This window comes from Somniosus microcephalus, chromosome 5 (assembly GCF_052327205.1).
Source record: "Somniosus microcephalus isolate GS21.2 chromosome 5, FLI_Smic_1.0, whole genome shotgun sequence".
Lineage (NCBI taxonomy): Eukaryota > Metazoa > Chordata > Chondrichthyes > Squaliformes > Somniosidae > Somniosus > Somniosus microcephalus.
The window spans coordinates 193,671,075-193,743,163 of NC_140991.1; positions in this window are offsets into that span (position 1 = coordinate 193,671,075).

Here is a 72,089-nt window from a genome sequence, read left to right on the forward strand (position 1 = left end):
ACAAAATGTCATGGAAAGAATCACTTTGCCAAACAATGCTTTTCAAAAGTAAAAACAAAGAAAGGGCAACAAGTCCAAGTCAATGTGATTGAGGACACTGATTTAAGTGAGACATTTTCTATAGGAATGGTGTCATGTGACAATATCAAAAAGGATACAGAAAATGTGCAGCCCTCAGGAATGGACAATGCTGAACATAAAGTTAATGCAGTAAAAGAGGACAAATGGATGATGCCACTGCAGGTAAATGGAGCATTAGTTACATTGAAACTAGACACTGGGGCAAAAGCAAACTTAATCAGTATGAGTGACATTAAAAATATGAAAGAAAAGCCCAAAATACAGAAAAAGTCAGTACTACTGAAGAACTATAATGGACAGAAAATAGATAGCTTAGGTGTATGCAGACTTAAAGTGACAGTCAAAGACAAAGTGCATCATCTCATATTTTCTGTTGTGGCTGAAGGACTTGATTCACTACTAGGTGACAAAGCTTGTGAGGACTTAGAACTGGTCAAGAGAGTCTACCGTATAAACTGTGCCATAAGCAGACCAGATGACTCAGTGGATTCTGTAGTGAGTAATTTCCAGGATGTGTTCAAAGGATTTGGAGTTCTACCATTCACTTACAAGATCCAGCTAAAGGAGGATGCTCAGCCAGTGGTACATGCTCCACGGAGAGTTCCAGCACCCCAGCGTGACCGGTTCAAGAATGAACTGGACAGAATGACCACACTAGGAGTCATCAGGAAAGTCGAAGAGCCAACAGACTGGGTTAACTCCATGGTATGTGTAAAGAAAAAGAACAATGATCGAAGAATATGCATGGTTCCAAAGGACTTAAATGCAAACATAAAACGTGAACACTACCAGATTCCCAAGCGAGAAGAAATCACCAGTGAAATGTCAGGTGCCAGATACTTCACAAAGCTCAATGCCTCACAAGGATTTTGGCAACTAAAACTGGATGAAGAAAGCACCAAATACTGTACCTTCAACACACCATTTGGCAGGTATTGTTTCCTCAGAATGCCTTTCGGGATAATATCTGCATCTGAAATCTTTCATAGAGCGATGGAACACATAATTGAAGGTCTGGAAGGAGTTCGGGTCTATGTTGATGACATCATCATCTGGGGCTCCACACTGAAAGAACACAATGAGAGACTGACTAAAGTGCTACAGAGCATACGCCGGAATGGACTGAAGCTCAACAAAACCAAGTGTCAGTTTGGCATCCAGGAAGTCACTTTCCTAGGAGATAATCTATCTGGTAAAGGAACAGAGCCAGATATGGAAAAAGTAAACGCCATACTCAACATGCCCCGACCCACTGACAAAAAAGGAGTGCTACGCATCATGGGGTGATAAACTTCATTGGAAAGTTCATTCCTAACTTGTCAGCCAAGACAGCCTGTCTGCAAGACCTGCTACGTAAAACAAATGAGTTCGCATGGACAGAAAGACATGAACAAGAGTGGATGAACCTCAAAACAGTGCTGACAACCACACCTGTACTCACCTTCTTTGACCCAACAAAGAGAATCAAAGTGTCAATGGATGCATCAAAAGATGGCTTAGGCGCAGTCTTGCTACAAGCAGAGGGTGAAGATTGGAAGCCTGTTGCCTATGCCTCCAGGTTTATGACTGACTCTGAGTGTCGATATGCCCAGATTGAAAAGGAATGTCTAGGCTTGGTAGTTGGACTAGAAAAGTTCCATGGCTACATATATGGACTTCCCACCTTCACAGTTGAGACAGACCACAGCCCACTGGTTGCCATCATAAAAAAAAAACTGAATGAGATGTCTCCAAGGATTCAACGACTCATGATGAAGCTGCAAAGATATGACTTTGAACTGATCTACACACCAGGCAAACACATAGTGTTAGCAGATGCATTATCCCGAGCACCCACAATGAGTCATATGAGCTCTACTGAAGAAGACGTGGATGTTCATGTGAGTATGGTCACTGCTGCACTGCCCGTGTCAGACACAAAATCAAAGCAAATAGCAGAAGAAACAGTAAAAGATACAGTGTTACAAACAGTAATAGAGAACATTCACCATGGTTGGCCAAAAGGTTCCTGTCCAAAGTACTATCACATCAGGTCAGAATTGAGTCACAAGTGGACTATTACTAAAACAAAACAGAATAGTCATTCCACAGGCTCTACGTCAAGACATGCTCAAAAGGATTCATGAGGGACACCTCAGAATTGAAAAATGAAAAAGGAGAGCAAGAGACACTGTTTATTGGCCTGGCATAAATAAGGACATTGAGAACATGATAGGCAAATGTGAGACATGTCAGAAACACCAAAACAAACAAGCAACCAATGATAGCAGCTGACTTACCAACAGCACCATGGCAAAAAGTTGGTATGGACCTTTTTCATTTGAATGGTAAAGAATATCTATTAGTGATTGACTACTATTCTATCTATCCTGAGATGGCACTGCTCTCAAGCACCACAGCAAGCAGTGTCATAATGCATGTGAAATCCATCTTCGCCAGACATGGAATTCCCAGGATTGCCATTAGCGACAATGGTCCGTGCTTCAACTGTAAGGAGTGGCAACAGTTTGCAGCACAGTATGACTTTCAGCACATCACATCCAGTCGTTTGTATGCTCAGTCGATGTGGTAAACCACTGTTTGTATTCCACTGTGTACATGCCTGGACATGCCTCGGCTGACTCCTCCCACAAGTCCTAGTATAAAGGTGACTGCTCCCCAGCCCTTTGTATTTCTGGACCGGTCGACCACTCGAGGCAGACCTTCATTCTTTTGTTAATAAAAGCCTTTAGTTACTCTCTTAACTCTCAGTCTTTTATGAGTAATTGATAGCGCATCAATTTTATTAACAAAATTTTTATAATGGAGAAGATCCTCACACCAGCATGCCTGGACTTAGATCATCAGGAGGCGGACTCATCCACCAAGTTTACTCACTGGCTTAAGTGTTTCGAAAAATTCCTGACCGCCTCCGCAGCAATCAAATCGGACGAGGACAAACTGGATGTCCTGACCTCCAAAGTGAACCACCGAGTGTACTCGGTCATCCAAGATGCGACCTCGTACGCGGACGCTATCAAGCTCCTCAAGGACCAGTACACGCGCCCAGTGAACGAAGTGTACGCCAGGCACCTTCTGGGGAGTCGTAAACAACAACCTGGGGAATCGACCGTGGAATACCTTCAGGCACTGTCTGTGCTTGGCCGGGCCTGTGGTTGTAAGGATGTAAAGGCCGCCATGTACACAGAGGAACTTATCCGGGACGCTTTTGTAGCGGGCCACAGATCCAATTACACCCGACAGCGACTGTTGGAGCAGAGTGACCTCGACCTCAACAAGGCCTCTGAACTCGCACTATCACTGGATGCAGCCTACCGGGGCATGGATGCCTACTCCTCTGCACCGTGGACGCCGCGAGGAATGACAGCCTGGGACACGGTAGGACCGCCTCATAGCGCCGTGCCACCCCAGCCACACCCCAGCAACGGCCCAACTACCGCAGCAGTGTCCCAAGGCCAGACAGCAGTGCCCCAAGGCCAGAAATGCTACTTCTGTGGCCAGGCAAAACACCCCAGAGCGCGCTGCCCGGCGAAAAACACGATCTGCTCGGGCTGCGGGAAGAAGGGACACTACGCTAACGTCTGCAGGGCCAAAGCCACCCCGAACCCCAGCAGTGCCGCGTGTGGGCCATGTGGGCCGCCATCTTGGGCCTCCCCGGCCATGTGCAAACCACCGGTACAGCAGCCATTTTGGACGCCTCCAGCCACATGGGGATCATGGACGCCGCCATCTTGGACGACAGCCGGAACGCAGCAGGCCCCCAACACCGCCTCATCTGATACCCGCAGCGACACACCGACCCCTACGCTGGCATCCGTTACACTGGACCAAGCGAGACCGCACCAGCTGGCCAGCTCCACAATGGACATTAAGGTAAATGGCCATGATACAATCTGCCTTTTTGACTCTGGGAGCACGGAGAGCTTCATCCACCCCGACACGGTGCGGCGTTGCTCTCTCCCAGTCCTGCCTGCGCACCAGCGGATTTCTATGGCCTCCGAGTCCCAGTCGGCGGACATCGGCGGCTACTGCGTAGTGACACTCGTAGTAGACGGGACCGTGTACGATCATTTTAAACTTCTGGTCCTGCCCGACCTCTGCGCTGCCGTCCTGCTGGGGTTAGATTTTCAGTGCCACCTTAAAAGTGTTACGATGGCGTACGGTGGACCCCTACCCCCACTCACAGTCCGCAGCCAGCAGCTCCCAAATTGCCCGCCGCGCACCAGGTGCAACCTCTCCACACTCAGAGTCACCCCCCCTCGACTGTTTGCTAACCTCACCCCCGACTGTAAGCCCATCGCCACAAAGAGCAGGCTATACAGTGCCGGGGACAGGGTTTTCATTAAAACCGAAGTGGAGCGGCTCCTGAAGGAAGGGATTATTGAGGGCAGCACCAGCCCCTGGCGAGCCCAGGTTGTGGTCGTTAAGACCGGCGAGAAGCAGCGTCTGGTCATCGACTACAGCCAGACAATAAATCGCTACACCCTGCTGGACGCCTACCCACTCCCCCGCATAGCTGATATGGTCAACCAGATCGCGCAGTACCGCGTCTTCTCGACCATTGACCTGAAATCAGCGTACCACCAGCTCCCTATCCGCCCTGAGGACCACCAGTATACTGCCTTTGAGGCAAACGGCCGCCTCTACCACTTCCTTAGGGTTCCCTTTGGCGTCACCAACGGGGTCTCCGTCTTCCAAAGGGAGATGGACCGGATGGTAGATCAAAATGCGTTGCAGGCCACTTTCCCATATCTGGACAATGTGACCATCTGCGGCCATGACTTGCAGGACCATGACGCAAACCTCGAAAAATTCCTCCGCACCGCCCAACTCCTGAACCTGACATATAACAAGGAGAAGTGCATATTCCGCACAAACCGCCTCGCCATCCTTGGCTGTGTTGTGGAACACGGAGCCATCGGCCCCGACCCCGACCGGATGCGTCCCCTTATGGAACTCCCACTGCCCCACTGCCTCAAGGCCCTGAAGAGGTGCCTAGGGTTTTTCTCCTATTATGCCCAGTGGGTCCCCTACTATGCGGACAAGGCCCATCCGCTGATCAAGTCCACCTCTTTTCCCTTGACGGCAGAGGCCCGCTTAGCCTTCCACCGTATCAAGGAAGACATTGCCAAAGCCACCATGCACACAGTGGACGAATCCATCCCCTTCCAGGTGGAAAGCGACGCGTCCGACTTTGCCCTGGCCGCTACCCTCAATCAGGCGGGGAGACCCGTGGCCTTCTTTTCACGAACCCTCCAAGGCCCGGAGACCAGACACTCCGCTGTTGAGAAGGAGGCCCAGGCGATTGTGGAGGCTGTGTGTCATTGGAGGCACTACCTGGCCGGAAAACGATTTACCCTGCTCACTGACCAACGTTCAGTTGCTTTCATGTTTAACAACAAGCAGAGGGGCAAAATCAAAAATGACAAGATCTTGAGGTGGAGAATCGAACTTTCCACCTACAATTACGAGATCTTGTACTGGCCCGGGAAGCTCAATGAACCCCCGGATGCGCTATCGCGTGGCACCTGCGCCAGCGCGCAGATCGATAGACTGCGGGCCCTCCACAATGACCTCTGCCACCCGGGTGTCACCAGGTTCTTCCACTTCATCAAGGCCCGCAACCTGCCTTACTCTATTGAGGAGGTCAGGACCAAGACCAGGAACTGCCAAATCTGCGCTGAGTGCAAACCGCACTTTTATAGACCAGACAGGGCCCACCTGATAAAAGCCACTCGCCCCTTCGAGTGCCTGAGCATTGATTTTAAAGGGCCTCTCCCCTCCTCCGACCGCAATGTGTACTTCCTCAATATTATTGATGAGTACTCCCGTTTCCCGTTCGCCATCCCCTGCCCGGACATGACCAGTGCCACGGTCATCAAATGTCTGAACGACCTCTTCACCCTGTTCGGTTTCCCCAGCTATATCCATAGCGACCGGGGCTCATCGTTTATGAGTGACGAACTCCGTCAGTACCTGCTAACTAGGGGTATTGCCACAAGCAGGACCACCAGTTACAACCCCCGGGGGAACGGACAGGTGGAAAGAGAAAATGCAACAGTTTGGAAGGCCGCCCTGCTAGCCTTAAAGTCTAGGGGCCTTCCAACCTCCCGCTGGCAGGATGTGCTCCCCGATGCGCTCCACTCTATTCGGTCACTGCTCTGCACTGCCACTAATGCCACCCCTCATGAGAAAATGTTTGTCTTCCCAAGGAAGTCCACATCGGGGACATCGCTACCGCCATGGCTGACGTCCCCAGGGCCGGTCCTACTGAGAAGGCACGTGAGGACCCATAAAACGGACCCCCTGGTCGAGAGGGTCGACCTCCTCCATGCCAACCCCCAGTATGCTTACATTGCATACCCGGACGGGCGGGAGGACACAGTCTCCATAAGAGACCTTGCACCCTCGGGGGCCGCAGTAACCCACTACTCACTACCACCCCCCCCCCCAACGATCCGATATCCAGCCCCAGCAGACGGCAGGCCTGGGCCCCGCGACCCGCTCGACATCTACGAGGATGACACGCCTGTGCCACAGCCCACACAGGACTCGACGCCGGAAGCTCCACTACCCCTGCCGTCGCCATGCCGATCACAGCGCCAGACAAGACCTCCGGAGAGACTCCAATACACTAACTTTTAATACACTTCACCCCGCCGGACTCAATTTTAAACAAGGGGTGAATGTGGTAAACCACTGTTTGTATTCCACTGTGTACATGCCTGGACATGCCTCGGCTGACTCCTCCCACAAGTCCTAGTATAAAGGTGACTGCTCCCCAGCCCTTTGTATTTCTGGACCGGTCGACCACTCGAGGCAGACCTTCATTCTTTTGTTAATAAAAGCCTTTAGTTACTCTCTTATCTCTCAGTCTTTTATGAGTAATTGATAGCGCATCAGTCGAATGGTAAGGCAGAGAAAGTTGTTCAAGTTCTCAAGCAGCTACTGAAGAAAGCGACAGAAAGCAAGTCTGATCCTTATCTCGCCCTGCTGAGCTACCGAGCCTCAACTTTAGACTCTGGTTCTTCACCTGCTGAACTCCTAATGGGTCGCAAGTTGCGCACCACGCTACCCTGCTGTGCAAAAGAAAAGCAGAGTAAGGAACTGAGACAGAGACTTCAACTGTTAAAGCTGAAACAGAAATCAAACTATGACAAGTCATCCAAAACTCTGAAACCATTGACAAGGGATGATGTTGTCAGGATTGAGGATCCAGATGCATGGAACAGGAAAGCTACAGTTCTTGAGGAAGTAGGACCAAGGTCATACACTGTTAGAACTGAGGAAGGACAGATTCTCAGGAGGAACCTCCGTTCCCTCCTGAAAACACAAGAAACTATCCAAGAGCAAATCGATGACAATGCCGCAACTGAATCTTGTCACTCACCACCAGAACAATCTAACACAAACACACATACAGGCTCTCATGAAAACACATCAGACTTACCTGTGCTGAGAAGATCCACACGTGAAGTAAAAAAGCCTGATAGACTTAATCTTTGAGTATAAAGTAAAGCTTTGAAAATGTGTTGACTGTTGTGAAAATGTTTGTTTATAGAGCACTAACAAAAGTGTTGCTGATATCATCTTTATCATTTTTCTTGAAAGTTGATTGATATTGATTTTGTTTAACCTCAAAGAAAGGGGATGTAATGATCAGTAACATGTCATTCTAGAATGGTACACTAGGTGGAGCTGTATGTTGCTGTATGTTTAGCTGTATATATAAGAGTGGACTACCCACGATGAACTAGGCTACCCACAAGGCAGTAGTCAAGATGGATGCTGTAGAAGTCCACATGGCATGAATAAAGTGACTAGCTCAAGCTAGCTGTTCATAATGAAAATGACTAGTTATTAATGAACATAACAAATACAAGTTCTTTTTCTTCTTTTGAGTTGAAACCATAGAGAATGGTTGTCTGGCCCCTAATCCTGCAGCGAAGGGAAATGACTGCCACCTTCCTGTTGGTTACCAGGCCACCATTTTTCAGCCCATCTGTACAGGACAGCAACGTGGTTTTACATTGCAGGTCTTTATGGGTCACTTGCCACAGACAGAGTCTTAAATTTACTAATGCGACATATGAGGAAGTACATGTGGAAGATTTACACGCACTCAGCTGTGTTGGTCTTGGTGTCAGTGTTCTGTAGTGTAAACAGGGAGGGGAGCGGGCAGATCGGAGGGCCTCCTTGTTGGACTGCTCCTGGGTCTGGCCAAGCTGGTCATTAACAGGTCCAGGCAGTGGGCAGTCGAGGGGGTTGTTTAGCCCGACTGCCTGCCTCTCTTCCGTGGTTATGTTTGTGCCTGGAGATGGAGCATGCAGTGTCCGCCGGCACCCTTGAGGTCTTCCGCGACTGGTGGGCACCGGAGGGACTGGAGTGCTTCATCAACCCCAGAAACAAAATTTTGATTTGATTTGTTAAGTTTCATTTAAATTTGGGTTAATTTGCGGCTTATTGGTTGTGCCCCATTTAAAGGGGGAACTTGCTTCCTGTCTTATTGGTGATGGCACCAGCCATCAATCACTGAATTTCAACATAAAAGGTGTAAACAGGGCAAATCCAGAACAGTTGCTTACCCATCGTACAATATAAAAGTGATACAACATATGGCAGCCCTAAATCATTTGTTTTATTAGCAATTTTATTATGATACACAACTCAATGATCAAAACTCAAAATAATTCATCACCAGACAATCACTATTCAATTATAAAATATAGCTAACTTGATCTGTCAAAATTCCATTTTTAAAGCACAATAGTGCAGTCCTTTAAGTATGGACACCCTCACTGTGATGAAGGAACCACATGGCAGTGGATACATCAGAAGACAAAAATAAAACTGTTCCATTCATACAAAATGTATTAGGCTCAATTATGATGCAGCACAATGATATGATTATTTATTCATAATTCTTCCATCAACACAGCTCAAAGGTTTTTCGCCAGGGGGTGTTACTGAAAACTGGTTGTACAGGTATATGGCAGCTTTCAGGATTGATTAAAATAAATTTATTACAGTGATAAAAAGTAAAAATGTGAAAAATTTAAAAAAAATTATGATTCAGTCTAGAGGCAATTAATTTGCCAATTCCAAAGATTGGCTTATCATTAGTGATACTTGGCTGCTTGTGTTACCTGGGCAAGGGCTTAATTTTTTTCTCTAAATTGTAATTCAGTGCACCAGTTGCTTTTCACAGCATGTGTTCCAACTAACAGTTTATTATAATTTTTGTTATTTCTGAAGACAGCACTTCAAATAACAGATTTTTGCCTTTTATTTTTTCTACCTTTTTACTTTTATCTTCTGATTTCTTTTTGAAAATGTTTTTTCCCTTTATTTGTGGAGATGATGGTGCACAGCTATTTTCAATCTCTTTTTTGATTTTCCCATCATTCCCTCACCAATGTGGATACCAAACCAGTGAGGCAAGTATTGTTAAAATATACGACGAAATAAGTCTGAAAAAAATAAGATTATGTCAATTACATTTTTGAGGGAAGAAAATCACTGAAGTTTTCACCTCTTGCCGATTTTATCTACGACTATTTTTATCTCTCTTTTGATATTAAAAGAGTACCCTCAGGAAAGTTCACAAAAATATGTGTCTTAGCTTGGTCAGACAAGTCAAACATTGATTATTTTAACTTTAATTCACCAACTTCTTTATTGCACCTTGTGGGGGGCAATTTTCTGAGGCCCGAGGAGGCGAGTTTGGAAGTGGGAAAGGCAGGAAAATCGGGTAAAATTAGTGGGGGTTCAGAACCCGCCTCCAACCCACCTCCACGGGATTTTGCCGGTGCCGGTTTTGCAGGGCGGGAAATGGTCCCGCCTCCAGCTGGCCAGATAGCTTGTTAAGAGGCTTAAATGCTTGTTATGAGCCTCTCTAAGCCTATTTTGAGAGGCCCTTGTTATTTTTTGACCATTTCATCATGTTCCATGACCCTCCTAAACCACACCAGCTAAACCTGGTGGGTTGACAAGTGGGTGGTCTCCTCACAGCTGCAGCTCAAACATTAAATCGGAGATAGTTGCAGGTGGCAGAACTTTGCTTTAAAAGGTCTTTGAGCACTTTTAGCAGGCCTTCCAAAGTCGGAGGTGCTGCAGCTTAAATCTATCAACTGTGGGACCTCCTTGGAAGACCCTCTCCCCGCTTGCAATGAGCGCTTCCCCAACAGAGGCATCTGCAAGCAGCATGGGAACCATTCATTTTTTTTCACCATGGACCTCAGATGAGGATGAGGAGGAGGAGGAGGGTGAGGAGGCTGAGGAGGAGGAGGATCTGGAGGAGGAGGAGCAGGAGGAGGAGGAGGAGGAGCAGGAGGAGGTCAGAGCGCCGGTCTATCGACCAGCAGCGGCAGCACGCAAGCACATGGCTGCCCGTGATGCAAGGGGTGAACTTATCCTGGCCAGATTTGCATAGGTTGCCCAAGTTGGCACATGTCCTTGGCTCCATCTTAAGACATCATAGACAATGGACATGATTCTCTGGCCTCCTTTCACTCTGGCCACCAACCTGACAACGCAAGTGTTGTGGAGCTGCCTAAGGCAAAAGAACAGATGCCATAACGCCAACATTTTGGCATCAAATCATTTTAATGCTTTCCAACAGGGATGGCATTTCATCAATACACAGAAACATTCACCTAATCTGCACACAGATCTGGAGGTTATATCCCTTGCCAGCTGGACCCACACAGGCTTGGTTTCTTTGGAAGGCCTCTTCCTCCCAGATGAGTGGAAGAGCACCGCCCTGCTAGCTGTCACCCCCTCAACCAACATTTGCAGTGTCTCATTCGAGAACTTCGGGGAGGCCCATGCCTTGGAATTGGACATAGTGGTTTCTCAGAAAATGTTGCAGGTGGTGTAGAATCTGCAGAAATCCGGTGGAATGATCCAAAGCAGCAAGCAGCCCTAAAATCAGGCTGGAATAGCGATGTCAGCAGAGGCGAGTTTCAGTCCCAAAACATTAATTGACCCAGGGCAACTCTGAAATCAAATGGCCAATCAGGGGAAAATCGGAATTTTTTGAAAACTATCAGTGGAGGCGGGTTTCAAACCCACCCAAACCGAAACCCGCCTCCATCCCGCCTCCAGTGGGAAAATCGTGCCCCTGGTGAGTGTGACCATCACACAGTCCCTATGTTCATGTGCAAAATACTACAGCATAAGAAAATGTGGGATATAGAAAAACAAAATAAGAAATACAAGTCAATTTAAACTTATTGCACAAAATTAGGGACTTCCAAATGCTGGAAAAAGACTCATAAATACAACTTTTTGTGAGTTTGAGTTTCACTGGAGTAATCCTTTAAATAAATTAGTGAGAGTCCACAGTGGTACAAATTGCACAAGGCCTGCTAAAAACAGGAAGATCAATTGGCTAAACAGATTTTTCTCATTTTGTGCTCTCTTTTGTAGTATGACAGCTGGGAGCATTGGAGCTGCCGTGTTTACTGGACAAAACAGCTCCTGTGGCCTCATCGTTTATTCAGTGTGTGATAGCCATTTATTGTCTCATAAACTCAGCAGCTCCAAGATATAGCAGTTAAGCTAAGCACAACTGAAGATGGTTAATGGTTGCGCTGTTAATGGGAATACTCAGAATGCTTTCCTCTGCCTTCAGTTTATTCCATCTACAATCCACAATTTACACTTAACATGAGCAATTGAATAAAGGAAATGTTCACTATGTACAAGATGTTCATATTAAGGAGCATTTAATTTAGTTACAGAACCACATAATATTAATTCAAATTAATTAATGAACAAACATTTAAAACAAAATGTTATTTTTTTGACTTGGTAACATAAATGCTATCGCAGTCTACAAAAAATTATAAAGCAAGTCTTACCAACAGGCCCAATTTTAAAAATCAAATTGCAAGATAAAAGCAAACTATTGTAAAATATTTGCATGGCGATCCGAATAATCGCCTAGAAATTGCAGTCAGAGGCATACCTCCGAAGTGCGTCGCCGACCCACAAAACAATTCCAAAAGTACCTCCTGGTGCCCGGGCTGCGAAGAGTTGCGGTCTCTGGCTTCGAGGCGTAGGGCAGCGTAACGGCCCACAGATCCCAGGGACACAGGTGGTTCGGAAGCGTATCTGGGATCACGTGGGCTCGGTCCTACAAAGGAGGATTCCATTGCAATCATTTGTGAAAGGAATCCCTAATGATATGCAATGGAAACCCCAATCTAATAATTATACAATGTACAGAATTGGAATTTTATTCAGAAGTTCCTTCATTGCACCGACCTCAATAAAAATTTAATTTTTTGATAATAATTTTAAACATCATTAAGATTGTAATCCGGACCATTATTTGCATAAACTCATTTAATAAAGTGTATGTGCATAATTTAGGATATTAAAATGTTTAATTTAGGGTTTAGATATTCCCTTACACTGATACAAGCAGGCCCTTGCCTGCTTGCATCAACCATAAGACTTAAGTGGGCAATTGCTGGCCAGTCGCTGGGCAAATAGCCCAACTCTGTGCCAGCGATTGCTTTTTCGGCCCCCCTGCAGATGGCCTGTCAACGCGTATGTTGACAGACCGCAAGTTCTGGATTTCACGCAAGCGCACACAGAAATCCGGAACTTGTGGGGCATTTCAAAGGTATTACAACCCCAATTTCAGGGCCAGTAGCACTAGCTTTAACATTTTTTTCCTGTTAACAATTTTTTTTTAATGTTTTCTGCTCAATCAATAAGTGCAGGTTCCCATGATTATTCAGGAAAAAAATGTCAGTCTTGAGTTTACATTATATTAATATTACAATATTAATATAATTAAGATACTAACATGAATAGAAAAAATGCCTTTTCCAATCCTTCAAGCACCTGATAGCAGCACTTGCTTTAAAAGACTTTGAAGACTGTGATATCATTTGTGTACCCAAATCAAAAGGACAAGAATCAATTCATCATTCTGCTCGTGTGCTCCCTCACTTCTGCCACATATAAAGTAGCATTCAAAAATAAATTAAAAAGGCTCCCCAGTGGCTAAGTAGGTTAAGACATCACTTGGTGTGGCATTCAGGCTTAATCCCACTTCTGTGCTGAGTTAGCTGATCTCAGTTGGAAAGGAAAGGAACTTATCGTCTATGTTTATATGAGAGACATGGTAAGATCTTTCATGAAAGAAAATTACTTTTTAGTACCAGTGGTAACTAACTTTAATTTTCTCAGACTCAGACATCACAATCTGCTCCACCCAAAGACTGATTCTGACATGATATTGGCAAGTATTATTCGAATAATATGAATTACATTTAACTTTCTGCTCACTATTGTCTGAATATTCCAGTGCAGAAAGGTCTATTTTTTATATAAACTACCATCTTCTTTACCATTTTATTGTATGTAGACTCATTCTATTCATTAATCATAATTTTCAAAACCCATCTTTAAAATCATTTTCTGTAATGAAGCTACAAAGTGATTTATAACTTCTGATAATGTGTGTTCTGATTCAAGCTTGCTACTAATACGCTTTCCTCATTCTCACCATGTAAGGCAGCTTCCAGAGGCAAAGATGCCTTCCTTAATATCTGAAATGTAAGTTTACATATTTATTATGTTAACAGTAGTGTACTACAGAGCAAACAATCCTTCTTCTTATTGTAAACTTCCTGGACAGTAATGGGACTCTATTATATGTCATGTCACTTCAAAGATGGATGATATCAGCCTCACCATTCACTTTTCATAACAGGCTAAAGTACTATACAGGATAATTTATAAATAGAGTTATCAATAGAAGCCAGCAGTATAGGTAAGATATTGTGCAGTCCAACACTAAGGCCGGAATTTTGCCGGCGCTGAGATTGTGGGATTGGAGGCGGGTCACCTGTCAAAATAGAAAAGATTGACAGTGGGTCAGGAGCCTGCTGTCAACCCGCCTCCACGCTAGTCTCCCAAGAGTCGGGTCTGTCAGCGCTGAACAGACCTGACACCAAGCAGTGGGTCAGGCAATTAAGCTCATTAAAAGCTATTTAAAAGGTTGTTAAACACAAATTTACCAGGTACTTACTATTCTTACACCTTTTTCACGAGGTTCACGGCACTCGGGGATCACGTCAGGTAAGGAGGTCGGGTGTTGTGTCAGCATGGGATGATTTACTAAATTGACAGCTGCAAATGATCTGTAACAGCTCCCATTTCATAGGTCTTCACTTTCCAAGGTTAGAAGCTCTTGCTTACTGCATTCGGAAGACATATTGCACTTTATGCAGCTAGCAAGTGTTTGGAGCAAACTCTCTATCCACTGTCACCTCATTGGAACAACTTCTCTCACCACTGACAGATCGCTTCTGTCATCTCAAACTCACCTGCAATCTATTCCATCAGCATCGGTGCCTTTGAAAAAATCTCACCTTGGTCCTCAGAATCCCACCACGATCAGCCCCAACACCAGCATCACCAGGCACACCAGCAGCACTAACATCAACACCAACCTTCTCCACAATCACCTGATGCTGCACTGGACACATGGCATCAGCACCCGGGACGCAAGGGATGGCCTCACCATAGCCAGATTTACTTCACTTGATGCTGCACACCCTGGCTGCCACATGATGCGCCAGGTTGGCACCATCCCACACCAACACCATAAAGCATCCCTACAATGTTCAAGGCATTCCTTTCACACTCATCACCATTGTTGGGGTACCCTTATGTCTCACCATTCACTGCAACTCACTAAGCCACTTCCAAAGGTGAACACAAATCTGTCCAAGAAGGCAAGGTGTTGAAAATAAAGATTTGAATGTTTGACAGCACATTACTAGAAACGTCATATGAACATTGGCTAAACCACCCAAGTGCCTACTCTTGTGTGTTGTTAGTTGGTATGCTTGCAGTAGGATGAGGGTGAGTGTGAGCAGTGGTTAGTGAAATGGGGAAGTGATAATGTAGATAGAGAGGGATGGGTGGAGGTGGAAGTTAAGTTGGTGTGAGTAAGGATGTGCAGGAGTAGGGTAGGGAAGGCAGAGTGATGGGGATGTGATGAGTGGCACAGCAGGATGAGGTTGTGTGTGGCTTTGCAGTAACGTTTCGTGATCTACTGAGATAATTGAAAGGTTTGCGTCACTGCAGCCTGGTCCTCCTGACAACATCCCTGCTTGTGTCCTGTGCAATGTGTAACTAGACTGCGTTGGTGTCCTGGGCAGGTCTCTTCCACCCATGGGAAGGGAAGAGGACCTCCCTGCGTGCTGTGACTCCCTCCATAAGCATATGGAGGGAGTCATGGGAGAGCCTGGGTGTAGCTGTGCACCTATGTGCAGTGCTTGTCAGTGTTTGCAGCACCTCAATGCTGTAGAACACTGACAGCACAAATGTCAAACTAAATTTGGACATGGTCCCTTTAACGAAGCCAGCTGATGACGCATCATCAAATGACGTCACCAGACCCACTTCCTTTTAATTGGCCGGGAACCTCGCAGGGCGGGCTTAACAACCCCAATCAACGTAAAATCACTTGGAGAGTGTGGGCTTGAGCAGGCAGTGAGCTGCGATCACACTACTGACACCAGCCGCCCCGGACCCATAAACATAGAAACATAGAAGATAGGAGCAGGAGTAGGCCATTCGGCCCCTCGAGCCTGCTCCGCCATTCAATGCGATCATGGCTGATCATCCAAATTCAGTACCCGGTCCCTGCTTTCTCCCCATAACCCTTGATCCCTTTAGCCTTAAGAAATATATCCAACTCCTTCTTGAATATATTTAATGAACTGGCCTCTACTGCCTTCTGTGGTAGAGAATTCCACATGTTCACCACTCTCTGGGTGAAGAAATTCCTCCTCATTTCTGTCCTAAATGGCCTACCCTTTATCCTTAGACTGTGTCCCCTGGTTCTGGACTCCCCGACCATCGGGAACATCCTTCCTGCATCTAGTCTGTCCAGTCATGTCAGAATTTTATAAGTTTCAATGACCCGCCTCAGTCAGCGAAATCGCGGCCTAAGAGTCTGGAAAAAGATTGAAAGGGTTTCATCAAAATGAACCAATCAGGCAGATTTATTTGAATCCTTCTTACAGAATGACATGAACATAAGAACATAAGAAGTAAGAGCAGGAGTAGGCCATACGGCCCCTCGAGCCTGCTCCGCCATTCAATAAGATCATGGCTGATCATCGACCTCAACTCCACTTTCGCCCGATCCCCATATCCCTTGATTCCTCTAGAGTCCAAAAATCTATCTATCTGAGCCTTGAATATACTCAACGGCTTTGGGGTAGTGAATTCCAAAGATTCACAAACCTCTGAGTGAAGAAATTCCTCCTCATCTTAGTCTTAAAAGGCCGACCCCTTATCCTGAGAGTATGACCCCTAGTTCTAGACTCTCCAGCCAGGGGAAACAATCTCTCAGCATCTATCCTGTCAATCCCCCTCAATATATTATATGGTTCAATGAGATCACCTCTCATTCTTCTAAATTCCAGAGAGTATAGGCCCATTCTACTCAATCTCTCCTCATAGGACAGCCCTTTCATCCCAGGAATCAATCTAGTGAACATTCATTGAACCGCCTCTAAGGCACGTATATCCTTCCTTAGATAAGGAGACCAAAACTGTGCACAGTACTCCAGGTGTGGCCTCACCAAGGCCCTATACAATTGTAGCAAGACTTCCTTACTTTTGTACTCCAAACCTCTAGCAATAAAGGCCAACATGCCATTTGCTATCCAAATTGCTTGCTGCACCTGCATGCTAACTCTGTGGGGGGAATTTTGCCGGCGCTCAGGGGGCGGGTTTGGAGCCGGGACATCTGGCAAAATTGCAAAGATTGACAGTGGGTCGGAAACTCGCTGTCAACTCGCCTCCAATCAATCTTCCCAAGTGCTGGGTCCCCGATGTGCGCATGGACCCGACACCTAACAGCGGGAAGAAGATTATAGGCACTTAACTGCTTGTTAACAGGTTGTTAACAGGCAGTTAAGAGGCTTTTTGCAATTTGGAGAGGTCTACTGCGGGCTTCCCGACGTCCGGACACCACGCCAGGTAAGTGTACTGGGACACCTAAATCTCTCTGAACACCAACATTTAATAGTTTCTCAACATTTAAAAAATGAAGAAAATAAGCAATCTTGTTTGCAGCAAAATCAGAATAAAGTCTTTATAAATCATGTAAGCATAAGCTTATGATGGAGTTTAATTTATTCTCATGCACCATAGCAAGACAAACCAAACAGTAATAGATAACAATTTTGTAACATTTAAAATCCAGAATTCCACTTTTAGGTAATTCTGAACAGCCCATCTGATGATATTACAGGCCAAATTCACCATTTACAAAACAATCTAACAAATTACTTAATGAGGAACTCATATAAATAGTTAATAGGATTTGTTATGGTGGTATATCAGCCTGGATTTTGTGATAAGAATAATGGTGAGACTATCTGCACTCACCATAATTAAAATGTAAATCGGACAGCAACTTCTGGCGTCTGCACACGCGCAATTAAACAAGGAAATCAGGAAGTTGCTGTCCACAGGTTTTGCTACACCGGTACCTCGCAGAGAGATTCGGCATTAAAATACATAAAGGGTGTGAAGTTGTGGTATTTACCCTCTAGTTACCCACTAAACACATCAGAAAAAGTTAGGGCTGGTGTATTCAGATGTAAGCAAATTTTTAACGGCGTGATAAGTCTTAATTACTGCCAATCAACCTCTCTGGCACTGAAAATTTACATTTACAATTGTGGAGTCTCATTCCTTCAGAATTGAATTATCGTTGGAGATTTTAAAATATATATTTTTTTTTACTTTTTCTTTCTGTCTCTTTTATCTCTCGCACCTGATCCCATCTTTCTTTCCCTCTTATTTTGATTTTACATTGAATTAAATATTCTAATTTATACTTCCTGGCGTAGACTCAGCAGGGGAAAAATTTGGTTGGTTTGCGCCTCCTGTTAGCACCTTAAGAGTGCGCTAATGGGGCGCAAAGCAACTAGTGCCCGGGTGCGGCGATGTTTGCGCCGCTCGTGAAATTAACGACATTTTGCGGCGGCGCTAAACACTACCGCCACAATCTCCTGCGCCCGCAGATTGTGACGCCAGTCGAGCGTGCAACGCCCCAGTAGTGCCCCGGACCGGATATTGAGTGGCGCCCCCTGCCTTACCGCCTGCCGCTAGCAATGACAGGTTGAGGAGAGCGTTTTGCAGTCTGGAAGGGATTGGGGGAGCGCTATTTAAAGGGAACCGGTTCCTGCATTTTTTTTCAGCGACATTTTTGCACCATGCATTCTGAGTGAGAGAGACTTCTGGAGATATTCAACGCTGTGTTGAGGAGTTTTGGGTACTGAGCAGCACTTTGCAGGTTCATTTTGATTTGATCTTCCTTGCATCAATTTAGAACAGACTATGGGGGGTGCACTCTGACATCTTTCCATGGGCCTCTCCATTGTTCTTTCCAGTAGATTTGATGTACAGGTCTCTCCAGGCCGAGATTCAAGGCTTCAATGAGCAGGGTGTGGATGGAGAGCAAGATCGACCCTTCCCATTAAGAACTGGCCGGCGCCAGTGTGTCTGTGTTCCATTGCTGACTGACATCACATGAGCTCCGCCAACGCTCTGAGATAGCACCTCGCTCCTCGGCGTTAGCACCTTAAGAGAGGTGTGTAGCACCTGATTTAGCGCTCCAATCCCCTCCAGGGGCGATAGAAGCCAAGTTTGCAGTCAGAGGCGATAATTAGCACCAGGCACTAAACTTTGCACCCAGCTGATAATTGTGCCTCAAACGGGGCGATACTGAATTTCCCCCCCCAGCGTGTCACAGTGAGGATTCTTCAATCTGATTGGTAGAAGAGACACGCTGATGCATGTCCTGCTCACACAGACCACCTGTAGAGGTTGCTGCGCTGAAAATGATCTCCAGGAACAGTCATAAGTTGCTGCTCAAAAACCCGCGAAAAGTCTGTGGGCAGCTGTAAGCATGGTGAACAAGACGTTCCTTCGCCGCTGACTGCAAAATCAACAATTTTGCAATCAAAACATTAGCATGTCAAAAAACTTCGTCCCCTTTGACGAGTATGGTGGCAATTACCTCAACCTCTTCAAACAAGGCATAATGTTCACCAACTTCCCACTACACAGACCTTCTGGCATTTTCTGAGCTTGGCTCTAATTAATTGTCCATGGCAGGCTTGTGACCCCATTAGGTCTTGCACTAGTAGCTCTCCAAAGGGAGAAAGGGAAATTGTGAGGCAGCATCCCATACCTTTAAGTGGCAATATATATAGGGGCATAAAAATGGCAACCTTTACCAAAGTAGTATGGATCAAAGAATTGGCTGGAGAAACTAGTGGCTGTTAAAAAAAAATGTAGAGGCAGGAAGCGAATTTGTGGGCAAGTGATGGAGCACCGAAACCCTCTATTTGGTGGCTGGTGACATGGAGGTGCTTCTACATGAGTCAAGTGTGAGGAGGGCTATCCTGTTTGACACTCCAGGGCAGGATTACAGCATGCTTAGCAAGAGGTGGCAGTCAGGCTCAATTCTGTGTACACTACCCACAAGACCTGGTTACAAATGTGGAGGAAAATGGCACACCTTAAGGAAGGTGCCATTGGAAGACTATCCTACAGTATCATTTACCAGATACATAGCCCAAATATTCATGCCACAAAGTGTCATCTCTCAATCAGTTCCACATTTATTGCTGGCCCATGACAAACCCTCACACAACTTTACAGCTCTTTAATAGCTAACTCTGCATACCCAGACTTGAATCCAGACCTTCACATTGAAACTTGCAATTGAAAATCTTGGGAGACTTACATTTTCAAAGAGCTGCACATGTTAAAGCAGTGTAGCACAGCCGAACTGCATAATACATGATCACTTAACGACACACAGGATGATTTGCAGGTTGGGACCATTCTTGTTGCTGCGCTTGCGTTCCTTCAACTTACAACCTGTCAAGACCACTTCTCTGCTGGCACAACAAAATTTTAACTGTTCAGCACCCCTTGTCTACAACCAAAAACATTTTCTGCTTGGGCTGATCCAAAAAAAATAACAATGCATCCAAAATAACCTCAAGAATTACACAGGAAAAATTGATCCACTATAATTTAAAAAAATAGATTGTGTCTCTAAGTTTTACTTACTTTTAATGCCTGGTCTGAATGGGAAGAAGTCATGTCAGGCAATAGTTTTCTCCAACATTGGGGGATTTAATGGACCTATTAAAAGCCCTCATTAGCATTGCATTCAACTTGCATACAAAATGCAGATCCCATTCTGAATGAGCAGGAGTAAATAACATTGGTGTACAGTTCCAACAGAAAATATAAATGGAGTTTGCACTGGGGAATGATCAGGTTGAACTGGGAAACAGAAAGCAAGCTTGCTGATCCTTTAGCCAATAGAGCTGGTGAAATCCCTGCTCCTCCAGCCATTAGAGAAACTGAGATCACTGATCTTCTAACTAGTAGGGAAGGTGAAATTCCAGGTCCAATTTCCTGGTTTCCACACACTGGAATCCCACTAGCAGTCCCAATACTGCTAAGTGGGAAACTTACCCTCTTGTCTCCAAACAAACTCAACAATGCATATCAGCCTTGGCTGTTGGTAGAACTCTTGCCTCTGAGCCAGTAGGTTGTGGGTTCAAGCTGTACTCCAGGACTTTGAGTATGTAGCCTAGGTTAACACTTCTGTGCAGTACTGATGGATTGGCAGAGGTGACATCTTTTGGGTGAGTTGTTAAACCGAAGTCCCATTTTCCTAATCAGGTGGATGTGAAAAGTCCCATGGCACCAGTTGGAGAAGGGCAGGAAGTTTTCCTGGTGTCCTGGGCAATATTTATCCACAACAAACACCACCTAAATAGATTCCCTGGTCATTTACCTCACTTGCTGTGCTGAAATGGGCTCCCTACAAAACAATAGTGGCTATACTTCAAAAATAATGCACTGGCTGTGAAGTGCTTTGGAACATCCTGAGGATGATGAGGTGCTATATATAAGGCAAGCTCTTTCATAATGAAGATGGTTAAAAGTGGTATTTAAAAAATTAAGCAAAATCCAGAGAATGCATGGATCAAGTTTCTTTTTTGTCACAGTGTGCTCTTTCCAAACTATTCTTGTATATTTGTAGTAGGTTAAATGTTGAGACTTGTTGAGGGTCTGGACAGAGTAGATGGAGAGAAACTGTTCCCATTGGCAGAGGGGTCGAGAACCAGAGGACACAGGTTTAAGGTGATTCTTCTTCTTCTTAGGCAGTCCCTCGGAACCGAGGATGACTTCATCCACATTAAAAATGAGTTCTCAGGTGACTGATGAGTCCAATGTGGGACCTACAGTCTCTGTCACAGGTGAAGCAGACAGTGGTTGAAGGGGCGGGTGGGTGGAGTTCTTGGGTTCACATGTGCTCCTTGCGCTGCTTGCGCTTGGCTTCCGCTTGCTCCCGGCAAAGAGACCCGAGGTGTTCGGCGCCTTCCCAGACTAAGGTGATTAGCAAAAGAATCAAAGGCGACGTAAGAAAAAACTTCCCCATTTATGCTGTAGCATCGCTGTTAAAACCCCCCAAACATGTTAAGCCTTGTTTAATGAGGTGTAACTGGGTTATTAACGGTGTACTGAGTCATAATTACTACTGAACAACCATTCTGGCCCTGAAAAATTAATTTTATATTTGTGGAATGTCAATTTTTTACATTATGATAACATTTCCATGGTTTTTAATATCATAATTTGTTTTAAGTTTGTTTATGTTATTTCAGCTTCTACCATAATCCCATGTGTATGTCCTAATCTTTATTTAGCTCTCTGTAAAATGATTAAAAAGTGAAGGATATTCAGTGCATTTTACTTCCTGGTTTGCTGTCTGAGAATTCTTCAATGTGATTGGCTGCTTAGCCAGCTTGATGACATCACTGTTGCTGGACACTGGAGAACCCCTAGACTTAGCGCCAGGATAAAATTAACATCAGGGGAGGTGAAATGGCCACCACAGGGACCACTAAATCTTTGTGTGCAACTTTCTTTGAGGTCAGCGGCGAGGGCCATTATTTTGAAGATCTTGTTAGATCATCCCTCAACCTTCTAAACTCAAGGGAATGCAAACCAAGTTTATGTAGCTTCCCCTCATAATTTAACCCTTTAAGCCCTGGTATAATGCTGGTGAATCTGCACTTTACCCCCTCCAAAGCCAATATATCTTTCCTGAGGTGCGATGCAGTAAACAGAATGCAGTACTCCAGAAGCATAACTTCTTCATTTTTGCAAATACATCAGTATCTTTATGGTGCCAACCTTCCACTAACAACCAGAAAATCATTTTTTTGGTTATAGTGGTTGAAGGAAGAATGTTGGCCAATATAGCAGGAGAAGTCCTGTTTTTCTTCAGATCACTAACGCCAATTTAAAACCAGGAGACAAAGCCACAGTTTAACATCTTATCCAAAGACCATCACTTCCAACTCCTTGTTGCACAGGAGTGTCAGTCTAGATTATTAAGTCAAATCCTGATATGGGGCTTGAACCCACGACCTTCTGACCCAGAGGCAAGCTGACATACATGTTGATACCCTACTAGAAGAAAATGTGTCAAATAATATTTCAGCCTGCTCTGATTAGTCTTGTACATTTTTTTGTAACATAGTGCAAATCTGTTATCGTTCTGGCCAAAATAAAAAATGGCCATACTTCAAGAATAAATATTCTTTTGTTATCCAGCACATGGCTGCCAATAATACAAAACCTTGAGCTACAACTGCAGTTGTAAAATAGAAGCAGATGTAAAAACCTAAACTTACACTAAAACTGGTATTAATCACCAAAGTTTCTTCCCTTGAGAACATACGAATTGTTAGAGGAAAACAAACCAAAGGTCCATCTAGTTCGCCTTCCACCATCCTGGTAGTCGCAAAATACAACAACAATGAAGTTGTTGACTAATCTGGCAATCAATGAAAAGGAAATTAAGGCGGGTCGGCGAGCTCATCCAAAACTCTGCTGCCCGTATCCTAACTCGCACCAAGTGCCATTCACCCATAACCCCTGTGCTCGCTGACTACATTGGATCCTAGTCCGGCAACGCCTCGATTTTAAAATTCTCATCCTTGTTTTTAAATTGCTCCATGGCCTTGCCCCTCTCCATCTCTGTAAGCTCTTCCAGCCCTACAACCCTCCGAGATCTCTGCGCTCCTCCAATTTTGGCCACTTGCGTAACCTTGATTTTAATCGCTCCACCATTGGCGGCCATGCGTTCAGCTGCCTAGGTCCTAAGCTCTGGAATTCCCTCCCTAAATCTCTCTGCCTCGCTCTCTCCTCCTTTAAGATGCTTCTTAAAATCTACCTTTGACCAAGCTTTTTCTCACCTGTCCCAATACCTCCTTATGTGGCTCGGTGTCAAATTTTGTTTGATACCGCTCTGTGAAGTGCCTTGGGATGTTTTACTATGTTAAAGATGCTATATAAATACAAGTTGTTGTTGTTGTATAATGGGTCACCGATTCGCTACTGCCTGTTTTCTGCCACCGCTAAAATGAAAATCTACAGCCATTCTACACTAGGGTTGGTAACTCTGCTATTGCTTCCACCATTGGTCGACTGACACGTCCATCCTCACAGTGCATCACCTTCCCACATCAATTGGAAAATGAACCGACTCTCCGTTACCCAATTGGATGAATCTTGACTCCAATATTTTTATAACTAATAAACAAAAGTGAAAATGAAAAAAAAACACCAATTTGTTTTAATGCTCCTATGATTTTTCTCCCAAATTGCTACCTAAGAAATTGCTAAGATGATTCATCTTTAATTCCTGGAGACTCCAGGACAACCCAGGAGAGTTGGCAATCCTATTCTACACATCAGTAGAAAGTCCCTAGTGTTGTCATCAGCAGTGTTTCTTACATAACAATCCTCTCCAGGTTCCATTGGCTTCTGTGTCCCTGAGAGTTGACTTTAAGAGTCTCGTCATCACCTACAAATTCCTACACAGCCTCCCTCATTCCAACCTGTGCATGGTCCTCCAGCCCTATGTCTCTGTGCCACCCTCCACTCCTCCGACAATGGCCTAACTTCTCGTTCTCACTCCCTCTGCTCCACCCTCAGTGGCTTCTCCTTCAGCCACTATGCCCTCCCTGTTTGGAACTCCTTCCCTCAATATCTCCACCATATCACCTCTGACTCGGTCTTCAGAGCCTCCTTAAGAACCTTCTCTTCAATCATACTTTTGCTCCCTCCTGACCCTTTTCACTTCGGCCCAGGGAGTTCAACTCACTATCCACTAACCTTTAAATGCTCTAATGAGCACTATGGAAATGTGACTTGTCTATATTTACTAGCTCCAGCTCCAGCGCCCCAATGAGAGGCCAATTTCTCCCGTGGCTACAACTTTTGTGCTTCCCCTATGGTGTTTGTCTCTTTACTGCCAGAGATTGTGTCAATACCGATGCCAACTGGTAACATGCAGGTATGCAGCTCACACTGCCTGCCTCGACTCTGCAATATGACCTTCCTCTCCGCACCTGAAAGAAAGAATTGTCCTGACAATAGCCAATCACCTGTTAAAATCCTGGGAGATCGCAACCTTGAAGTTGGGAGAGTTGAGTCCTCCCCTGGATGTCCGAAGCTAAAGTTTTGGGTGCTAACTGTAGTTGACCCTCAGTCAGTTCTATGGCACTATTTCTGATAGAAGCAATTAGTTCAACTTACAAGTAAGTCAGCGTTTGTTATTTTCTTTCAGCTACAGTATGGCCATAGGATGACCTTTACATTTTTGTTCTGTTGTCTGCCCACCTACTAACAATATCTAACAAAAGAACTGCCATAATGTGTCAATAGCCTTTATACATTTAAAAAACTAATCATAAACAGATGTGACATCTTAATTCAATTGCACACATTGTTATGGTTGTAGGGTTTTAACGGTGCAGTGTCTGTCACCTATTATTCTGCATTTTCCAGATCAATGAATTTAAAATCAAGTAAATCACTACCACCTACAATAATTTGCATCATTTGGTAACAGTGTAAACAGGAATGTCTGAGCAGTGCAATTGTGCCAAGAGTAAGTTTTCTGTTGAATATTACCAGTTGCCCCAAGCGATTGTCATCGAGAAGGGAAAATCTGGAGTGGAGTGGAGTGTAATGTTTGTGTATTTACCTTGTCCACAGGTAGGGTAGGAATAAGACACAAAATGATAACAATTTAGGCAAAAAATGTCTTAAAAGTTGTCAGCATTGCAAAAGACATATGGTGCCCATTTAATTAGTCAGTGTAGAACTGGCAGCAGGTGAGCACAGCATGATTAGCGCCTGCCCATGTGGGCCTGCACTTAAACCAACACTCACCCTCATTTGTAGACAAGCTGAAAGCTCAACCAGTGTCTGCGATTGGCACTTCAACTGTATGGGGCAGGAAATCGGATTCTGCTGCAGGCCCCTTGGTTTTCAGACGGGATAGTGGAGATCTAGGTGGATCTAGTTTGGAAGAGGAGGTACATTCTCATCCCCTCAAAAGGATGGTGTGTCTCATGGAGAATCAGAGGAATGATTTGGTGTTTGCTCATCAACCATGCCAGCAACATATACTCAGGACCAGGCTGCAGAGCAGAAAGAGATTCAGTGGGGGTAATTTTGATTTTGGGTGATCGTGAAAATGAGCGATATCAGATCAGCCGTCCGTTATATATTTCCCTTGATTTTCATTTCCATTGACTTCAATGTAAACCACGTCATAGGGTTTACTACATTCCACTTGAGGAGGTTGGTCAACCATGATCTTCCCCCTGTGAATCCATGTTGAGTGATGTTAACTAGGTCAATGTTGTGCAGACAATCTTCAAATTTACTCCTGATAGTAGATTCCATTATTTTACATGGAATGGAAGTAAGAATAATTGGTTTCTAGTTGCTGGTGTCTGTTTTGTCACCATTTTGAATATGAACACCACATTAGCCCGCTTCCAATCTACTGGTACCTCTCAAGTATCCATTGATTCCCTCAGCAATTAATACCACCTATCCCTGAGGATTTGTTTGTTTTGAGCCGCATTCAGCCTGTCTAGGATTTCCATCTCATGTAAAGCAATATTGTGGCAGAGCCACCAAGGGTCTCAGAGCAATTAGTAATAATCCCTTTAACTACAGTATAGTGCAACCGCGGACTGCACCTTTAAACTGCCTGTTAACTGTACTGTATGGTGTTTTCCTGCACTCCACGTGATGACGTCATGACGCTGCTCACGTGACCACCAGTGGCGCGAAGAACGTGATGACGTCATGACGTCAGCTTCCAGAATCTTCCAGTAGTCGTTGAGTGCCCAGCAAGCTGTATAGACCTGTATACCGTTTCTCCTGTAGTTTCCCTGCTAACTTCGTTGTTCATTAAAACCTGTTGATTTGATTCATCGAGTCGAATACTTTATTCAGCTAGGAACCTCCGTTCCTACATTGGTGACCCCGATCTCGTCGGACAACTTTCGTCGAGGATGAACACGAACGCCGTCGCCCTTAAACTGCCGCAGTTCTGGGAACAGCAGCCAGCAGCATGGTTTTTCCAGGCAGAAGCACAGTTCGCTCTCCGGGAGGTCACAGCGGATGCGACCCGTTATTATTACGTGGTTGCCGCTCTCGACAGTGCCACGGCCTCGCAGGTCATCAGCATCCTTGGAAGCCCACCGGAGGAGGGCAAGTACGAAGCACTTAAAGCCCGTTTGATACAGGTATTTGATCTTAATAAGTCGGAGCGGGCACGCAAGCTTATTTCCATGCCCGGCCTCGGGGACTCAAAACCGTCAGAGCTGATGAGTCAAATGCTCACGCTGTTGGGTGCGGAACCCCAATGCTTTTTATTCCGTGAGCTTTTCCTCTGCCAGCTACCCGAACTGGTTTAGGCGGCATTGGCCAACACAGCCATCACAGACGGTGCTGAACTCGCTGCAGAGGCAGACAAGATATTTACTGTTACTCAGCAATGTTGTGCAGCCGCGAGGCGCTTTTCCCCCACGCGAGAGAAAACCAGCCCGCCCCCAGCAGAATGGTGCGCGTACCACGCCCGTTTTGGCGCCAAAGCTCGATGCTGTCGGCCTCCTTGCAGTTTCCCTCAAGAAAACAAAAAAAAAACTCCAACAAGCCCGCGTCCTCCCGGACGGATGACAAGGTCTAAAAAGCACAGCAAGTTAGCTATGGCGGCGGGCTCAGCGGGCAAACTCATTTATGTTACGGATTCCGTTACGGGCCGCCGGTTCCTGTGCGACACTGGCTCACAGTGCAGCATCCTCCCGGCTTCAAAGCTGGACCTACTATCCGGCAGCCAAGGGCCTTCCCTCGTGGCAGTAAATGGCGCGGCCATGCGTACGTTCGGGAAACGGACGGTAAACTTAACCTTCGCCGGTCAACGTTTTGTCTGCAACTTTATTACAGCCAAGGTCTCACAGGCCATCCTGGGGGCCGATTTTTTCTGCGCCAACGGTCTGCTGGTCGACGTCCAACATTGCCGACTCATTAATGCGTCCACTTTCCACGCAGTGCCCTGCCACCGCAGCACCGCCGTGTTCTGGTCGGTGGCCTGCGCGGTTCCGTCGCAAGACGGCTTTATGCGCCTGCTCGGCGAATTCCCGGAGCTCACCAGGCCCACTTTTTCAGCTACAAGCACACGGCACGGGGTGGAGCACCATATCTCCACGACCAGAGTACCAGTTTATGCTCGGACGCGGCGATTAGAAGCCGGCAAGCTGGCAGCCGCAAAGGCTGAGTTCCAGACCATGGAGCGCCTCGGGATCATCCGGCGTTCGGACAGCCCTTGGTCTTCCCCACTGCACATAGTACCCAAACCAGGCGGCGGATGGCGACCTTGCGGGGATTACAGATGCTTAAACGACACCACGACACCGGACAGGTACCCTATTCCCCACATCCAAGATTTTTCGGCTCATCTGGCTGGAAACGCTATATTTTCTAAAATGGATCTCGTTCGTGGATATCACCAAGTTCCGGTGCACCCTCCAGACGTCCCCAAAACGGCAGTCATCACTCCGTTCGGCCTTTTTGAGTTCCTCCGCATGCCATTCGGTCTGAAAAATGCAGCTCAAGCATTCCAGCGTTTGATGGACTCTGTATTACGGGGCCTACCCTTCATTTTTGTCTATTTGGACGACATCCTAATAGCCAGTAAAGATTCGACAGCTCACATGGCCCATTTACATGCACTTTTCGCCCGACTCAGCCAACACGGCCTTATTGTCAATCCAGCCAAATGCACGTTCGGAGTATCCTGCATTGATTTCCTGGGACACAGGATTACCCCAGAAGGCGCCGTCCCACTAGCCACCAAGGTAGAGGCAGTTACCGCATTCCCGCAGCCTCGCACGGTCAAATCCCTGCAAGAGTTCTTGGGGATGGTAAATTTTTATCATCGTTTCGTCCCCAAAGCGGCCCGGTTGATGCAACCGCTGTACGAAGCACTAAAGGGAAAGTTGGGCAAGGATGTTCTCACTTGGACACTGCAAATGGACCAGGCGTTCTGTGATACCAAGGCGGCGTTGGCAGACGCAACTATGCTGGCACACCCATGTCCGGGCGCGACTGTGGCCCTCACTATGGATGCCTCCGACTACGCCATCGGAGCAGTTCAAAAGCAATGGGTCGACGGGGGTTGGCAGCCGTTAGCCTTTTTCAGCTGCCAACTGCGCAAGAACGAGCGAAAGTATAGCACTTTTGACAGAGAGCTGCTAGCCCTGTTTTTGGCCATCAGGCATTTCCGTTTCCTCCTAGAAGGCCGCCCGTTCACTGCTTTCGTGGACCACAAGCCGCTCACCTTCGCCATGGCCAAAGCGGCGGAGCCTTGGTCAGCTCGGCAGCAGCGCCACCTCACGTTTATATCCGAATTCACGACGGATTTGCGGCACGTGTCAGGCAAGGATAATCTCGTGGCAGATTGCCTTTCCCGAGTTCCAGTCCAGGCAGTCCACCTGGGCATCGATTTCGTCGGACTGGCAGGGGATCAACTGGCAGACCCAGAGGTACAAGCGTTTAGGACCACGCCTTCCAGTTGGCAGGTTGCAGACGTGCCGTTTCAAGAGGCAGGAACCACGCTCCTGTGTGACACATCCATGGGAGTGCCCCGGCCCATCGTGCCGGTCGAATGGCGCAAGAAGGTATTCCAGGCAATCCACAGGTTATCTCACCCGGGGATGCGGGCTTCTCAACGGCTACTGTCCCACAAATTCATTTGGAAAGGCATGCATTTGGACGTCCGGGACTGGACAAACAATTGCGTCGATTGCCAAAAGTCCAAAGTTCACCGTAACGTCAAGGCCCCACTGGCAAACTTCCCAGTGCCTGAGCGCCGTTTCGACCACGTTCACGTGGATTTAGTAGGCCCCCTTCCCGGGTCACGTGGATTCCCACACCTCCTGACAGTCGTAGACCGGACCACCAGGTGGCCAGAGGCGATTCCCTTGGCCGCCACCACCGCAGCAGACGTAGCCAGGGCATTTCTTTCGTCGTGGGTAGCTCGTTTCGGGGTGCCATCGGACATCTCCTCGGACCGCGGTCCGCAATTCACCTCAGAGCTGTGGAACACAGTGGCACAAGGCCTGGGTACCAAGCTGCACCGTACCACTGCATACCATCCGCAGGCGAATGGCCTGTGCGAAAGGTTTCATCGGTCCCTCAAAGCGTCCCTCCGTGCCAGCCTGCGAGGACCCAACTGGGTGGATAGGCTCCCATGGGTGATGCTAGGCCTCCGGACAGCACCAAAGGAGGATCTTCAGTCTTCATCGGCTGAGCTGGTTTATGGCCAGACACTCAGAGTGCCAGGTGACTTCCTCCCTCCACACACCGAACCATGGTCTGCAGCTCAACAGCTCCTACTGCATCAGGAGGCGGCTAGGAATTTCCAGCCCATCCCAACCTCGCAGCATGACCTGCAGAGGCCTCACGTTCCGACAGAGCTCATGAGTTCGGACTATGGCCTAGAAATTGGGTTGGTAGCGCCGGCGCTGAGCGCCTAAAGAGACCTAGAATTGGGGCGAAGCCCTATATTGGGGCGGACGCTATGAAGATAGCGCCAACTCAGAAATTGACTATACATTTAGCGCCTGCGCTAAGTGTTTGCGCGCGCCCGCGAGCGCAAGCAGCTCATGACGTCATTTCAGCGTGCAACGCCTTTTAGGAGCACCTGAGCGCATATTGGGTGGCGCCCGGAGCCTTAGCGCCCAGCGCTATTAGTGACAGTTCGAGGGAGGGCTAACAGGCCCTTCTCGGAGTAGGGCGGCGCTATTTAAAGGGGACAGCTCTAGTGCAGAATCTTCTGCCACTTGGCCTGCTCATTGCGATCGCTGCTAGAGAGAGTTGGCGAGCTAATGTGGAGCGGAGTTCTGGGATTTGAGCTTCACAGTACTTGGGACCCTCAACCCTGTCCGAAGCACTTGCAGCACTACACCTAAAAGCCTTTTGACCAACTGGCATCGGAATGGGAGCTTGTTCGGGGGGCAACGGCCTCATCGCCCAACACTGTAAAGGGGCAGAGAGACGGCGGGAGAGAGGGCAGGGATTGGCCAGAAGGAGGAGGGGCAATCGAGGTCAGCCAATCCGACAGGATGCTGCGAGGGTCTTTAGGCAGCAGGTGACAAGCCTTGACATTTCGGAGGAGCAGTGTTAGCGAAGGCTCCAAATCTGGAGGGACATTGTTACTGATCTGTGCCACCTGCTTGGTCAGGATCTGCAGCCGCGTGAACGCTGCAGAACCTCTCTGTTTGTGATGGCTACACTGACTGATTGCCTCCATTTTTATGCCAATGGATCCTTTCAGTCAGCCATTGGGGACAATGCGACTGACGCTCAGGCTGCAGTCCGCTGTTGCATCCGGCAAGTGACAGAGGCCCTTATAGGTGAACGCGTCCATTCATTACCTTCCCTCGGACCCTGCACAAGCAGGCGGAGGAGGAGGAGTATGAGGAGGAGGAGGAGGAGGAAGAGCAGGCGGAGGAGGAGGAGGAGGAGGAGGAAGATGGAAGGGCTGCTGAAAGTGGAAGGTCCATACGTCAGAGGCTCCTCTGGACTCGTCTCAACACCCCTGTGGCGCAATGATGAGAGTCTTACCTCATGCGCACTTTGGATGTTTGAGGGCCTCTGCATGCCAGCATCACTGAAAGTAGTCACATGCACCAAGCAACATTGAAACTTCTGTTTATTGACACAAAAGTCTTTCATTACAGCTAAACAAAGTAAAGTGAGCAGAAACCATAACTTACAAAATAAATTTGACCTGTTCGGCCAAGCCGCAAAACTCAACAAAAATCTGCAACTATAACAGCAGCTGAGGGTGTCCTTCAATTTGGACAAACAAACGTCTCAGCACCTCCCTCTACAACTGGCCCCTTGAGGGAGAACGACTTCTCTTTCGCACCCGGCCCCTTCCCTCCCTGCTGCTCCTACGTAATTGCACCCCAGTGGCGGGCTCAAGGCTGGGGGACGCTTGCTGACTGTCTGGACGTGCAGAAGCCCCTGAGGTACGGCCTGGCCGACCTCTGGGCTTGGAGGGTGCGGACGCAGGATGCTTGCTTTGAGCATGGCTGGAAGCAGTGTGGGCTGCAGGTGGTGGCAGCTGCAATGCAGGCGTCCCAGCGCTGGCATGTGCAATGGTCTCCTGACGAGAGAGGACACCTGCACCATGGTCGGACGACACACTGGCTATCTGAGGGGAGCGGCTCGGCTCATCCACCACAATCGCAGGCTCCACGGATTCCTGGCATTGTACGGGAGTGGAAGGGCCCGGGGTGATCCTATCTGATGCAGAGAGGGTGGCTGCAGTCAGACATCACGTTGCATCAATCTGGCTGTGGAGGGGCCCAGCAAGTGACTGCATGGCAACAGTGAGGACCTGTGTGCCAGGTGCCAGTGCTTCGGAGAACGCCTGGACAGTTCTTCCCATGGCTTCGGACAAGGCAGGAGCCGACCGCTCCACTGCCTCGGACAAGCCCTGCACAGACCTTTCCAGGGATTGTCCGAAGCCCTGAACAGTCCTTTCCATTGCCGACTCAAAGCCGTGGACAGTCCTCTCCATTGTTGGGCCAAAGCCCTGGATAGTCCTGTCCATTGTGGCCCCGAAGCCCTGGATAGACCTGTCCATTGTTTCCCCAAACACCTGGAGAGACCTCTCCATTGTTGCGCCAAAGCCCTGCAGAGTCCTCTCCATTGTTGCCCCGAAGTCCAGCATACTCCTAGCCAATGAATCTATTGACTCAGACATCTTCTCCACTGCAGCCATCAGCTCCGTGTGTCTGAGCCGGGCCTGTTTGCTCATCTCTGCCAGGCGACGGACCTCATCTGCACTCTGTGCAGCAGTCATGACGACCTGCCTTGCCCTGCGGGGAGACGGTGGGCGAACTTGCCTATCCCCCCTGCGTTGCTGCATGCTGCTTGGTCCGGCAACTGGTTCATCCTCAGAGCCACCCCCCTCCCCTCCAGGGGTCTACTATCCCCAGTCTGCAGATATCTCAGCTCCCCGGATTCTGCAGCGGCTGGTCCGGATTCCTCCTGGTCCTCGCCTCCGGTGGCACTGGCACTGGCAGCTTCAGCGCGTTGAGCCCGAGTTGGTGCTGCTTCATCTGAAAGTGGGAGGTGGAAGAGTGGCTTTAGCAGAAGGACAGGTTTGCTGAAAGGCATGCCAGATTGCAGCAAGGCTCTGACATGGCTGCACACTGAGGATGCATGCTGGCGGGGGGACCAAGTGGAAGGCAACAGGTGGAAAAGGTGAGAGTCTTACCCTCGCTGTCGGTAATGGGGTCGGCAGATGCAGTGGTGACTGGACCAGACAGACATCCTCCAAGTATCTGGTGCACTCTCTCCTCCAGATCCGTTAGAGTGACCACTTGTGCAGGTCCGCCACCGGTTCGACGCTGCTCCTTCCTAATCTGCGCCATCTTGGACTGCAGGGGAAAGAAGGGGAGGTTCTGTTACATGAGACCTTGAGACCTCCTCGCATGCCCCCATTGTGCAAGAGCCCTTACATGAGGCCTTGAGACCTCCTCGCATGCACCCATTGTGCAAGAGCCCTTACATGAGGCCGTGAGACCTTCTCGCACGCCCCCATTGTGCAAGAGCCCTTACATGAGGCCTTGAGACCTTCTCGCATGCCCCCCATGGTGCAAGAGCCCTTACATGAGGCCTTGAGACATCTGTCCATGTGTGTGCCCAGAAAGGGCCATGGGTGCATACTGACAGATGGCCATTGGCGCATCATTGCAGCAGGGTGCCCGAAGTCAGCTGCAGATGGAGGGAAGCACAAGTTTGGTAAACCATCACTCACCCTAACAATCCGTGTGAGGTCGTTGAATTTCTTCCTGCACTGAACAGGGGTCCTGGTCGCCATGCTGCTGGAGTTCACCCTCACAGCAACCTCCCTCCAAGATCGTCGGTAAGCCTTCTGACTTGGCCTCTTGCCATTATCCGGGTACAGGACCTCCCGACGGTGTTCAACTGCAGCCAACAAGTGGTCCAGAGCCTCAGTGCTGAAGCGCTCTGCTCTCTGCCTAACCTTCTCCATAATGATCACCTTGTACCGCCAGACAAGGGCGAGCGCCGAATCTGAGGCCTGCAGAGCGTTGGGTGTTGAAGCTCAGTCTGACTGACCCACCCCTTTAAGAGCCGGCCGGCGCCTGTAGGTCTCGTGCTTTCCCGTAATTGAGTTCACCTGCGCTGCGCCCGTCCGCATCGATATTGAGTAGCGCCTGACCTTTTGCGCCTTAAGAGCACCGTGCAACGGCTGATTTAGCGCCTCAATCCCCTTTGGGGGGCGAAGCAACCCAATATCGTGCCAGGCGCAGATAAGTCTCGTCTGGCTATAAACTTTGCGCATCGCCAGTTCTAATGCCTCAACCGGGGCTATACCCAATTTCTAGGCCTATGTCTTTATTCGGCAAGACGGTCACAGAGACCCACTCAAGCTGCCGTATACCGGACCTTTTCGTGTCATCTCATCAGGGGAAAAGTTCTTCACAGTCGAAGTTGGTGGAAAGTCTGATACTGTTTCTGTCGACCGGCTCAAACCAGCCCACCTGGATCGGACTGAGCCTGTCGTGGCTGCCCAACCGCCTCGCCGTGGCCGACCGCCGTTAGCCACCAGACCAGCTGTGCATCAACCCACCGTCGAACAGCCCGATTCGGCCTCCGACGTGCCTGCACCTCTGACCACCATTTCTGCCTCGCCCAAGACGCCGCTTCTGTCGCAATCCGGCACTGGTTCTTCGAATAACGCCCCATTTCCGCTGCCTGAGTTTCGCCGCCGTTCAGCCAGGATCATTAAGCCTCCCACTCGGTTGACAATGTCTGTTAAAGTGGATTCTGGGGGGGCGCCTGTGGCGGAGCCACCAAGGGTCTCAGAGCAATTAGTAATAATCCCTTTAACTACAGTATAGTGCAACCGCGGACTGCACCTTTAAACTGCCTGTTAACTGTACTGTATGGTGTTTTCCTGCACTCCACATGATGACGTCATGACGCTGCTCACGTGACCACCAGTGGCGCGAAGAACGTGATGACGTCATGACGTCAGCTTCCAGAATCTTCCAGTAGTCGTCGAGTGCCCAGCAAGCTGTATAGACCTGTATACCGTTTCTCCTGTAGTTTCCCTGCTAACTTCGTTGTTCATTAAAACCTGTTGATTTGATTCATCGAGTCGAATACTTTATTCAGCTAGGAACCTCCGTTCCTACAATATCATTATTATTTGGGATATCTTTGTCTGGAGAGGTTATGCTGTTCATATATTCATTCAGAATATTGACTGTTTTATGCTTATCCTCAGTTTCAAACCTGTTTGTGTCTTTTATGGTTTTCATCTCTTCTTTCACTGCCTTCTTCCTGTTGTGATACTGAAAGAATTGTTTACTGCTATGCTTAGCCTCAGCTGCTATGGTTCTTTCCAGGTGTCTCTTCACCTGTCTGATCACTCTTTTAAAGAGTTTCTGCATTTTTTTGTAACACATAGATGAATACATAAAAGTGCAGAAACACTTTAAGTGAGACACTACTCCTTGCAATATTTAGACAGGCAATCTTTCCTCTTTATCTCAATTTTGTTTGTTAATCCTCCTCCACCCCCGCCAGGAACGCTGCTGCCCGCTCATTCCCTTCCCGCCAAATGAAAATGGAAGCAAGGGGGGCCTGGGGTCCCAGCGGATTTTCCTGCTCTCTGCCACACTTACCAGCAGTTCCCGGGGCTGCCATGTGCAAGGGGTGGTAGGCCCTAAGAGGCAGTGGTAAATATCCACATTGAAGGAGAGGGCCTTGTAGCGGCCTCATATCCCTCCAGATACTCCATCACAGGAGAACCGGTGGTGGAGGGAGTGAATGTTTAAGGTGGTAGATGGCATGCCAATGAAGCGGGGTGCTTTGTCCTGGATGGTGTCGAGCTTCTTGAGTGTTGTTGGAGCTGCACTCATCCAGGCAAGTGGAGAGTATTCCATCACATTCCTTACTTGTGCCTTGTAGATGGTGGAAAGGGTGGGGAGTCAGGTGGTGAGACACTCGCCGCAGAATACCTGGCCTATGACCTGCTCTTGTTGCCACAGTATTTATGTGGCTCGTTCAGTTAAGTTTCTGGTCAATGGTGACCCCCAGGATGTTGATGGTGGGGGATTCGGCGATGGTAATGCAGTTGAATATCAAGGGGAGGTGGTTAGACTCTCACTTGTTTGGATTAGTCATTGCCTGGCAGTTCTGTGGTGCGAATGTTACCTGCCACTTATCAGCCCAAGCCTGAACGTCGTCCAGGTCTTGTTGCATGCGGGCATGGACTGCTTCATTATCTGAGGAGTTGTGAATGGCGCTGAACACTGTGCAGTCATCAATGAACATCCCCATTTCTGACCTTATGTTGGAGGGAAGGTCATTGATGAAGCAGCTGAAGATGGTGTTATGTTCATAAATAAATAGACGTTTTCATTATGAACAGCTAGCTTGAGCTAGTCATTTATTCAGCCATGTGGACTAGTGTACAGGGATCCATCTTGACTACTGCCTTCTGGGTAGCCCCACTACTAAACATACAGCTCCACCTAGTGTACCATTCTAGAATGGCATGTTACTGATCATTACATCCCCCTTCCTTAGAGGTTAAACAAAATCAGTATCAATCAATCATAACGACATAAACATCTTCACAACAGTCAACACATTTTCAAAGCTTTACTTTATGAACTCTAAGCTTTTCATTCTTTTATTATAGTTTTCTTTGTACTCAAAGATTCAGTCTATCAGGCTATTTTACTTCATGTGTGGATCTTCTCAGCACAGGTAAGTCTGATGTGTTTTCATGAAAGCCTGTATGGGTGTTTGTGTTAGATTGTTCTGGTGGTGAGTGACAAGATTCAGTTGCGGCATTGTCATCGATTTGCTCTTGGATAGTTTCTTGTGTTTTCAGGAGGGAATGGCGGTTCCTCCTGAGAATCTGTCCTTCCTCAGTTCTAACAGTGTACGACCTTGGTCCTACTTCCTCAAGAACTGTAGCTTTCCTGTTCCATGCATCTGGATCCTCAATCCTGACAACATCATCCCTTGTCAATGGTTTCAGAGTTTTGGATGACTTGTCATAGTGTGATTTCTGTTTCAGCTTTAACAGTTGAAGTCTCTGTCTGAGTTCCTTACTCTGCTTTTCTTTTGCACAGCAGGGTAGCGTGGTGCGCAACTTGTGACCCATTAGGAGTTCAGCAGGTGAAGAACCACAGTCTAAAGGGGAGGCTCGGTAGCTCAGCAGGGCGAGATAAGGATCAGACTTGCTTTCTGTAGCTTTCTTCAGTAGCTGTTTGAGAACTTGAACACCTTTCTCTGCCTTACCATTTGACTGAGCATACAGAGGACTGGATGTGATGTGTTGAAAGTCATAATGTGCTGCAAACTGTTGCCACTCCTTACAGTTGAAGCACGGACCATTGTCGCTAACGGTAATCCTGGGAATTCCATGTCTGGTGAAGATGGATTTAACATGCATTATGACACTGCTTGCTGATGTGCTTGAGAGCAGTGCCATCTCCGGATAGTTAGAATAGTAGTCAATCATTATTAGATAGTCTTTACCATTCAAATGAAAGAGGTCCATACCAACCTTTTGCCATGGTGCTGTTGGTAAGTCAGCTACTATCATTGGTTCCTTTGCTTGCTTGTTTTAGTGTTTCTGACATGTCTCACATTTGCCTGTCATGTTCTCAATGTCCTTACTTATGCCAGGCCAATAAACAGTGTCTCTTGCTCTCCTTTTGCATTTTTCAATTCCGAGGTGTCCCTCATGAATCCTTTTGAGCATGTCTCGACGTAGAGCCTGTGGAATGACTATTCTGTTCTGTTTTAGTAATAGTCCACTTGCGACACTCAACTCTGACCTGATGTGATAGTACTTTGGACAGGAACCTTTTGGCCAACCATGGTGAATGTTCTCTATTACTGTTTGTAACACTGTATCTTTTACTGTTTCTTCTGCTATTTGCTTTGATTTTGTGTCTGACACGGGCAGCGCAGCAGTGACCATACTCACATGAACATCCACGTCTTCTTCAGTAGAGCTCACATGACTCATTGTGGGTGCTCGGGATAGTGCATCTGCTAACACTGTGTGTTTGCCTGGTGTGTAGATCAGTTCAAAGTCATATCTTTGCAGCTTCATCGTGTGTCGTTGAATCCTTGGAGACATCTCATTCAGGTTCTTTTTTATGATGGCAACCAGTGGGCAGTGGTCTGTCTCAACTGTGAAGGTGGGAAGTCCATATACGTAGCCATGGAACTTTTCTAGTCCAACTACCAAGCCTAGACATTCCTTTTCAACCTGGGCATATCGACACTCAGAATCAGTCATAGACCTGGAGGCATAGGCAACAGGCTTCCAATCTTCACCCTCTGCTTGTAGCAAGACCGCGCCTAGGCCATCTTTTGATGCATCCGTTGACACTTTGATTCTCTTTGTTGGGTCAAAGAAGGTGAGTACAGGTGTGGTTGTCAGCACTGTTTTGAGGTTCATCCACTCTTGTACATGTCTTTCTGTCCATGCAAACTCATTTGTTTTATGTAGCAGGTCTCGCAGACAGGTTGTCTTGGCTGATAAGTTAGGAATGAACTTTCCAATGAAGTTTATCATCCCCATGATGCGTAGCACTCCTTTTTTGTCAGTGGGTCAGGGCATGTTGAGTATGGCGTTTACTTTTTCCATATCTGGCTCTATTCCTTTACCAGATAGATTATCTCCTAGGAAAGTGACTTCCTGGACGCCGAACTGACACTTGGCTTTGTTGAGCTTCAGTCCATTCTGGCTCTGTAGCACTTTAGTCAGTCTCTCATTGTGTTCTTTCAGTGTGGAGCCCCAGATGATGATGTCATCAACATAGACCTGAACTCCTTCCAGACCTTCAATTAAGTGTTCCATCACTCTATGAAAGATTTCAGATGCAGATATTATCCCGAAAGGCATTCTGAGGAAACAATACCTGCCAAATGGTGTGTTGAAGGTACAGTATTTGGTGCTTTCTTCATCCAGTTTTAGTTGCCAAAATCTTTGTGAGGCATCGAGCTTTGTGAAGTATCTGGCACCTGACATTTCACTGGTGATTTCTTCTCGCTTGGGAATCTGGTAGTGTTCACGCTTTATGTTTGCATTTAAGTCCTTTGGATCCATGCATACTCTTAGATCATTGTTCTTTTTCTTTACACATACGATGGAGTTATCCCAGTCTGTTGGCTCTTCGACTTTCCTGATGACTCCTAGTGTGGTCATTCTGTTCAGTTCTTTCTTGAGCCGGTCACGCAGGGTTGCTGGAACTCTCCGTGGAGCATGTACCACTGGCTGAGCATCCTCCTTTAGCTGGATCTTGTAAGTGAATGGTAGAACTCCAAATCCTTTGAACACATCCTGGAAATTACTCACGACAGAATCCACCGAGTCATCTGGTCTGCTTATGGCACAGTTTATACGGTAGACTCTCTTGACCAGTTCTAAGTCCTCACAAGCTTTGTCACCTTGTAGTGAATCAAGTCCTTCAGCCACAACAGAAAATATGAGATGATGCACTTTGTCTTTGACTGTCACTTTAAGTCTGCATACACCTAAGCTATCTATTTTCTGTCCATTATAGTTCTTCAGTAGTACTGACTTTTTCTGTATTTTTGGCTTTTCTTTCATATTTTTAATGTCACTCATACTGATTAAGTTTGCTTTTGCCCCAGTGTCTAGTTTCAATGTAACTAATGCTCCATTTACCTGCAGTGGCATCATCCATTTGTCCTCTTTTACTGCATTAACTTTATGTTCAGCATTGTCCATTCCTGAGGGCTGCACATTTTCTGTATCCTTTTCAATATTGTCACATGACACCATTCCTACAAAAAATGTCTCACTTAAATCAGTGTCCTCAATCACATTGACTTGTTGCCCTTTCTTTGTTTTTGCTTTTGAAAAGCATTGTTTGGCAAAGTGTTTCTTTCCATTACATTTTGTGCACATTTTCCCAAATGCAGGGCATTGTCTTGACTGGTGCTGGTAACCACTGTGTTTACAATTAAAAGTTCCATCCTCTGATTGCTTTGCATTTCTGTTCTGCCCACGTTTCTTCCCCTTGTAGGACACAGCACCGACAGCAGCACAGTCATTCACTACAGTCGCATTATTATTAATTTCACTGAAAGTCTTTGCGTGCTGTTGCGCTAGCTCACTGGCATGGCATATTTTCACAGCATCCTCCAATGTTAGTTCGGTTTCTCTCAACAAACGTTCCCTGACTTTTTTATCATGAATACCAAACACAATCTGGTCACAAATCATGGATGATTTCAGTTCAGAGAAATTACGTGTCTGTGCTTTCAGTTTCAGATCGGTCACAAAGCTATCAAAAGTCTCATTTTGCTGCTGTGTCCGTGAACGGAACACGTACCTCTCATAGGTTTCGTTCTTTTTGGGAGAACAATGCGTATCAAACTTCTTTAGCACATTGTCCATTTTTTCTCTGTCCTCCTCTTGATCAAATAAAAACGTATTAAATACCTCTATCGCCTGCGGGCCTGCAACCATGAGCAGTAATGCTATTTTCCTTGTGTCTGGCTTCGTACCGAACCTGATGGCAGCAATGTAGAGTTCAAATTGTTGTTTGAAAGTCCGCCAATTGCAGTCGACATTCCCCGTGAGTTTCAAACCCTCCGGTGGCTTCAAATTCTCCATGTCACGTTTCACAATATTCAGCAGATATTACCAATCCTGGTACCATGTTATGTTCATAAATAAATAGACGTTTTCATTATGAACAGCTAGCTTGAGCTAGTCATTTATTCAGCCATGTGGACTAGTGTACAGGCATCCATCTTGACTACTGCCTTCTGGGTAGTCCCACTACTAAACATACAGCTCCACCTAGTGTACCATTCTAGAATGACATGTTACTGATCATTACAGATGGTTGGGCCTAGGATACTGCCTTGAGGAACTCCTGAAGCGCTGTCCTGGGGCTGTGATGATTGACCTTTAACCACGACAACCATCTTCCTTTGTGCTAGGTATGACTCCAGCCAGTGGAGTGTTTTCCCTCCCGATTCCCATTGACATCAGTTTTACTAGGGCTCCTTGATGCCACACTCGGTCAAATGCTGCCTTGATGTCAAGGGCAGTCACTCTCACCTCACCTCTGGAAATCAGCTCCTTTGTCCATGTTTGGACCAAGGCTGTAATGAGGTCAGTGTTGTAGCTGTACTAGAACAGCTTGGCTAGAGGCACGGCTAGTTCTGGAGCACAAGTCTTCAGCACGATAGCAGGGATGTTGTCGAGCCCATAGCCTTTGCTATATCCAGTACGCTCAGCCGTTTCTTGATATCACATGGAGTGAATCGAATTGGCTGAAGACTGGCTTCTGTGATGGTGGGGACCTCAGGAGTGGGCTGATATGGATCATCCACTCGGCATTTCTGGCTGATGATGTTTGCAAATGCTTCAGCCTTGTTTTTTGCACTCATGTGCTGGACTCCACCATCATTGAGGATGGGGATATTCATGGAGCCTCCTCCTCCCGTTAGTTGTTTAATGGTCCACCACCATTCATGACTGGATGTGGCAGGACTGCATAGCTTTGATCTAATCCATTGATTGTGAGATCGCTTAGCCCTGTCTATAGCATGCTGCTTACACTTTTTAGCATGCATGCAGTCCTGTGTTGCAGCTTCCCCAGGTTGGCACCTCATTTTTAGGTACGCCTGGTGCTGCTCCTGACATGCTCTTCTGCACTCCTTATTGAACCAGGGTTGGTCCCCTGGCTTGGTGGTAATGGTACAGTGAAGGATATGCTGGGCCATGAGGTTACAGGTTGTGGTGTAATACAATTCTGCTGCTGCTGATGGCCCACAGCGCCTCATGAATGCCCAGTTTTGAGCTGCTAGATCTGTTCTGAATCTATCCCATTTAGCACAGTGGTAGTGCCACACAACACGATGGAGGGTATCCTCAGTGTGAAGGCGGGACTTCGTCTCCAGAATGACTGTGCAGTGGTCACTGCTACCAATACTGTCATGGACAGATGCATCTGCGACTGGTAGATTGGTGAGGATGAGATCAAGTAAGTTTTTCCCTCGTGTTGCTTCTCTCACCACCTGTTGCAGGCCCAGACTGGCAGTTATGTCGTTCGGAACTCGGCCAGCTCGGTCAGTAGTGGTGCTACCGAGCCACTCTTGGTGATGGACATTGAAGTCCCCCACCCAGAGTACATCTGTGCCCTTGCTACTCACAGTGCTTCTTCTAAGTGGTGTTCAACATGGAGGAGCACTGATTCATCAGCTGAGGGAGGGTGGTAGGTGGTAATCAGCAGGAGGTTTCCTTGCCCATGCTTGACCTGAAGCCATGAGACTTCATGGGGTCCGGGATCAATGTTGAGGACTCCCAGGGCCACTCCTTCACGACTGTATACCACTGTGCCACCACCCCTGGTGTGTCTGTCCTGCTGGTGGGACAGGACATACCCAGGGATGGTGATGGAGGGGCTTGGGACATTGGCTGTAAGATATGATTCTGTGAGTATGACTATGTCAGGCTGTTGCTTGACTAGTCTGTGTGACAGCTCTCCCAATTTTGGCACAAGTTCCCAGATGTTGAGCCATCAGAATCGTTGTTTCAAGATTCTCATTGATGGTAAGAGATCCCTCGCATAAGGAACAATGGCTTCACAAAAATCACTGCTGCAAACCTTCTTCATCGACACATACTTATAATTATCAATAAATCACTGGGCCCAAAGTTTCTGGAGCCACCACCTCTACCAGAAGTGCAGGACTTTCTGCCCCCAATCTGCCATGACTCAAATCCTAGGAATGGGGCCATTTGCATAATGGGGGATGCCTGCCCCATTTCTAATGCTCCCTGGGTGTTTGCTATGCTGTAGGCCAGGAATTTTTGAGGGGCTATTCCAACCAAAGATTGGTCTCCCAGTGCAGGCATCGGGTGGACAGTGCAGCTGCTCCTCCGACTTTGCGTCCATTTCAGGAGCAAGTTCAAGAATCTGCCCACCCCACCATATCCCTGCACTGAGGAAAGGAGCAATCAGCCAAGATTCTTTCCCCGGATTGTTATTTATTAAGCCCTGCTGGAAAGTCCGGGGGGTGGGGGGATTTTTGGGGTGGGTTGGGTGGGGAAAATGTTTTTTTTGACAGTGGGTCGGGACCCCACTGTCAACCCGCCGCCATGCACCTTTCCCAGATGTCGGGTCTGTCAGTGCTGAACAGAAGCGACACTCAGCGGTGGGGGAGGCAATTCAGGTCATTATGACCTTGTTAGCAGCCCATTAAGAAGTATTTTGAGCTCACCGTTACATTTTGCGAGATCGCCCATGCAGTCCCCGCTGCTCGGGGAACACGTCAGGTAAGCAGGTCGGGAATTGTATGACCATGGAATCGTTTCATTACTTGACAGCTTCAAATATGTTATAAAAGCTCACATCTCACAGCTGTTCACTTTACAAGATTAGAAGCTGTTGCTTCCTCCATTTGGGAGACAGATTTAGCTTTACGCACGTTGCAAGTGTTTAGAGTAAACTCTCTATCCACTGTCATCTCATTGGAACAACCTCTCTCACCACTGACAGATCGCTTCTGTCATCTCAAGTTCACCTGCCATCTATTAAAACAGCATCCGTGCCCTTGAAACTATCTCACCTTGGTCCTCAGAATCCCACCACGATCAGCCCCAACATCAGCAGCACTAGGCACACCAGCAGCACCAACAACAACATCAACCTTCTCTGCAATCAACTGATGCGGCACAGGACACAGGGCAGCAGCACCTGACCACATTGCTGACCGGACACCAGGGATGGCCTCACCATGGCCAGATTTACTTAACTCGACGCTGTACACCCTGGCTGCCACATGATGCACCAGGTTGGCACCACCCCACACCAACACCTACAATGCCCAAGCCATTCCTTTCACACTCATGACCATTGCGGGGGTACCGTTATGGTTCACCATTCACTGCAATTCACGAAGCCACTTCCACAGATCTGTCCAAGAATGGAAAGTGTTGAAAATAAAGGTTTCAATGCTCTTCCCGCCGTATTATCACGATTCTGCTCCCCTTAGAGCATCCATGACACCCCCAGGGCAATGTAAAGGAGTGGCGATCCCTTTCACCCCCATTTCCTCTTCTTTACGCCTGGGAACTGTGCATTCTTCATGCTAATTGGACAGGAAAACTGTCCCCAATGTGTTGTTTATATGGAGGATTCACGATGGGGAAGGGTGGAATGTTCAATTTATCTCATGACTGTGGAATGTTTGATTGCAAATAACTAGCAAAGTAATGTTTTAGTCCCCTCTGAAATAAAGTGGATACTCTGTTGAGTATGCTACTTATATGGACAGCTAGATAATCTTTCAGCTGATGTTTATATATTCAGCCCGCTCTCAGACAGATTTGTTGACAGACTTTCTTGTTGCACTGAGAATTAGAAATGATGAATTGTTTTACTGCTTTTTTGCTGTCTTCAGGCTGTGTCTACACAGAACTAATAGCAGGAGTTGCAGAAACCCAATCCATCATGTATAAATACACAGATATAGATACCTTTTTTTCTGTAACATTAGATCTATATGATGAAAAACTATCTCAGATGCAAAGTATGGCTACTTCAATATTAAGACATGGATTTTCACACCTGAACAGACAGCATGGAGTATAAACTGTGATAAATGTAAATCTTTTTATTAATTTATGTTTAATTTCACTCGTGATATGACCTCCAACTAATCATTTTTCAATTTTATAAATAAATTTAATATGATCCCAGACAAATCTCTATGCACTCACACTGAGACAGTTCATACAGTAATGTGAAAAAGTACAGCTGTAATATTAAATTTTGCTTTTGGCCACTATCTCACAATTTTAGTACAGTTGGCTTAGTGCCAGCTACAATAACAATTTCCTCCTTAACATCAACTGAAGGGCAATCAATAGTCTGTAGTGACTAAAATCAGTGCTTTTTTAGTGTGAAGCTAAGTATTTTATTAAAACAATTTTCTTCTCCCCGCTTTTCTGGCCTAACTGGGTTATGTATTGGCTGGTTGGGGTGAGGATGTGCAACCTGCTTCCAACCCTTGATGTATGCAGAGTATGTCAGGAAGTGAAGCTGAGTGACCTTTTACCCCCCCACCACTCGGTAGCATGAAGCAATGGAGGGGACTTGAGGGCAAACTCATGCCTCACCTCATATGATGTTTTGAGTGTTGGAGCTCCATTTCGCTCTGTAGCTGTGCTACCCTGTTACTCGCATATTTTAACCACTAAGGCTGCTGGTCACAAAGATTTTGTAGATCTGTAAAATTTTATTTCTGAACATAATTTCCACACAGCTTCAGTAAGAACAGTTTGTGGAGATATACTGGCAGAATAGTCACAAAACACAGTGCTGCTGAAACAGTAGAGTACCAAATATTATGCACTGAAATAAAACTACGACCCTGCAAAACATGGATATGAAGCACTGGATGTATGAACCTCCAAATTTGATTCCTTTATGTTACTCATCAAGCTTTGCTGACCTACAAAGTGACACTAAGGAATCGAGTTACAGGAACTTCCATCTCCTGCTGTTGACCCACAAACAGCAGAAGTACCAATTACATTGCTATTAATTACATTTCTGAAAACATGCTTCTTCTTTCATTAATGGCCACATAACAACAAGGTCAGAGACCTAAGTTCCCCCACTGCAATGCTTTGCACCACCCTGACCACTGACATCTGCTGCCTAATTTAATGTCAGCCTTGGCTCAGCAGTAGCTACTCTCACCTCTGAATCAGAAAGTTGTAGGTTCAGCCCCACTCCAGAGACTTGAGCATATAATCCAAGCAGACAATTCAGTGTAGAACTGAGGGACTGCTGCACTGTTGAAGATGCTGGGCTGGATATTAACTCGGAGGCAGGGAGGGAGCGGGAGGTGCTGGGTTGAGGTTGGGAAGCCCGGAAGGGCGGGTTTCCCTCAGGCCCTGCCGAATTTAACGGCAGGACCTGACTAATATTTTTTCTCTCTATTTCCCGGCCACAGCTAGCCAGATTGAGAGGCTGGTTGGCTGTTGGGCGGGTAGGCCTTCGGCACCAGACCGCAGCCGGAGAGCGTAGAGGAGGGAGGAAGGAAGCAATCGGGGAGGCCTGGAATGGGGGATTGGGAGGAGAGGGAGGAGTAAGATCGGGAGATCGGAGGCCGGGTGATCGGCGTGCGGAGGCCACAAGGAAGATTGGAGGCCAGAGCGGGGGGTGGGGAGATCATAAGGATCTGGGCGTGAGATTGGAGGTGTTGTGGAGGAGATCGGAAGGGTCGCGGGGGGGGGGGCGCGGAGGATGTCCGATCGCCGGGGGGGGTGGGTGAAGCAGGTAAGCTGGATCCAGCAGGTAAGTGGAAATGCACTCACTGCCTGGATCTAGCAGTCCTCGCCTCCCTTTAGCCACCGGGTTTCCCGAGGCCCAGGAAACATGGCCGGCCAGGATTAAATTTTAAATGGTGGATAAATGTGAGGCTCCCAGCGCATTATAATATTTAAATTGCCAACCCGCTTCCTGCGAGCAGGTTGGATGCCCACCCCCCACTCTGCCTCCGTTAAAACCGGAAGTGGTCGGGTTGGAGGCGGGTTGTCGTGGGATTCAGATTTTTAACATTTGTACATCCCACCCGACCACGACCTGCCTGCTTTTGGGGATTAAAATTTCCCCTGCTGTCTTTCGAATGAGACATTAAACTGAGGACCCTTGCAGGTGGATCCAAACCCCCACACCTAACCCCATCCCGGTCTTGGAAGAGACGCCCTCCTCTGCACTAATTTTGGCCCTCCACTCGGCCTCTCAAGGGGCCATCGAATGGATAGCCAAACTAGACATCCCATTATAGGCTTTTCCAGTCAGACGAAAGCACTATTTTGCCCATCCCAGCCCACTAGTATCTACAGAATTAATTAATGTATATATAACCATATACTTAAGACAATCATTATGCTAAGCTTTTATATTACTAAAGGTAGCAAAAACAGATTAAAAAGACACATGCTGATTAGTCAATGAGTTTCTTTCTCATTGGACTTGTCAATGCAAAATTCAATATAATGTTGTTGTATGTGATTGATTCTAAAATATAATTTCCACAGGACAGACTGAAAGATTTGATAAGCATGTATTTGACATGGTCAGCCTTAGCTGGTTCTTCATAATAGTAACAAGGCTGATTGTGCCGTTACTGCAATAGAACACAAAATCGAATACAGAACTAATAGGTTCGGTTTCTTCTGTATCATCCTCATGTTCATGGCCCATTTTCGACGCTTTTATGGTAAGATCTTCAATATATATACTTTAGTGAGCTACAACATACATTTCTTTGAAGGTGCATAGCACTCAGTTTGCGAACATCAGTCTCCATTGCTGTCTGAGGTTAAGAGACACATTTCCCTGAAGGTAGACATTTTGTGTACGAAGTTGTAGATTTCTGTTTCTATGACGCTCTGGGACTCGTTGTTACAAAGGTTTTGATGACTGTTCTTGGTATTACTGATGAGACCAGAAACAAGTTTGAATTCAATTACTGTTCCTTGTCAGCAAATCGTGACTGGAGTTATCAGTGTGAATAGCTTTTTGCAGATGATCATTGCTGCAATTATTTCTATCTCTGGGAGAATTTTTTTAGTGCCTTCAACTGTTTCAGGGTCTATTCCTCTCTCTCTTCTGTAAGAACTCGAAGTTTCACAATGAGTTCCTCATAATACTGTGGAATTGTTGACAGTGCATCTGCTTTTTTGCTCCAAATCATTGTTTGGACTCGCTTTAGATGCCAACTTGCAGTTGGCTGGCTTAAGCTTTCAATGAGTTTGTGATGCAGTTTATGATCAGTCATAACTACATAAAACTGTTCCAGAGCATCAAAAAAGATCTTCGAGAAGTGGACAGACTTTGATATGTTTCTCAATGACTAAAGTAAAGCAATGCAAAGAACACCAGATGTGCAGAGCTGTCTTGAATTCTGACAACACCAAAGATCTATTTTATTTTATTTCCAGTTTTGAAGAAGAGTTTCGACCCGAAACGTCAACTCAAATTTCTCTCCACGGATGTTGCCTGACCTGCTGAGTTTTTCCAGCATTTTCTGTTGCTATTACCAAAGATTCAGAACTGGGTACTTTCCCTACAGTTTCCTGCACCGTCTATGTTCTGTCCAGTTATGTTATTCGGGTCTATTCCATGATGCTGCATAGTTTTCTTCTTCCTTTAGATTCTCTCCACTTGTATCATCTCAAGTGAATATTTCAATTAAACATTCCACTGGCTTTTAACAGCATGTTGATCAGCTGTATCGACCTAACAAACAAGCAAAGCTTTCTTACTGACATCTTGGCTAGAATCCAAGATCACTGGAAACCTGCCACTTTTTTTTATATATCGGCAACTATTTTAGATGACATTAATTTTCTGAGTGCAAAAAGCATAAAAAATTCAAGTGAAGTTTCTTCTTATCTGCTTCATCAATTTATTTATATATGACTGAGCTGCTGGACTGTATTTCGAGAAAGCTAGCAACAATCGTCATCACTTATCATTTAATTTCTGATTTCTTCTGAAAGCTATCATTTCTGTGCCCAATTATCAGCAGCAATCAATTAATACAGACAAAACTTTTCTGTGGTATTTCATCAAAGAGTTCTGATGTTGTTCCATCAAATGTCAATTCTCTGAGAACTGACCACTGGATTCTAACGGTTTCACATGTAGCATGATACCTTGATTCTTTGTGCCTTCCAATATCCCTAGCTATATTTAGGTGGGGTTCATATCCTCGTGATAACTTCAACCAGCAAGGCAAACAGCATACACGGGATGCAAAGAATAGTGTTCTTACTTTACCAGCTTCTTCGTATCTGATTTCCAAGTAAAAAGGTCTTATAAAACCAATTGCTACTACCGGGTCATGCAAGGAGCAGGTCTTAAAGGGGCATGCCAGGAACAGTACTAGTGCCAACATGGTGAAGCTACAACACAGGACTACATACATGCTAAACAGAGGAAGCAGCATGCTATAGCCAGAGCTAAGCAATCCCACAATCAACGGATCAGATCAAAACTCTGCAGTCTTGCCACATCCAGTCATGAATGGTGGTGGACAATTAAACAACTAACAAGAGGAGACTCCATAAACATCCCCATCCTCAATGATGGCGGAGCCCAGCATGTGAGCGCAAAAGACAAGGGGCCAGAAATTCCAGGCCAGAAGCGTGAGTACGGTTGGCTTACTCACGCTTCTGGCCGTTGGAAATGCCGGCGTTCAGCATGAACAGCGCATGTGGGGAACGCCGGCATTTCCAGACCTCGAGCACGTGCGACTGCACAGGCAGCGCTTGCGCAGTGAACTTCGTGGATTTCATTCATGAAATCCGTGAGGTTAAGTCCTTAGAAGTTACACTGAAAAAAAGCAAGTGTAAAGTGGTTCATTGGCTGCGGAGGAAGATATATTTTATCGTCGAGCTTTTGAAATGCAATATTTTTGTTTGGGAAAGGGAGGGAAGTTATTTTAAGAAATTTTAAGTAAGTTTTAAAGTTAAAATTTTTTTTTTTTAAAGGGTTTTCAGAACGGTAGGTAGAAGGAGCAATTGTGGCTGTGTGAATGGAATGTGAGAATGAGTTATGTATGTATGTCCACATATATTCCTTTACGTATATGTATGTATGTTTTATATTCCTTTACTATGAATGTATGTTTTTAATTATGATTTTCCAATAAGTTACTTTCTCTGAAAGTCATAATTAAATAATACATTCATACACATAAGTAAAGGAATGTATACATAACATGCAAAGGAATATATACAGACATACATACTTTCAGAAGCTCCACGATAAGAAATATCTTCCTCCGCAGCCTCTGTAGCAACTGTACCCATGCTTTTTTCATGTGTAAGTTGTAATGACTGGACCTCACTGAAAGCATTAATGAAAGCGGCGAATTATACTGCGCACGCGCTGCATGTGCAGTCGCACGCGTTCTGCCTCTGAACCCCTTCGTTCATAGGACAGGAAATGCCGGTTTTCCCCACATGCACTGTGCATGCTGAAAACCGGCATTTCATCCGGCCAGATGCGTAAGTACCCCGACCGTACTAGCGCATTTGGAAGGGAATTATTGGGCCAACATTTTACATGTCAATAAAATAAAAAATTTAACACTTGCACGACTTGCCCCCTCGCATTTGCGACTGAGGGTCCAAGGAGGTGCATTGCGCAAGAGGTCATCATCGGACGTATCCTCACACTGTTCCCTTTGGGGAACTGTATGAAGTGGTGGAAGGATTTATGGCCGTGATTAACGCTCATTCCGTGACCGTAACCATCTTTGAACCAGCCATTAGGGTGGTTAGTCCTATGGCGGGAGGGTTTTACGGGCTCCCACAACCCATCTGAGGTGGGGGGGGCCACCAACACCCACGGACGCAAGTATCCCGCTGGATGTCCATCCAGAATTTAAAGTTGGAGCTCCGACTCCACTTGCCGGGACTGTCTGGAGTGGGGTTCAAAACCCTACTCCTTCTGGCCCAGCGGCGGGGATGCTTACTGCTACGCAAAAGGCCCACTCCGCACAACAGGTGACACCCATACGTTTCCTGCGCCTTTTCCCTCCCCGTGACTGGAGCCCTATGCTACCATTTCACGTTGCTAATCGGATTGGGCGTTTGTCATAGCGGTAGGATCCCCGCCGCTGGGCCAGATCAGGGTAGGGTTTCGAACCCCGCTCCAGACAGTCCCGGCAAGTGGAGTCGGAGCTCCGGCTCTAAATTCTGGGTTGACATCCAGTGGGATATTTGCGTCCGTGGGTGTGGGTGGCCCCCCCTCCTTGTATAGCTTGTGGGAGCCCGTAAAACCCTCCCGCCATAGGACTAACCGCCCTAATGGCTGGTTCAAAGATGGTTACGGTCACGGAATGAGCGTTAATCACGGCCATAAATCCTTCCACCACTTCATACAGTTCCCCAAAGGGAACAGTGTGAAGACACGTATGACGACGACATTGCTAAATAAATAAATGAAATTTAAAAAATTCTTTTAGGGCTTTTAAAAGTCTTTAAATTGCTTTAATTCTCTTTAAAACTACTTCAGATTACTCAAAATAATGTAAACATTTTAAAAAGTTTATAAAAGTTACCAAAATCTTCAAAAAACTTCCAAAAACCTATTTAAACTGCTGCTTTGCATGTAAAAAAGCAAAGCAGCTTGACAGAAACATTGGGGGCGTGTCCAGTGAAACTGAGACCTCAAGGGGCGTGTCTCACTTACACTGCACGCTCCTGGGTCCGCGCTGGCTGCACTCCTGGGCGGCGTGATGTCATACGCTGCCCGGGAATGTGCTTTCTATTTCTCCAAGTTCAGGCGTCCCAGAAGCTGATCGGCAGGAGTGCGGGGTAAGTGCAAATACGGGGCTTGCACGCGCTGCAAGCCCCGTTCTGGAATTTCTGGCCCAAGGTTTTCGCAACCACCTTCAGCCAGAAGTGACGAGTGGATGATCCATCTCGGCCTCCTCCTGATGTCTAAACCACCACAGAAGCCAGTCTTCAGCCAATTTGATCCACTCCATGTGATATCAAGAAACAGCTGCGCATACTGGATATGGCAAAGGCTAAGGGCTCCAACAACAACTCAGCTGTAGTCCTGAAGACTTGTGCTCCAGAACTAGCCACGCCTCTAGCCAAGCTGTTCCAGTACAGCTACAACACTGACATCTAACTGACATAAGAACATAAGAAGATAAGAAATAGGAGCAGGAGTAGGCCATTTGGCTCCTCAAGCCTGCTCCGCCATTCAATAAGGTCATGGCTGATCTGATCTTGGCTTCAACTCCACTTTCCCGTCCGCTCCCCATAACCCTTGACTCCCCTGTAGCTCAAATATCTGTCTATCCCCGCCTTGAATATATTCAATGACTCCGCCTCCACGGCTCTCTGGGGTAGAGAATTCCAAAGATTCACGGCCCTCTGAGAGAAGAAATTCCTCCTCATTTCTGTTTTAAATGGGCGACCCCTTATTCTGAAGCTATGCCCCCTAGTTCTAGATTCCCCTACGAGGGGAAAGATCCTCCCTGCATCTACCTTGTTGAGCCCCCTCAGAATCTTATATGTTTCAATAAGATTACCTTCTAAACTCCAATGAGTATAGGCCCAACCTGCTCAACCTTTCTTCATAAGACAACCCCATTATCTCAGGAATCAACCTTGTGAACCTTCTCTGAACTGCCTCCAATGCAAGTATATCCCTCCTTAAATAAGGAGAGAAAATCTGTACGCAGTACTCCAGAGGTGGTCTCACCAACGCCCTGTGCAGTTGTAGCAAGACTTCCCTACTTTTATACTCCATCCCCCTTGCAATAAGGGCCAACATTCATAGAAACAGAAACATAAAAGATAGGAGCAGGAGTAGGCCATTCGGCCCCTCGAGCCTGCTCCGCCATTTAATGAGATCATGGCTGATCATCCAAATTCAGTACCCTGTCCCTGCTTTTTCCCCATATCCCTTGATCCCTTTAGCCTTAAGAAATATATCTAACTCAATCCATTTGTCTTCCTAATTACTTGCTGTACCTGCATGTTAACTTTTTGTGTTTCATGTACAAGGACCCCCAGATCCCTCTGTACTGCAGAATTTTGTAGTCTCTCTCCATTTAAATAATAATTTGCTTTTTTTATTCTTCCTACCAAAGTGGATAACCTCACATTTTCCCACATTATACTACATCTGCCAAATTTTTGCCCACTCACTTAGCCTAACTATATCCCTTTGCAGACTCTTGGGGCTGGATTTTGTCAATGGGGGCACGTTGGGGGCGGGACTGCTAGTTGTCAGGTTTCAGTCCTGCCCCCAACGATGTACGGCCAACCCATGCTGTTTTCCCTTGATTGACCTTATTAAGCCCGTCCTGCGGGCTTAGCCGGCCAATTAAGGGAAAGCTGGTGACAGAGGATGTCAGCATATGACGTTTCATCTGTCAAAAATTTTTGACAGGAATATTGTCAGCGTTTGACAGCTTTGAGAAGCTGTCAAACACTGACAATCTCTGTTCTATAGTGAGCCCTTGCACTGAAGGCTCACCAAAAACCTATTTCCTCAGCAAAAATCAGATGGCTGCTGCATCTGAGAATGCAGCAGCCATTCTGTCATCTCTGCCATTGAGATGAGGTACTTCTGGATCCCCAAGGGTTGAAGCTTGCAGGAAGAAGCAAATGTAAGTAAACTTTTTCTAACACTTTACACTCACCTCTCACACTTACCTCTCCACACTTGCACCCATCACTCACCTCCACAGTGAACCTTTCAATCCCTCTAACCCCCGCAGACCCACTGCTCGCCTCGCTAGCCCTGGCGAGGTTCGCAGCCGTCGGGAAGCCCGCACTTGCAGGGGTAAAATGGGGATAAGCCTCAAAACTGCCTGTTAACTACCTATTAACAGGCAGTTAATTGGCTCTAATCCCCTTCCTACCTCGAGGAGATGGGTTCCTGCACGAGTCGGGGACCCGCCTCCCGGGAAGATGGCACGGAGGCGGGTTGGGAGCGGGTTTGGTACCCGCTCCTAGTTTCTGCCATTTTCCCAACAGTCCCGCCTCCATACCTGCCTCCCCAGGGCTGGGAACATTCCCCACTTTGTGTCCTCCTCACAACTTGCTTTTCCACCTATCTTTGTATCATAAGCAAATTTGACTACAGTACATACAAGTCATTAATATAGATTGTAAATAGTTGAGGCAAAGTGGAAAATTGCCCAGTTATGTCTTGTCCACAAAAAGCAGGACAAATCCAATCTGGCCAATTACCACCAAATCTCATTACCATCAGCCTACTCTCAATCATCAGAAGGTGTCGTCGACAGTGCTATCAAGCGGCACTTACTCACCAATAACTTGCAAACTGATGTCCAGTTTGGGTTCTGCCAGGATCACTCGGTTCCAGACCTCATTATAGCCTTGGTCCAAACATGGACAAAAGAGCTGAATTGATGAGAGTGGCTGCCCTTGACATCAAGCAGCGTTTGACCGAGTGTGTTACCAAGGAGCTCTAGTAAAATTGAAGTCATAGGCCTAGAAATTCAGTGCCCTTAGTGCCGATTTTGCGGCGCTAGAGGGCCTAGCGCTGCAATTGGCGCCGGTTCCTAAATTGCCTGGGGCCCTTCCGCGGCGGTAGACCGGTAGCGCTGCGCCGGCACCGATGACGTCATCGATGTGCGCAGCGTCCCGGTTGCCGTGGTAACCCGGCCCCAAGCCGAAATTCAGTTGCGCCCGCCTCGCCCGTGGCAGGCGCAACTAAGACTCTGGCAACAGAGTCTTCCCCCAGTGTGCGCCGGCGCATAAAGGTGGAGCGGCGGCCGGCCGCGTTCCCGGCGGCCGCCTGCCCGCACCTCCCTTCCCGGACTCCTGCATTCCCCCCCCGCGGCCCTGATCAGTGTCTCATGCGAGCCCGGCACTTCCCCGAGGTGCCGGGCTCAGATGTCGGGTCAATCCACCGGACAGTTGTCGGCTGCAGGCAGCTCCTCCTTAACAGGAGGAGGAGGCCTGCAGTTCCCCCGCCTGCCGCACCGCATCGGGTGCCGCAGCGGGGGATTAGCGCCGGGAAACCCAAGCTCACGCCCGTTTTGAGGCGTTAAAGGAGGGTTTTAGCGCCCGCCGCCGTCTGGGCCCGGCGCACCCGAATTTTCGTCGGGCGCTGCCGCATTACCGCTGGCGCAAACTTTCTGGCGCTACAGCCCTGGCAAGACCAGAACCCAATTTCTAGGCCATAGAGTCTTAGGCCTAGAAATTGAGTTGCCTTAGCGCCGCTTTTGCGGCGCTAGAGGGCCTAGCGCTGCAATTGGCGCCGGCGCCGAAATTGCCTGGGGCCCTTCCGCCGCGCTAGACCGGTAGCGCTGCGCCGGCACCGATGACGTCATCGGTGTGCGCAGCGTCCCGGTTGCCATGGCGACGGGCCCCAGCGCCGAAATTCAGTTGCGGCCGCCTCGCCCGTGGCAGCCGCAACTAAGACTCTGGCAACAGAGTCTTACCTGACTTTGCGCCGGCGCATTAAAGGCCCCGCGGCGGCCGGCCGCTTTCCCGCCGGCCGCCTAGCCGCAGCTCCCTCCCCGGACTTCCCCCCCCCCCCCCCCCCCGGAACAGAAGCAAGCCCGGCACTTGTCCGAGGTGCCGGGCTCATTTTTAGAACGATTTTCGCGGGCTGCGGCCGGGTGCAGGCAGCTCCTCCTTAAGGGAAGGAGGAGGCCTGCACTTCCCGAACCTGCCGCACCGCAGCGGGCGCCGCAGCGCCGGAATAGCGCCGATATTCAGCAAGTAGCGCCAGTTTTCAGGCGCAAACACCTCTCAGCAGCGCCGGCAGCCGTTTGGGCGCAGAACTATTGAATTTTGGGCCCGACCAGCGCGACTTAGCTCCGGCACTAACTTCCGGCGCTAAAGCCCTGGCTGCGCCAAAACTCAATTTCTAGGCCATAGAGTCTTAGGCCTAGAAATTGAGTGCCCTTCGCGCCGATTTTGCGGCGCTAGAGGGCCTAGCGCTACAATTGGCGCCGGCGCCGAAATTGCCTGGGGCCCTTCCGCCGCAGTAGACTGGTAGCGCTGCGCCGGCACCGATGATGTCATCGGTGTGCGCAGCGTCCCGGTTGCCATGCCGACGGGCCCCAGCGCTGAAATTCAGTTGCGGCCGCCTCGCCCGTGGCAGCCGCAACTAAGACTCTGGCAACAGAGTCTTACAAGTCTTTGCGCCGGCGCATTAAAGGCCCCGCGGCGGCCGGCCGCTTTCCCGCCGGCCGCCTGGCCGCAGCTCCCTCCCCGGACTTCCCCCCCCCCCCCCGGAACAGAAGCAAGCCCGGCACTTGTCCGAGGTGCCGGGCTCATTTTTAAAAAGATTTTCGCGGGCCGCGGCCGGGTGCAGGCAGCTCCTCCTTAAGGGAAGGAGGAGGCCTGCACTTCCCGAGCCTGCCGCACCGCATCGGGTGCCGCAGCGCCGGAATTGCGGCGCGAAACGGCAGTTAGCGCCGATTTACCGCCGCAACGACCCTTCAGTAGCGCCGGCAGCTGTTTGGGCGCGGCCCTGCTGAATTTTTGGCGCGCGCAGGGGGACTTAGCGCCGGCACTAACTTCCGGCGCTAAAGCCCTGGCTAAGCCAAAACTCAATTTCTAGGCCATAGAGTTTTACAGCACAGAAAGAGGCCCTTCGGCCCATCGTGTCTGCGCCGCCCATCCATCCCTGTCCAGTCTAATCCCATTTTCCAGCATTTGGTCCATAGCCTTGTATGCAATGGCATTTCAAGTGCTCATCCAAATGCTTCTTGAATGTTGTGAGGGTTCCTGCCTCCACCACCCTTTTAGGCATTGAGTTCCACATTCCAACCACCCTCTGGGTGAAAAAGTTCCTCCTCAAATCCCCTCTAAATCTCCTGCCCCTTACCCTGAATCTATGCCCCCTTGTTATTGACCCCCCCACTAAGGGGAAAAGTTCCTCTTTATCTACCCTATCCATGCCCCTCATTATTTTGTACACCTCAATCAGGTCCCCCCTCAGCCTTCTCTGCTCCAAGGAAATCAGCTCCAGCCTGTCCAGCCTCTCTTCATAGCTGAGGCGCTCCATCCCAGGTAACATCCTGGTGAATCTTCTCTGCACCCTCTCCAAAGCAATCACATCCTTCCTATAGTGAGGCGACCAGAACTGCACACAGTACTCCAGCTGTGGCCTCACCAGCGTTTTGTACAGCTCCATCATAACCTCCCTGCTCTTATATTCTATGCCTCGGCTAATGAAGGCAAGTATCCCATATGCCTTTTTAACCACCTTATCTACCTGCTCCGCTGCCTTCAGGGATCTATGTACATGTACACCAAGGTCCCTCTGACCCTCTGTACTTCCTAGGGTCCTACCACTCATTGTGTATTCCCTTGCCTTATTTGTCCGTCCAACATGCATCACCTCGCACTTTTCAGGGTTAAATTCCATTTGCCACTTTTCCGCCCATCTGACCAACCCGTTTATATCGTCCTGTAGCCAGAGGCTTTCCTCCTCGCAATTTACCACCCCACCAATTTTCGTGTCATCTGCGAACTTCCTGATCATACCTTTTACATTTTCATCCAAATCATTTATGTAGATCACAAACAATAAGGGACCCAGCACCGATCCCTGAGGTACCCCACTGGACACAGGCTTCCAGTCACAAAAGCAACCTTCGACCATCACCCTCTGCCTCCTGCCACTCAGCCAGTTTAGGATCCAACGCGCCAAGGCACCCTGGATCCCATGGGCTCTTACCTTCTTGACCAGTCTCCTATGCGGGACTTTGTCAAAAGCTTTACTGAAGTCCATGTACACCACATCCACAGCATTTCCCTCATCCACCCCACTAGTCACCCCCTCGAAAAATTCGATCAGATTTGTTAGACATGATTTACCCTTAACAAAGCCATGCTGACTATCCCCGATTAATCCTTGCCTCTCCAAGTGGAGATTAATTTTGTCCCTCAGAATTTTTTCCAATAATTTCCCCACCACAGGTGTTAGACTCACTGGCCTGTAATTCCCTGGTTTATCCCTGCTACCCTTCTTGAATAATCGTACTACGTTAGCTGTTCTCCAGTCCTCTGGTACATCCCCTGTGGCCAGGGAGGTTCTGAAAATTAGTGTCAGAGCCCCTGCAATCTCCTCCCTTGCCTCCCACAGCAGCCTGGGATACATCTCGTCCGGGCCTGGGGATTTATCCACTTTTTGGCCCGCTAAAACCGCTAGCACCTCCTCCCTCTCGATGCTAATATGTTCAAGTATGTCACAGTCCCCTTGCCCGATTTCTATGTCTGCATCGTCTTTCTCCATAGTGAACACAGATGCAAAAAATTCATTTAAAACCCCGCCTACATCCTCTGGCTCTACACACAGATTGCCACTTTGGTCCCTAATGGGCCCTACCCTTTCCCTGGTTATCCTCTTGCCCTTAATATACTTATAAAACATCTTAGGATTTTCCTTTATTTTGCTCGCCAGTGTTATTTCATGGCCCCTCCTCGCCCTCCTAATTTCTTTTTTAAGTATGCCCCTGCACTTTTTATACTCCTCTAGGGCTTCTTCTGTCTTTAGTCTTTTGTAACTGCCAAAAGCCCCCCTCTTATTTCTAATGCATTTTTGTATATCCCTTGTCATCCAAGGTTCCCTTTGCTTGTTGGTCCCACCCTTGACCTTTACAGGAACATGTTGGCGTTGTACTCTCTCTATTTCCCTTCTGAAAGTCTCCCACTGTTTTGATGTGGATTTTCCTATAAGCAGCTGCTCCCAGTCCACTTTGGCCAGATCCTGCCTTATCATATTAAAATCGGCCTTCCCCCAATTTAGAACCCTTATTTCCGGGCCGTCTTTGTCTTTTTCCATGACCACCTTAAATCTCACCGAATTATGGTCACTGTCGCCAAAATGCTCTCCTACTGACACTTCCACTACTTGCCCGGCTACATTCCCCAGAATTAGGTCCAGTACCGCCCCCTCTCTTGTAGGACTTTCTACATGTTGGCTCAAAAAGCTCTCCTGGATGCACTTTAAGAATTCTGCACCCTCTAAGCCTTTCACACTCTGACTGTCCCAATTTATATTGGGGAAGTTGAAATCCCCCACTATTATTACCCTATTATTTTCGCACTTCTCGGAGATTTGCCTACATATCTGTTCCTCTATCTCCCCCTGACTGTTTGGGGGCCTATAGTACACTCCCAGCAAAGTGCTTGCCCCCTTTTTGTTTTTAAGTTCTACCCATATGGCCTCATTAGAGGAACCCGCTAATATATCATCCCTCCTTACAGCAGTAATTGACTCCTTAATTAATATTGCAACACCCCCTCCCCTTTTACACCCCCCTCTGTCTCGCCTGAAGATTCTATACCCCGGAATATTGAGCTGCCAGTCCTGACCCTCCCTCAACCATGTCTCCGTGATAGCAACAATATCGTACTCCCATGTGTTCAACAACAACTTCAGTTCATCCACCTTATTTGCAAGACTCCTTGCATTAAAATAAATGCCTTCCAGCCCTGCCATATTCTCTTTTGCCTTCACATATTTGCTCTGCCTTCCCAGCTGACTTGTTTTTCCCTCTGTATTTGGGGATCAGGGGGAAAGCTCTTCACTGGCTGGAGTCATACCTAGCACAAAGGAAGATGGTTGTGGTCACTGGAGGCCAATCATCTTAACTCTAGGACATCGCTGCAGGAGTTCCTCAAGGCAGTGTCCTAAGTCCAACAAGCTTCAGCTGCTTCATCAATGACCTTCCCTCCATCAACAGGTCAGCAGTGGGGATGTTTGCTGAAAATTGCACAGTGTTCAGTTCCATTCACAATTCCTCAAATAATGAAGCAGTCTATGCCCTCATGCAGCAGGACCTGGACAACATTTAGGCTGGGGCTGTTAAGTGGCAAGTAACATTTAAACCACACAAGTGCCAGGCAATACCATCTCCAACAAGAGAGTCTAACCACCTCCCCATGACATTCAATGGCATTACCATCATCGAATCCCCCACCATCTACATCCTTGGGGGGTCACCATTGACCAGAAACCGAATTGGATCAGCCACATAAATACTGTGGCTACAAGGGCAGGTCAGAGGCTAGGTATTCTGCAGCGACTGACTCACCTCCTGACTCCCCAAAGCCTTTCCACCATCTACAAGGCAAAAGTCAGGAGTGTGATGGAATACTCTCCACTTGCCTGGATGAGTGCAGTTCCAACAACACTCAAGAAGCTCAACACCATCCAGGACAAAGCAGAATGTTTGATCGGCACCCCATCCACCACCTTAAACATTCACTCTCTCCACCACCGGTGCACCGTGGCTGCAGTATGTACCATTAACAAGATGCACTGCAGCAACTTGCTAAGCCTCCTTCGACAGCACCTCCCAAACCCGCGACCTCTACTCCCTAGAAGGACAAGGGCAGCAGGCACATGGGAACACCACCACCTCCAAGTTCCCCTCCAAGTCACACACCATCCTGACTTGGACGTATATTGCCATTCCTTCATCATCACTGGGTCAAAATCCTGGAACTCCCTCCCTAACTGCACTACTGTGTACCTTCACCACATGGACTACAGCGGTTCAAGCCGGCGGCTCACCACCACCTTCTCAAGGGCAATTAGGGATGGGCAATAAATGCTGGCCTTGCCAGCGACGCTCACATCGCGTGAATGAAGAAAAAAAAAGGTCACATTTCAGGGATTCTTTTCCATTTAAGTCACTAATTTGGTTGGTTGGTTGATCTTTCCCGGGTTCAGCTTTTTGTTTGAACAGTCAACAGTTGCCAACTCAAAAACCAAAAAAATAGAAATTAGATTTACATATTTGGTAAATAACTTTCCCATTCAAAAATTTACTTTGAACTGAGATTTAATTCAATACTTCCTATATACAGAAGTTGGACTCTTCGAAATAGCGATTTGACTGAAATGGCAGACACAGTTTATGTCGATAAACTAAAAATTAGTTAAGGCAAAATTGCTATACTTGCGTCATAAAATTTCAAGCTAATTAAAAGTATACAAAATATTATCGAGCTAGTTAGTTAATTTACTTCTCCCTACCTACTTGTTCTTTGGCTAATGTGTGTCATCCATTTGTGAATCATTGGCGTCTGCTTCCTCATCAACCTGCAGAGGTTCCTCACTGTCGGATTCAATAAGATCGTGGATATCTTCTCGAGTCTGACAAGTGACCCTGCTGTCGCAGCTACAGCTAGATGTTACAGCTTGTTGTTCAATAATCTTGGTAGAGCGTGAAGTAGTGTTAACAGGACCAAGACTGTTGCAACTTTCGCTTTCTAGATAAATCAAATTGTTAACTGACGATGGAAAAACACTTTTATGAGTTTGTTGAGTCTGCATGGCCCTGCAAACAGGGGCTGCTCTGAAAGGGTTCAGGGTTCTTTTGGGATTCTCAAGTAAAAAGGCTGTGCCGATAATACAACACTATGGAATTATTCACGGAGGCACTCAAGAGCTCTCACAATTTCCCATATGATCGGTCCACCCCTGCCTGTCAATGAAACAAAAAAAATTGGCCCCTAAGAACTAGTGGAAGGGTTACTCTTCCTTCTCCCCCCCCTCATGGGCGCCAGTGCAGCTGGACATAAAGATCCCATGGCACTATTCGAAGATGAGCAAGGGAATACTCCTGGTGTCCTGGCTGTGGTGTATGTAACCTGTTCCACCTTAAGAGAACTTAAGCCTGTTCCACCTTAAGAGATGTACTACTTTCTCTGGCTGCTGTATACGTAATACCGGTGGTGACCACCGGTATATAAGTACTGTGGAGTAAGATGTATTTCAGATATAGTCCTGACCTCCAACCAGTAAAGACCTGTTGAACTTTAATCTTGTAGCCTGTGTGTTATTAATTACAACTAGAACACACAGGCCTAGAAATTGAGTGCCCTTAGTGCCGATTTTGCGGCGCTAGAGGGCCTAGCGCTGCAATTGGCGCCGGCGCCGAAATTGCCTGGGGCCCTTCCGCCGCGGTAGACCGGTAGCGCTGCGCCGGCACCGATGACGTCATCGGTGTGCGCAGCGTCCCGGTTGCCATGCCGACGGGCCCCAGCGCCGAAATTCAGTTGCGGCCGCCTCGCCCGTGGCAGCCGCAACTAAGACTCTGGCAACAGAGTCTTACAAGTCTTTGCACCGGCGCATTAAAGGCCCCGCGGCGGCCGGCCGCTTTCCCGCCGGCCGCCTGGCCGCAGCTCCCTCCCCGGACTTCCCCCCCCCCCGGAACAGAAGCAAGCCCGGCACTTGTCCGAGGTGCCGGGCTCATTTTTAAAAAGATTTTCGCGGGCCGCGGCCGGGTGCAGGCAGCTCCTCCTTAAGGGAAGGAGGAGGCCTGCACTTCCCGAGCCTGCCGCACCGCATCGGGTGCCGCAGCGCCGGAATTGCGGCGCGAAACGGCAGTTAGCGCCGATTTACCGCTGCAAAGACCCTTCAGTAGCGCCGGCAGCCGTTTGGGCGCGGCCCTGCTGAATTTTTGGCGCGCGCAGGGGGACTTAGCGCCGGCACTAACTTCCGGCGCTAAAGCCCTGGCTAAGCCAAAACTCAATTTCTAGGCCACAGACTTTACAGTGGCGACGAGTCAGATTCTTACCCTGCGGCAGTTATATCCACGGCGGCTTCGTCCACTGAACGGACGTCGAAGAGAGGTTTCCACCCTCATCACCCTGCTGGAAGACACGTCGCGCGTCAGACATCGAGAAACCAGAGTGCAGAAGACACCCTGAACTCAAAGCCTCCATCAGCGGCTGTCAGCTATCTTCTTTCTACCTCGGTAGTGGGTAAGCCGGGCAGCGACGCAACCAGAAAATCGGCCACGTTGGCTGTACAGACGGGGAGGGAAGACGGAGGAATAAGGGCGGTGAGATCGATCGCGACCGGAGATAAGGGCCGGGCCGCATTCGGGCCGAAAGGCGCAGCGCGGGGACATCGATCGCGGCTGGTGATAAGGGCCGGGCCGCATTCGGGCTAAAAAGGCGCAGCGTCTGGGGGCAACTGAAGGCGCGAGAGCCGCGGTGAAGCGGAGACAGCGTCGGGGGAAGGGTGAAGACCGCCAAGCGCGGGAAAACCGCCATTTTGTAGGCGGAGGACGAAGAAAAGAGCGCGGAAGCCGCCATCTTGGATAAAAATAAAAAGAAATTAAATTGCAACGATGCCTAAACATGGGAACATTAATACCTTTGATAGCGACATCGAAGATTGGGCTATGTATGTAGAACGCATACAAAATTATTGTAAAGCAAATAAAATCCCAGATGCAGAGAAAGCACTAACATTATTAAACTTAATGGGTGCGAAGACATATGGGCAATTGAAACACCTTGTATCACCAGATGAACCGGCGGATAAGACGTTCGAGGAGATTGTTACTGTCCTGAAAAATCACCTAAACCCCACGCTGCTGATGCTAGCGGAACGATTTAAATTTTACAGCAGAAGGCAGCTGAAGGATGAAAGCAATGCTGAATATTTAATGGAATTGCGTAAGCTAGCAAAGTACTGTCAATTCGGAACGAGATTGACAGAGGCGCTACGAGATAAATTTGTGTGTGGTTTATTAAATGAAGATACACAAAAGCGATTGCTCGAGGAGAATGAGCTGACGCTTGAGAAAGCGGTCACTATGGCAGCAGCACACGAAGCCGCAGCGAGAGGCACGGCAGTAATGCAGCTACGGTCACCGGAACTCAGTACAAATAAATTGGGTTTGGGTACTGTAAAATGTTATCGTTGCGGAAAGACAACGCACGATCAGAACCAGTGTTGGTTTAAAAACCAAGAATGCAGAACGTGTGGCTGGCTTGGCCACATAGCTAAAGTATGCCGGTCAGGAAAGAAGACCAGCAACAAAAAGTCACCGCAAGGAAAATACATAAAGGTACACAAGGTGACAAAGAACAGTTCGACCAAACAGAAGTCAGATTCAGACGCTAGCAGTAATGAACTGGGTAGCTTAAGAGTACACAACGTTGGTAAGGATGCAGATCTCCAGACAATTTGGGTCACCCTTCAGATAGCAGGAGTCCAAGTAAAGATGGAATTGGACACTGGATCGGCATTGACGGTCATGAATAAGAAAGATTACAAAAGGTTATTCCAACATATTCCCCTACGGGATACGGAGATTATATTGAAAACCTACACGGGGCAAAGAGTGTACCCCGTCAGAAAGATAGAGGTAAAAGTGGTCCACAAGGGCGAAGAAAGCCAAGTAATGGACTTATATGTGCTACCTGAAGGAGGTCCACCACTACTGGGATGGGAGTGGATTAGGAAAATGAATATGGACTGGCACTCCTTGAAGGCACTAACGGTAGATTCCGGGGAAACAGATGTCAAACCTAAACGATTGTCCAGAATATTGGATGATGCTAAAGAGGTGTTCCAGCAGGGACTGGGAACACTGAGAGGAATTACGGCAAACATCAAGATTGATGAACATGCACAACCAAAATTTTTTAAAGCCAGACCTGTACCCTATGCAATACGACCTACTGTAGAATCGGAACTGGAAGCGCTAGAACGTTCAGGTGTACTGTCTAAGGTAGATTGGAGTGAGTGGGCTACGCCCATTGTTCCCGTTATGAAACGTCCTTCGAACAACAAGCCAGGAGAACCAGGGAAGGTTCGCATCTGTGGAGATTTCAAAATCACCGTTAATCCGGTGCTTCACACGATGCAGTATCCGCTTCCGCGGATTGAGGATATTTTTGCTTCGTTGTCTGGAGGGAAACACTTCACCAAGATAGACCTGGCGCAGGCGTACTTGCAGATGGAGGTTGAAGAAGAGTCACGCCAATACCTCACGATCAACACGCATCGAGGTTTGTACCGGTACAATAGACTGGTTTTTGGAGTGGCATCGGCTCCAGCAATTTGGCAGAGGGCCATGGAGCAGGTATTACAGGGAATTCCAGGCACACAATGTTACCTGGACGATATTCTGATTACAGGTGATGGTGATGAAGAACACCTCGCAAACTTGGAACTGGTGCTCAACAGACTGAAAGAGGATGGACTTAGAGTTAATCGGCAGAAATGCGAGTTCTTCCAGAAGCGGATCTCGTACTGTGGTCATGTCATTGACCGGGAGGGGCTTCATAAGTCTCCTGACAAGATAAAGGCAGTTGTAAAGGCTCCCGCCCCGGATAATGTCTCTCAGTTGAGGTCGTTTCTAGGATTGATTAACTATTACCATAAATTTCTACTAAATCTACCCACGGTACTGCACCCGCTAAACGCTCTTTTACAGAAGTGGGTACCATGGGAATGGAGCGAAAACTGTAAGAAGGCATTTCGCAAAAGCAAAGAATTGATCACCTCAGAGGAAGTGTTGGCTCACTTCAACCCGACACTGCCTATTCGGTTGGCTTGTGATGCTTCTCCATATGGTATTGGGGCAGTACTCTCACACAAGTTGCCAAATGGCACGGAAAGGCCAGTCACGTTTGCATCCAGATCATTGACCTCCGCTGAGCGCAACTATGCGCAGATCGATAGGGAGGCTCTCAGCCTTGTATGGGGAGTGAAGAAGTTTAATCATTACCTGCAGGGCCAAAAATTCACACTTCTGACAGACCATCAGCCGTTGGTATCCATTTTTAACCCTAAGAAGGGTGTTTCAGTGATGACAGCACAGCGTCTCCAGAGATGGTCCCTTTTCCTAGGGGCACATCAATATCAAATAGAATTCAAAGGTACGAAGCAGCATGGCAATGCTGATGGGCTGTCACGCCTGCCACTACCTGAAGAAGAAGAAACGACGAAAGTTGACCCTGTTGAGTTATTTCATTCGACCATCATCAAGTGTTTACCAGTCACCAATGCAAGTATTGAAAGAGAAACCAGGAACGACCCGACACTGTCCAGAGTCTACGAGGTGACAGTGAAAGGATGGCCAACACGTGGTGATCCTCTGTTACCGGCATTCTCGGCAAGGCGAGACCAGCTGTCCATCTGCCATGGTACTTTGATGTACGGGACAAGAGTGATTATTCCTCCCAAGTTAAGGGAAAGAGTTCTAAAAGAACTGCATGAAGGTCATCTGGGGGGAGTTAAGATGAAAAGTCTTGCTAGGGCTTATGTATGGTGGCCGGGTATTGACCAACAGATAGAGGAGTTGACGAAAAGCTGCGCTGGGTGCCAAAAAGTGCAAAATGCACCTCCGATCGCACCACTACACCCATGGGAATGGCCTTCAGCCCCATGGCAACGCGTACATATTGACTTTGCTGGTCCATTCATGGACTCCATGTTCCTAATTGCGGTGGACGCACATTCCAAATGGCCAGAAGTGATCAAGATGAATACCACTACTTCAGAAAAGACAATTGCGGTGTTAAGAACAATATTCGCAAGGAACGGATTGCCAGAACAGATCTGTTCGGACAACGGACCACAGTTCGTGTCGGAAGAATTCCAAAAATTCTTAAAGAATGGGGTGAAACATTATACCTCTGCCCCATATCACCCAGCGACAAACAGGTTGGCCGAGAGATTTGTCCAAACATTCAAAAAGGCAATAAAGGCCATGAACGATGATCAGATTCCGCTACAGCACAAAGTGGACAATTTCCTAATGGCGTATCGAAACGCCGCTCATGCAGTGACTAACCAAAGTCCTGCCATGATGTTTTATAACAGGAGGTTGCGGTCCAGGTTGGACTTGTTAAAACCAAATGTGCGGAGGGAAGTGGAAAACAAACAGTTCCAGCATATTAATAACAAGTCCACTCGAAGTTTCGAAGTAGGACAACCAGTGTTGGCAAGGGGCTATGGAAACAAAAAATGGCAGCCCGGAACAATTCAGGCCAGACAAGGACCTCTGATGTACACAGTAGATATTGGTAACAATGTGATAAGGCGTCATGCGGATCAACTGGTAGAATCAAGAGCAAGAGTCGAACCCATGGTTGCGACAGAGACAACTGTGGAAGACGTTAATGAACCTGAAGCATCTACCTCGGCAGGGACTGTACCTGATGATGACGTCCAATACATAGGGAACCAACAAGCAGAGTCACCTCAGCAACAAGAATCAGAGACCACTGAAAGGCATTATCCAGACTGAATCAGAAGGCCTCCTGAGAGACTGAACCTTTGAACTGTTTATACCTGAAGTTATATATGTATATATGTTATGATGTTATGTTAAATGGGGATATGACTATTAAGCTAAAAAGGGAGGATTGTGGTGTATGTAACCTGTTCCACCTTAAGAGAACTTAAGCCTGTTCCACCTTAAGAGATGTACTACTTTCTCTGGCTGCTGTATACGTAATACCGGTGGTGACCACCGGTATATAAGCACTGTGTAGTAAGATGTATTTCAGATATAGTCCTGACCTCCAACCAGTAAAGACCTGTTGAACTTTAATCTTGTAGCCTGTGTGTTATTAATTACAACTAGAACACACAGACTTTACACTGGCTAACATTTATCCCTCAGCCAGCAATACGAAAAACAGATTATCTGGTCATTTCTCATTGCTGTCGGTGTGACCTTGCTGTTCACAAATTAGCTGCCGCATTTGCCTACATTACAGCAGTGAATGCATTTCAAAAGTACTTCATGTGGTTGTGAAGCACTTTGGAACTCCCGAGGCCAGGAAAGGCGTTACATAAATGTAAGTTCTTTCTTTATTTTAACAACCAGGTATGCAGAGAAACAAAAGTGATGGAAGAAAGAGCTGTACAGCTGGTGAAATTGTTTTTTGCCAGTAGTGTGAAATGTGCTCATAGTGAATCAGCAGCTCGTTTTACACCACTCTTGATTTTCTTTTCCAATCAGTCGCCATGTAAAATGGGCCATCGATTCGCTATGAGCATGTTTTGCACTACTGATGAAGACCAATTTCATCCCTTACAATTCCTTAGTTATTTTACCATTATTTTCTTAAATCCTTTATGTTTTGTCACTTGCTAAATTATGTGATAATCAGGCTCAAATGTACACAATTACTGAATAAAAATGTGGGAACATCTACCTTCAGACAGAAAACTGAAATTTTCTACTCCAAAACTGATCATCCTTGTCAGCAGCAACAGTTAGCAGCTAAAAAGCACTACCAGAATTGTTATTTGCATATTATAACAAAACACACAATTTTCTATTTTTTTCTTTGATAACCTTCTCTTCTCCACTCTTGAAAAGTGTTCCCTTATTAACAAGTAGAGGACAATGAAGTATTCAAATATGTCAAAGTCGGCAAAGAGATTGAGAAGGACTTTGAAGAGAAAGGAAATGTTGAAGATAGGGGAGTAGTTATGGGCCCAGGAAACATGCAGGCCTGCCTTAATAGGCCTCATTAAGGGAAAGTCGCTCTGAGGAGCGACATGAAATGAGGAACAGGGTCCCGACCTGCCACACTGACTGCCCGCACCCGACCTGTCCAGGTAAACAAAATTCCGGTCGATGAGTTTGATAAGGCTTGACATGAGATGGGGGTGAAGCCATGGAGTTTCTAGGGATGAATTATGAATTGGGAGGGCGAGGTGGCCACCACTAGGCCCTTTCCCTCCAAAAGAGCCTTCAGCAGACTTTCCGTTACTGCACAGGATGTACCACTCTCACTCTTCTGCAGGTACCAGGTTGATTGTACTTGAGTCAAGAGACAGGGAAACCAATTGGTTTTCCTGGCTCGCCCTCCCACCGTATCTGAAATGTGGTGGAACAGCCAATGGCTGGGTGGTCACATTATCTGCTGGGGTGGGGGAGTTCCCAGTGTTAGTTTCAGAGGCACAAAATCAATGGTAGGCCTCCAAGCCCCATTTCTTTCCTCCCCTGCTGCTATTCTGTCTGAGTTCAGGTGATATAGTGGAGGAAAATCCAGGCCTAAGTTTTGGTGTAGCAGAATCACTAGGGCCTAGAAATTGCATACCTTAGCGCTGGCCGTTAACGCTGGTTTGCTTGAAAAAATGACAGCCGCCTCGATTCTGGCCGCTTCCGATGCGGGATATTGCGGCCACCATTTTGGTAAGGGCTATAGCGCTGCCGTTGACAGTGCTGGCCTCTGAAATGTAAATTAGCAGATTGTGACATCAATCGCCGTGCAACACCTGATTTGACGCCACAATAGCTAACTGGGACATTTTCACTCATCATTACGCTGGGTCCTAAGCATGCACAGAGAAACGTGCGTAAAGCAGCCTTGCAGAGACGCTGTCAGCGCTTCTTAAAGGGACACAAACATCTTTCAGTTACGCTTAGATTTAAGCTTTTGGACTTCTTTATTAAAATATTTATTGAAGTAGCGGCATGCTGCAATAGATGTTAAAAGTTTTTAAAGGATGCAGGGAGTTCAGGGAATGCTGCTGGATGCTTGCAAGGCTTCAGATGATGAAGGAAGGCCTCTGAGAAGACAGAAAATGCTAGAAAAACTCAGCAGGTCAGATGCAGAAGTGAAAGTAGTAGGAAGGATGCAATCCAGACAGCACCTTCCTGGCCAGGATATCTGGGATAGAATTCACCTGCAGTACCAGTAACCACAACCCCAATTCTCCTTTCAACATTTGTCCCACATATTACTTCTGTTACTGGCCATCACAGCGTCCTCTTGGCCACAATGTTGAAATAAAAGCCACCACAAATCAAACTTTCCAATCCTACTTTATACATCTATCCATCCAATATGACATCAAGGAATCAACTAATCACCCTTGTGCATTCCCTTAGTGACTGTCTTGTGTGTGCCTTTGCAAATCCTAGTGATGTTATGCAGAGCTACCCCAGTGGCTGCAGCATGGTTGGTGGAAGGTTGCTGACTTTCAGTGGGGGACACTGCAGATGGCCTTGCTGGATGACCTCGAGGAGCTGGTGGCTGGGAGTGTGACATCGAGTGATGGTGTTTCTTCTTCTTCCTTACTTTCCTCTCCCTCTTCTTCAGCCACTGGCTGGGCAGGCTGCATTTCTTGGGTGTATGAAATCAGGAAGGCACAAGGGTAGAGTTGTGGTGAAGGGAGAGCGGGAAAGCAAGAGCTGCATGCTTACACCTTGCAAATCGGAAGATATTGTAGGATGAGGGGGAAGTGGCATGAGAAGGAGGATAACGTATGAGGATACCAGCATCTTGCATCCTTTTAGCCCTGCTGCTGGCCAAGGGCTCAGCCATGCCCCTGCCAAGAATGGCCAGCCCTGTCTCTTCCAAGGGGGTGAGGTGAAGCTAGGAATGTGAGGTGTGCCTCGTGTTTGGTAGAGATTGTTGGCAGGTGAGTGATTGGGGTTCATGCAATGAGCAGTGTGTAAGGCGAGTGGTGCAGTTGGTAGGAGATGGCTTTTAAAGATGCACTCACTGACCATGACCACTGGTCTGAGGTCATGAAGCTTCTTTGGGCAATGAAGCCAGGTCATGGGGGCGACACTCCTAGCAGTGATGGCCTCAGTGATCTGGTCCCACATCACTCTTTCTGGAGGGCCTCCTGGCCCCCTGTGGGTAGAGGACCTCTCTTGCAGTGTTGACCCCCTGCACAAAGCTGGAGTGCTGCGTGCAAGACCCTGGGTGCCCCTTCCCAGGCATGTTGAACAATTTGTGTTAGTGTTGAAGCACGTTTACCATTTTTTTATGTGCAGAAGGCAGTTCAGCTTTAAGAGCTGAAGACTGCCATTTTGGAATTATTTTTCATGGTTTTTTTTCAGAAGGCAGTTGAGCTCTAAGGGCTAAAGACTGCCCGTTTTAAAATGTTTTCATTTTTTTATTTTAGAAGGCAGTTCCCCTTTAAGGGATCAACACTGCTTTCTAAAATGATAGGTTAGCTTTAAGAGAACGCTGCCTCGCTCCAGGGATGCAACTACACTGGGACTCCGACTGAGGCTACCGCCTGAAACAGCACATTAAACTGCAGGTTTTACGCTGTGCTAATGTAAATCAGCAGGCAGCACCAAAATACCAGTGCTCTTTTTGCGGGCGCCGTTAAATTCAGCCCATGGTGGCACCGGCAGGTTTCTGGCCTACTCGAATTTCTAGGCCGATTATTTTCAAGACACTTTGTGGCTATATTTTAATTTAGTGTTTTGGTATGTTTTGTTGAAAATGATAATACGTGAGTCTTTGTAAATAAATTTCCAAGAAGTAGATACAAAAAAATAGTCTATTCCTGTTAATTCAAAATCGTCTTTGCTTGAAAAAAATAAACGATCTAATAGTTTGAATTAAGCAATCTTAGTGATATAGCACTGCAAAACACTACAGGAGGGCTAAAAAATAGCATAAAACCTCAAGGCAACTATTAAATTGCACGTGATCAAAGCTTGAGCACTGTACAAACTGCACAGTTCAATCATTTTGCAAAATTCTCTGTAATTACAGTTTTCTGCTGCCAGCACATTCATGGAATCATAGAATGATACAGCACAGAATGAGGCCTTTCAGACCATCGTGCCTCTGCTGGTTCTTTGAAAAAGCTATCCAATTAGTCCAATTCCCCTGCCCTTTCCTCATAGTCCTGCAATTTTGCCCCTTCAAGTATTTATGCGATTCCCTTGTGAAAGTTATTATTGAATCTGCTTCCACCATCCTTTCAGGCAGTGCATTTCAGATCATTACAACTCGCTGGCCGCGATTTTGCCTACCGAGGCGGGTCCGGTGCGGCTGGGGTCAGTGGCGGGGTGCGAATCTGCTGCTGGCTCCAGCCCGCTCTGTGAAATGATTTTACGCTGATTGGGCTTGTTAAGCCCACCCAACACGTTACCCGGCCAATTGAAGAAAGCAGAAATAAAAACAGAAAATGCTGGAAATACTCAGCAGGTCAGGCAGCATCTGTGGAGAGAGAAACAGAGTTAACGTTTCAGGTCGATGATCCTTCGTCGGAACTGGAACTGGAAAAAGTGGGTCTGATGACGTCACTTCATAACATGTCATCAGCCAGTTTCCTTAAAGGGACCGTGTGCAAATTGATTTTGACAGCATTGAGGTGCTACAAACACTGACGAGCACTGCACAGAGGTGCAGAGCTACACCCAGGTTCTCCCATGACTCCCTCCATATGCTTATGGAGGGAGTCACAGCACACAGGGAGGTTCTCTTCCCTTCCCATGGGCGGAAGAGACCTCCCCAGGAGATCAACGCAGCCTGGTTGCACATTGCACAGGAGGACACAAGCAGGGATGTCATCAGGAGGACCAGGCTGCAGTGGCACAAACCTTTCAATGATCTCAGTAGATCATGAAACATTACTGCAAAGCCACACTTAACCTCATCCTGCTGTGCCACTCATCACATCCCCATCACTCTGCCTACCCTACCCTACTCCTGCACATCCTTGCTCACACCAACTTACCTTGCACCTCCAACCATCCCTCTCTATCTACATTATCACTTCCCCATCTCACTAGCCACCACTCACACTCACCCTCATCCTAGTGCAATCATACCAACTAACAACACACAAGGGTAGGCACCTGTGTGTTTTATGCAATGTTCATGTGAAGTTTCTGTTAATGTGGTGTCAAACATTGAAACCTTTATTTTGAACACTTTGGGCTTGATTTTGTCAGGCCCGAGGAGGCGAGATTGTAGGCGCGTGAGGTGGTAAAATCGCAAAAAATGGCGGGCGGGCCCGATCCGCCTCCATCCCACCTCCGAGCAATTTTCCCAAATGCGTGTTTTCTGATCCGGTTTTCATCCCGCCTCCAAGAGGCGGGATAGGCCCTTAAGACCCTTAACAACCACTTAATTGCCTCTATAATCCCATTTTGAGAGGCCTTTCTGATTTTAACACTTTCCCCACGAGCTGCACGTCTCCTCTGGAATATGCCAGTGAATCCTGGCGGCATCACTAGTGGATTGCTTACTAACAGCTGCCGCTCCACCATTAAAAAGGGGATTTCAGCAATCTTCATTTGAAGGTGGCAGAACTTTGTTGTCTCAGGTCTGGGGTAACTTTTAGCAGGCCTACTCATTGTTGTGGAAGTTTGATGCCTGACACCCATCTCCAGTCTGACCTCCTGGG